Source organism: Anas platyrhynchos, chromosome 37 (assembly GCF_047663525.1).
Source record: "Anas platyrhynchos isolate ZD024472 breed Pekin duck chromosome 37, IASCAAS_PekinDuck_T2T, whole genome shotgun sequence".
Lineage (NCBI taxonomy): Eukaryota > Metazoa > Chordata > Aves > Anseriformes > Anatidae > Anas > Anas platyrhynchos.
Genome location: NC_092625.1, coordinates 3478473 through 3547440, shown reverse-complemented (window position 1 = coordinate 3547440; position 68968 = coordinate 3478473). Strand labels below are relative to the sequence as shown.

General features: G+C 59.9%; 2 protein-coding genes and 2 long non-coding RNA genes across 4 annotated transcripts in view; 3 read left to right on the top strand and 1 right to left on the bottom strand.

Moving 5' to 3' along the window:
• LOC140001075 (cohesin subunit SA-3-like) overlaps positions 1 to 2518 on the top strand; it is an 18419-nt gene extending 15901 nt beyond the window's left edge. The window contains exons 27-30 of the mRNA XM_072032214.1: positions 1 to 12; positions 439 to 572; positions 784 to 888; positions 2454 to 2518. The exon at positions 1 to 12 is cut by the window's left edge and continues 117 nt beyond it. Coding sequence (XP_071888315.1) covers positions 1 to 12; positions 439 to 572; positions 784 to 888; positions 2454 to 2518 — 316 coding nt within the window. The remainder of the gene's footprint in view (positions 13 to 438; positions 573 to 783; positions 889 to 2453) is intronic.
• A 25767-nt stretch (positions 2519 to 28285) lies between these two features.
• Positions 28286 to 31006, bottom strand: LOC140001102 (uncharacterized). The gene is made up of 5 exons (XR_011806247.1): positions 30617 to 31006; positions 30461 to 30537; positions 28837 to 30277; positions 28605 to 28755; positions 28286 to 28532 (listed from the first exon to the last, which is right to left on the bottom strand). It is a non-coding gene; the product is annotated as an uncharacterized lncRNA (long non-coding RNA).
• Positions 31007 to 34310: 3304 nt separating this feature from the next.
• On the top strand, positions 34311 to 35205 carry LOC140001085 (uncharacterized). The gene is made up of 3 exons (XR_011806230.1): positions 34311 to 34382; positions 34499 to 34589; positions 35057 to 35205. It is a non-coding gene; the product is annotated as an uncharacterized lncRNA (long non-coding RNA).
• A 4625-nt stretch (positions 35206 to 39830) lies between these two features.
• On the top strand, positions 39831 to 59870 carry LOC140001074 (cohesin subunit SA-3-like). Its single transcript, XM_072032213.1, has 32 exons — positions 39831 to 39904; positions 39987 to 40080; positions 40156 to 40254; positions 40566 to 40662; positions 40742 to 40818; positions 41534 to 41738; positions 41819 to 41970; positions 42043 to 42116; positions 43117 to 43240; positions 44341 to 44439; positions 44529 to 44608; positions 45304 to 45411; positions 45991 to 46093; positions 46298 to 46409; positions 47405 to 47520; positions 47783 to 47872; positions 47964 to 48053; positions 49724 to 49912; positions 52447 to 52517; positions 53177 to 53264; positions 53365 to 53445; positions 54001 to 54093; positions 54177 to 54345; positions 55541 to 55674; positions 55763 to 55864; positions 56647 to 56792; positions 57457 to 57597; positions 58279 to 58412; positions 58647 to 58752; positions 59001 to 59106; positions 59205 to 59243; positions 59865 to 59870. Exons 1-32 carry the CDS (start codon positions 39846 to 39848, stop codon positions 59868 to 59870), a joined length of 3384 nt encoding a protein of 1127 aa, XP_071888314.1. The 5' UTR covers positions 39831 to 39845.
• The last annotated feature ends 9098 nt before the right edge of the window (positions 59871 to 68968 follow it).

Genomic DNA, 68968 nt, shown 5'->3' with positions numbered 1-68968 from the left:
CCGAGTCCTGCTGTGAGTGGGGGGGTCCTGGGGGGGGGATTTGAGGTCCTGGGGGGGGATTTGGGGTGCGGGGGGGGCGTATTCGGGTTCCTCAGGGATATTTGGGGTCCTGGGGGGGGGTCATTTGGGGTCCCTGGGGGGGATTTGGGGTCCTTGGGGGGATTTGGGTTCCAGGAGGGGGATTTGGGGTCCCAGGGGTGGGATTTGGGGTCCTTGGGGGGGGGATTTTGGGGAGATTTGGGGTCCGGGGGGGGGTTGGGGTCCTTGGGGGGGGGATTTGGGGTCCTGGGGAGGGATTTGGGGTGCAGGGGGGGATTTGGGGTTCTTGGAGGAAAATTTGGGGGCCCTGGGGGGGGATTTGAGTTTCCTGGGGGGATTTGGGCTCCCTGGGGGGGTGGATTTGGGGTCCCCCTAATTTTTGCCCCCCCCCCCCCCCAGGCTGACCCACCTGCAGCAGAGCTGCCAGCAGCTGGGGATGACCCCCCCGGAGCGGTCCCCGTGGCCCCCCCTGGCCGCCTACCACCGCTCCCTGCAGCCCCCCGAGCCCCCCCAAAAGAGGAGGCGCACGGAAGGTGAGGGGGGGGGAGCGCCCCCCCGGGACCCCCCCCCAATGTTCCCTCCCCCCAATCTTCCTCCCTCCCTTGTCCCTGTGACCCCCCCTTGTCCCTGTCCCCCCCCTTGTCCCTGCCCCCCCCCCCCAAGGGAGGGAGGTGACAAATTGGGGGGGGTCCTTGGGGACAAACCCTGTGTGTGGGGTGGTCTCACATCGCCCCCCCCCCCCAGAGACCTGGCAGGGCCCCAGCCCCCCCCTCAGCCCGGCGCTCACCTCCACGGTGCTGCGGGCCCCCCCCGCCCCCCCTGGAAGCTCTGCGTTCCCGGCCCCAGCAGGTGAATTTGGGGGGGGGGGGGCACCCTCAAGATGGGCTGGGGGGGGGCAATGGGGGGAACTGGGAGGTACTGGGAGGGCACTGGGATGGGATAGGGGGGGCACTGGGCATACTGGGGGGCACTGGAGGGGGACTGGGGGGGACTGGGAGGCACTAGGGTGAGACTGGGGGGGCACTGGGTATACTGGGGGGCACTGGTGGGGGCACTGGGGGGTAGTGGGATTGGACTGGGGTGTGCACTGGGAATGCTGGGGGGGCACTGGTGGGTACTGGTATGGGATTGGGGGGGCACTCGGCGTACTTGGGGAGACTGGGGGGGATTATTGGGCATACTGGGAGGGACTGGGGTGGCACTGGGCATACTGGGGAGCACTGGGATGGGACTGGAGGGGCAATGGGCATACTGGGAGGACACTGGGGGATACTGGGATGGGACTGGGGGTGCACTGGGCATACTGGGGGGGCACTGGGGGGTGCACTGGGCATACTGGGAGCGACTGGGGTGGGCACTGGGCATACTGGGGAGGCACTGGGGGGTACTGGGATGGGAGTGGAGGGGCATTGGGTATACTGGGGGAGACTGGGGGGGTTATTAGGCATACTGGGAGGGACTGGGGGGGGGCACTGGGCATATTGGAGAGCACTGGGATGGGACTGGGGGGGCAATGGGCATACTGGGAGGGACTGCGGGGGGGCACTGGGCATACTGGGGGGGCACTGGGCATACTGGGGGGGCTCCCAGCGTCGTCCCCCGCATGAGTATGATGGAGGAGGAGGAGGAGGAGGAGGAGGGGGGGGGGGGGGGCAGCAGCGAGGAGCCCCCCCCGCAGCTAGACCAGGTGAGCCCCGCCCCCCACGGCCCCCCCCAGCACCAAGGGGGGGGTCCTGGGTGCTTCCCCCCCCCCCCAGGTCCAGGACCTCTTTGACTCCACCATCCTGGGAATCGAGGTGAGGGGGGGGCCCGAACTGTTGCCCCCCGAAAAAATTTCCCCCCAACGCCCCCCCCTTTTTTTTTTGTTTACCCCCCCTACTCCCCCCTCCCCAAATTTGAGCCCCCCCACCTTAAAACTGCCTCCATTTCCACCCTCCCCCCCCAAATACCCCCTCCAATTTTACCCCAATCCCCCCCCAATTTTGCCCCCCCCAAATTTGCCCCCACATTTTCACTCTCCCCCCTCCCAAAGTGCACCCCCAAAAAATTGCCCCCCCCACCCCAAAATGCACCCCCCCAATTTCCACCTCCCCCTAAATCCTGCACCCATTTTCACCCCACCCCTCCCCCAGCTCCCCCCCCTCAAATTTGAGGACCCCCCCCAAAAAAATTTGGACCCCCCCACAAAATTTGAGGACCCCCCAAAAAATCTGCCCCCGCCCCAAAAAAACAACCCCCCCCAAATCCTGCCCCTGTTTTCACCCTCCCCCCTTTTACAGCCCCCCCCCCCAAATTTGGGGACCCCCCAAAAAAACTTTGGGACCCCACTAAAAATTTGGGACCCTCCCCAAAAATTGGGGGACCCCCCCAAATTTCCCCCTCTGCCATTTTTTGGGGGGGTTTCTCTCCCCCAGGACTGAGCGTGGAGCCGCAGCCGGAAGGCGTCGTTTCTGGTTTTGCCTGTTTTTTGCTGTTCTGAGCCCAAAATGTTGGGGATGCCGCCCCCCACCCCCCACCCCCGCACCCTGTTTGGTTCAATAAAGAGCGGGATTGGCAACGCGGCCTCAAAAAAGTTTAGTTTTGGGGGGGAGGGGGACGGGGGGGTCTGGTCCCAGTGGGTCCCCCGCCGATGTCCCCACCCCATCCCCGTGTCCCCCCCTCTTTGTCCTTGTCCCCCCCCATCCTTGTCCCGGTGTCCCCCCCATCCTTGTGCCCCCCCCCTCCCCAATGTCCCTGTCCTCGATATCCCCATTGGGGTTGCCCCCATCCCGATGTCCCCCCCACAATGTCCCCACCCTGATGTCCTTGTCCCGATGTCCCCATCCCAATGTTCCCATGTCCCCATCCCAGTGTCCCCATCCTGATGTCATCCCGATGCCCTTGTCCTGATGTCCTTGTCCCCATGTCCCCACCCTGATGTCCCCACCCTGTCGTGGTTTAACCCGGCCGGCAGCTAAACACCACGCAGCCGTTCGCTCAGCCTCCCCCCTCCCTCTCTGGGACGGGGGAGAGAAATGCAAGTGAAGCCCGTGAGTTGAGATAAAGACAGTTTAATAAGACAGGAAAATAATAATAACAAAAATAACAATAACAATAAGAATAATACAATGGTGATAATAGGAAAGTAATAATCATATGTACAAACAAGTGATGCACAATGCAATTGCTCACCACCCTCTGACCGATGCCCAGCCTCACCCCGAGCAGTCCGGCCCCCTCCCCCCGGCTAGCCACCCCTATCTATTGTTTAGCATGACCCCAGATAGGATGGAATACCCCTTTGGCTAGTTTGGGTCACCTGTCCTGGCTCTGTCCCCTCCCAGCTCTTACTGCACCCCCAGCCTGCCCGTTGGCAGGACAGAGCAAAAGGCTGAGATGTCCTTGGCTTGGTGTAAGCACTGCTCTGCAACAATTAAAGCATCGGGGTGTTCTCAGCACTCTGCTCATCCCAAGCCAAAACACAGCATTCCACCAGCTCCTAGGAAGAAAATTAATTCTGTTCTAACTGAAACCAGGACACCTCTCACCCCTTATTCCATACCATTTCTGTCATGCTCAGGTTACACTCTTTTCCATACATTCTAATTAGTCACCTGTAGTAGTCATGGTAGTGATAACATACAGTATTATATAATAATTAACGTGGTGCAATTCAGTTCATGGGCTATTCTCACCCAGTAGTAAATCTCCTTGAGGTACACACCGCACCTCTCCGTTCTTTTGCATCACCCACCAAGTGTATCCAGGTCCCTGAGCGAAAACAATTCCACGAAGAGGTTTGCCTTTTCCTGAGGCAGGAGTAGCCCAGACTGTTTTACCCAGCGTATTTCTTACATGCGCTACAGGAACTTTATCCCCATCTACAGTACGTAACAGGTTGGATTGGGCAGGTCCCGCTCGGTTGGCAGATCCCCTAGTATTGACTAACCAGGTGGCCTTTGCCAAATGCGTATCCCAGTTTTTGAACGTCCCAGCGCCCATTGCTTTCAAGGTAGTCTTTAACAGGCCATTGTATCGTTCAACTTTCCCGGAGGCTGGTGCATGATAGGGGATGTGATACACCCGTTCAATACCATGCTCTTTGGCCCAAGTGTCTATAAGGTTGTTTCGGAAGTGAGTCCCTGTTGCGTTAAAGGGGTGTAGCTGATTAACCGTTACGGGCCCGGTTGGGTTCAGAGTACTGAATCAGTCGGACATTCACCAAAAACGCATTAACGGTCTGGGGGTCCGTTCGGACATTCACCAAAAACGTATTAACCACCTGGGGGTCCGCTCAGACATTCACCAAAAACGCATTAACGGTCTGGGGGTCCGCTCAGACATTCACCAAAAACGTATTAACCACCTGGGGGTCCGCTCAGACATTCACCAAAAATGCATTAACCGTCTGGGGGGCTGGTTAGATTCAGAACACTGAACTATCACGGATAACCACCCTCACCCTAGTTGCATTAATGAGAGCTATCACAATGCAATCAAGTATGGTTTATTAGAGCAACAGATAATCAGGTTCTTTTGGATTGCCGGCGATAGTGACTGTCTGCAAAAGCAAGCTAGTATGCATGAAATACACAGGTGTTATAGGTGTTACAGGTGTTCTAGGTGTTAAAGATGTTACAGATGTGTTAGATGTTATAGATGTTACAGGTGTTATAGATGTTACAAGTGTTATAGGTGTTGTAGGTGTTATAGGTGTTGTAGGTGTTTTATAGGTGTTACAGGTGTTACAGATGTTACAGGTGTTACAGATGTTATAGATGTTACAGGTGTTTACAGGTGTCACAGGTGCGCAGCCTAGAAATAAACGCGTTAAAAGGATCAAAGACTCTATAGGGATTTATAAGCAAATATTCAGATCTCACCCAAAGGCGTCCCAATGGGGGGGGAAGAGAGGCTCAGCCCGTCGACTGATCCCAGGAGTCAGGAGGTCCTAAGGATGTTGTATGTCCTCGGGATGGTATCTCCCCTGACGGTGGTATCTTCCCTAACATCCCCTCTCTCTTGGGCCAATTTATATTATTTTCTATCTTCTAGGTGGAGCTTGAGTGGCTCTAGTCAAGCATATCTTAGTTATGATTGGTGTAAAGTTTTCCCATCTCCGTTTAAAGTAATAGGCTCCGAGAAATTCAGGGCGCATGCTCGGTGGGGGGTGGTCGCACCTTGGAGGCGGGTAGCTTTTGGGATGGAGGTGTGTTTTGGTATTATAATGATATTATAATGAGCAAAAAGTACACTAGGGTACAGCATTTGTCAAAAGATGGCAGGTCTTTGGCTTAGGGTGGCAAAAAGTGCAGCTTTGTGCACAAGAACAATCGAGGCCCCACCTGATTACAGAGCCTAGCCGTGGTGTCTCCACTCCACTCCATGCTCCGTGGTGTTCCTTAGAGCTAGCACACCAAGTTTCCCCAGCGCGATAGCATCTAAGGTTGGGAGCCTAGGGAACGCTCAGGTAATGCAGTTATGCCCTACCCTGAAAGCCTCTTCAATGCTGTACCTTTTTCTTAAAAGCGTGAATGTTAATTTTATTTTCCTAGTTACTTCAGGCATTTACACCACAGAATCCACCCCGTGACTATAGTCACTCAAGCTTCACGACAGTTGGAATATGTCGGGGATATCACATACATTCTCGGAATGAGGTTTATCGAGTGTATGTACATTGTGTAGTGATGCTAAACGTTTCATCATAAACCAGAATTTAACATACAAACTAATTGTCAGTATAAAACATAATACAGTATTAGCAGAACAATAACAGGGTGAAGCATCTTGCTGAAGATTCCCTTGGCAGCTGGCGATCATCCAAACAAAGTGTCCCACCAACGGTGTCTCTCATCTCTCTTCACTCTTTCCATCACTCGATGTATTTCTTGTGCATCATGATGGACAGTAATCAGAGTCTTTTGTCCATGTTCTCGGACTTGTGTCATCAGCTGCTTCAGGTCCTCATGTACCAGCAATTTCTTCACCAAGGTGAGGTTCATTCCAATAGGAGTAGGCAGCAGTTCATGAAGCAGAATATAATTAGATGCAATAAGTTGATAAGAAGTGACAGGAGCTGAGTATTTAAAATCACATCCTAGAATTTTGGTAAAATTGCAAACACAAACATTAGAGTGATTACTGGTATCTACCACTGTATCATCTACGACTATAGAATCACAATGAGTTCTCATACAAACACAACCTTTCCCAATATATACAAGTACAGTTTCAAGGGTTTCATTAGGATGTATCTCAAAGTGGCAAATGTTTTGCTCAGTGTCAAGACAAATGTCTTGAGATTCCAGCGTGTTACTTTCACAGACGAAACCTTTTTGTTCACGCACAATGCATGCATTTACATCAATTGTTTGCCACTTTCCTCCCTTTTGATGGGCCCATACTTTATGCTCTTTAGGATAAAGTATAGTTCCATTGTGATTGAGTCCTAATGCAACGATTGGATCTACATTGTATATGGTGGCATTACTTATAGTAAGTATAAAGGCAACAAAACCATCAGAGGAACTACAACATAATTGTTTGGAGGTAATCGAGACCCAGACTAAAGTAAGACCTGATTTGAGAGATACTGAATTAGAGAAGGGGGAGATGCTATTCCTAGATGGTTCCTCCAGAGTAGTGGAGGGAAAAAGAAAATCAGGGTATGCCATAATTAATAAACACCTGGAATCTGTGGAATCAGGCCCCCTGAGTCCATCATGGTCAGCTCAGGCTTGCGAGCTGTATGCCCTACACAGGGCCCTGGAACTATTGAAGGGAAAAAGTGGAACTATATATACAAATTCTAAATATGCATGTGGAGTGGTTCACACCTTTGGAAAGATTTGGGAGGAAAGAGGTTTAATGAATACTCAAGGGAAGAATCTTATACATCAAGAATTAATAAGGAAAATTTTAAAAGCATTAAGGGAACCTAAAGAAATACCAGTAGTACATGTAAGAGGGCACCAAAAAGGATTGGAATACCACACTAGGGGAAATAATCTAGCAGATAAAGAAGCTCAGGAAGCAGCTTTAAGAATTCAGGCTGCTAAAATTAATATAGTACAGGAAGAAGAAAGACAAGAAGAAGAAAAAGAAGAAGAAGAAAAGAGGTTCACTCCTGAAGAGCGAACAAAACTGGAGAAAATAGGTGCTAAATTAGAGCGAGGAAAATGGACATTGCCAGACGGGCGAGAGATGTTACCGAAGGCTTATGCAAGACAAATATTGGAACGTTTGCATACACAAACACACTGGGGTACAAGAGCATTAAGTAATCATTTCCTTAAACAATTTGGTTGTATAGGGGTTTTTGAAATAGCAAAGCAAGTCACACAAGGTTGTTTAACTTGTCAGAAAATAAATAAGAAAATATTCCGACAGGCGGCAGCGGGAGGAAGAAAAACAGCATATCGGCCTTTTGAGAGAGTACAAGTTGATTTTACCGAATTGCCTAAAGTAGGGAGGATCAAGTATTTATTGGTAATTGTGGATCATTTAACACAATGGGTAGAAGCTTATCCTGTGGCACGAGCTACGGCACAAGTGGTGACAAAAATTTTATTGGAACACCTGATACCTAGATACGGGATAATCCAGTACATTGATTCTGACCAAGGCACACACTTTACTTCTAAAATAATAAAATTATTATGTCAATCATTAGGTATTCAGTGGGAATATCATACTCCGTGGCACCCACAAAGCTCAGGGAAAGTAGAGAGAATGAATCAAACAATAAAACAGCAATTGGCTAAATTGATGGTTGAGACACAAATGCCTTGGACTCGATGTTTACCATTGGCACTTTTAAACATAAGAACTAAATCACACAGTGAGACTGGATTATCACCATATGAAATGTTATATGGTATGCCTTATTCACAGGGAATGCCTCTGGGAGACAATGTAGTTGAGGATCGTAGTATCCAGAAATATATAATTACTATTGGGAAAAGGTTGCAAGAACTAAGAGAAATTGGAATACTGGTTCAAACACCACCTTTAGGATTTGCCATCCATAAAATACAACCAGGGGATGAGGTCTTCATAAAAACTTGGAAAGAAGAATCTTTACAGCCCCAGTGGGAGGAACCGTACCTTGTTTTACTTACCACTGAAACAGCTGTGAGAACAGCAGAAAGGGGTTGGACCCATGCATCCAGAGTAAAAGGACCAATAAATACCAAAACTTGGAGGGTTGAGTCCGCTCCTGGGGAACTGAAGTTAAAACTAAAAAGAACTAATGTTCCAGAAATAGGGCACGCTCTACATGAAATACCAGAAGAAGGGGACAAGCAAGCCTGCAATGAAGAAAGGTGAGAAGGCAAGACCGGGGCAGGACTCTCCACTGCGGTGTGTATGGTCTACCGAGGGAGGCAACCCCTACGGGTATTGACTGCCGAGTGTGAAGGCCTCTACCGGACTTCTCCCGCACTGAAATCAAGCTGTCCCAGAGAAAGAAACAAATGAGCAAACGGAAAATGTATGTATATAGTAAGAATTTTGTTTTTTTTTTTAACCTATTGTAATTAGTTTTCCAGGAGCTGAACCACCCTCAAAGGCTGAACAGTGACACGAGTTTAAATAGATTCTGGAGGTGGATCCAACCCCAAGGCATTTCTCACACCTTTACGATACTCTCTGGACGACGCGGAAGGATGTTATACTTCCTGGTACTATTCTTACAAGGGCAATTAAGCCATGGAAATAATTTTTTCATTTTGGGGGAGGAAGTGGCTAAGGCTTTTAATCTTAGCAATTGCTGGGTTTGTGGGGGACCAGGAGGAGCTGAAAGTTGGCCTTGGGTAGCTGGCCCAGTCGAACCTAAGTGGTGGGTTAGTAATTTGAGTGAAGTTCATAATGGAACACAGTTCTGGAAAGAGGAGGAGGACCCGTGGCAATTGCATTCATCAGAAAAAGGTATATATTGTTTAAACCGAACAGGAACAGTAAAAGTAGGAGAAAGCATTTGTAAATGGACTCTGTCCCCTGGATATGAATGTACTGATCCTGAATGTGGACCTATAAACTGTACAGCAAGTAAAGGGAAATGGAATACCACACATGTCCAGCTGAAAAATGGGACTTGGCTGAGATGCTCATCTAAGGAATTTTTTGGGCCTGGGTGTAAAGCCATGGCAAGAGCACAATCAAAAGGACAATTCGACGTTCAAATCTTGAGTTGTCAGCGTGATAACACCACTAGTGAACAGCATGTGGTAAAAGTCTACCACTGGAGGTGGCAAAATGAGAACGGGACACAAGTTTTTTTTAAACATTTCTGGTCAGCTCGTAATATGACAAATCGTGAAGGAGAAATTAGTTGTAATTGTGAGTGGGAATCTAGTGTGGGGGCTTGGAAGTGTATATATACAAGTATTAATGAGGCAAACATTGTAACGGGGCCACTTGGTAATGAGAACACCTTGTATTTTCAGGCCCCAAGGAATAAAAAGGGTTGGGATGGTCCTTTTCCAAATGGGGTGTGGGCTTTAAGAGGACATTATTGGATATGTGGCAAACGGGCCTACAAAAGGCTACCAAAAGATTGGTCAGGAGTATGCTACGTGGGATACATAATGTTGGGAATTGGCATAATTGTTCGATCTAAGCTTGCTTTAAGCAACCAGGGGTAGGCCTTAGAAATCTCAGGGCCTGCTGTAGCTGAGCAAACCAAGCTGCCAGAGGAACTGTGAGAAGCTCCCACGGCAATGACTCCCACATCACCCAATTAAGGAACTCAGAAAATATTGTTAGCAGCCGCTGGCCTCAAGGACTAGGCCTACGTGACCGCTAATCACAAAGGGGGTTGTTTTCCTGACTTCTAATCAAAAGGGGGGTGCTTTTCTTGCAGGTGGTGTTATTTTCTTATAACTGTTTGTCTGAGTGCTTTTGACCAATAATCTTGTGTGAAACACTGTCCGCCCCTGTAAAGTTCACTATAAAAGTTGGGCTATTCGGGCAATAAAATGGTGAAGCATGATCTGACTCTGCTGGTGTCTGTCGTGCTTTCGTCCGTGCATCGCAACACCCCACCCGTAAGAGACCCCCTGGACACCCCCAAGGACCCCAAAATGGGGATGGGGTCAACCCTATGGGGTCACCCCAAACCCTGGGGACCCCAAAATGAGCTCCCCCATGGACACTCCCCCACCTTAGGGACCCCAGACCAGCCCCGTCCCCAGCCCCTGGGGTCACCCCACAATTTAGGGACCCCAAAACTAGGTCAGGGCCATCCCACGGGGGCACCCCAAACCCTGGGGACCCCAAAACAGGGCCAGGGGCACCCCTAAGGCCCCCCATCCACCCACCACCTTAGGGACCCCCTGCAGCCCCCCAGGACCTCCAAACCTCCCCCCCCCTACCACGTGCTCCCCCCAAATCCCACAGACCCCAAAATGACCCCAAAGCCCCCCCCCGGACCCCAAAACCGGGGTCTCGGAACTCCCCCGCCAACCCCTGGGGGGTGTTCGACCCCCCTCCCACGTCCCCATTCTGTGGGACCTGGGGGGGCGCCCCCCTCCCTGTGCCCCCCCCCAACCCGTGTGCCTCTCCCCCAGCCCTGCTGTCACCATGTCCCAGTGGCGCCCGGCTCGTCCCCAGGACCCCCCCCACAGCTCACCCCCCAGCATGTGAGTTATTATTTTTTTTGGGGGGGGGGAGGGCAGAGCATTTTGAGGGGGGGGGGAGGTGACAACAGCCCTCCCCCTCACTGTCCCCATTGTCCCCACAGGGACACCAGCAGCACTGAGAAGGACAATGACTCTGGCCACCCTGCAGCAGAAGCGGGGGGCTCAGGGGGGGCCTGGCCCCCGCCCCGTACGAGTCCCCTTTGTCCCCGTCCCCGTCCCCAAAGCCGTGCCCTCCCTTGTCACCCCCGTGTCACCTCCACAGGTCCCCAAACGTCCTCCATGGGACACGTGGACTCATGGGGACACGGGGCCAAAGCCAGCTCCCGAAGGGACACGGGGACGAGTCCACCCTGAGAAGGGGACGTGGTGGGGGGCATTTGCCCTGATGTGGGGCCACCACGTGCCACCACATATCACCACGTGTCACCACATGCCACCACGTGTCACCACGTGTCACCATGGGCCACCATGAGCCACAACATGCCTCCACATGCCACCACACGTCACCATGTGCCACCACACGCTGTGTCCCACCACGTGCCACCACGTCCCACCACATGTCACCACGTGCCACCACGTCCCACCACATGTCACCACGTGTCACCACGTGTCACTGTGCCCGCAGGTGGCGGTGGACGAGTGGCTGCAGGGCTACAAGCGGGACCGGGAGCTGGCCTTCCTGGAGCTCGTCAACTTCATCGTCTGCTCCTGCGGCTGCCGAGGTGCGGCCGCCCCGCGCCCCGTCCCCCTGTCACCCCCCCGGGGGACGTCCCCGTCACCTGCCGTGTCCCCTCCCGGCGGGCATGGTGACGCTGGCCATGCTGCGGGAGCAGCAGAACACGGAGATCATCCAGCAGCTGACCGAGACCTTCAGCGAGGTACTGGGGGATGTGTGGTGGTGTGGGGATGCCGCCATCTTGTCTCCTCTGTGAGGCAGCCATCTTGTCGCCTCTGTGAGGCGGCCATCTTGTCACCAGTGTGACGCCGCCATCTTGTCCCCTTGCATCCCTGCCACTTCATCCCTTTGCGTCCCCTCCATTTTGTCCCTTTTGTGACTGCAGCATTTTGTCCCTTGTGTCCCTGATACTTTAGTTTTGTGCGCTGTTACCGTTTTCTCACCTCTGTGACGCCACCATCTTGTCCCTTTGCATCCCCACCACTTTGACCCTTTGCGTCCCCAAATTTTGTCCCTTTATGTCCCCCTCATTTTGTCCCGTTCCATTCCCAATTTCACACCTTTCTGCCACCCACTTTTTTCCTTTGTGTCCACATTTTGTCCCTTTGTGTCCCCACATTTTGTCCCCTTGCATCCCCACCACTTTGTGCCTTTGCATCCCCACATTTTGTCCCCTTATGTCCCCCCCATTTTGTCCCTTTCCATTCCCAATTTCACCCCTTTCTGCCACCCATTTTGTCGCTTTGTGTCCCCATTTTGTCCCTTTTTGTCCCCACGTTTTGTCCCTTTGCATCCCCACATTTTGTCCTTTTCCAATCCCAATTTCATCACCCCTTTCTGCCACCCATTCTTTCCCTTTGTGTCCCCATTTTGTCCCTTTTTGTCCCCACATTTTGTCTTTTTGCATCCCCATTTTGTCCCTTTATGTCCCCTCCATTTTGTCCCTTTCCATTCCCAATTTCACACCTTTCTGCCACTCATTTTTTTCCTTTGTGTCCCCATTTTGTCCCTTTGTGTCCCCGTTTTGTCCCTTTGCATCCCCATTTTGTCCCTTTCTGCTGCCGATGGAAGGAAGACACAGACGCTCAATAGGAGTGAACAGTGAACTTCAACTTTAATGGAGAGCTCAGTCGCCTTTTATCCAGTTCGAACATAATCAGCTCATGCATATTGCAGAAACTCAGCTCAGGACTGGCTGACACTTCCCGGGCTTTGCAGTCTGCTCCTCCTTCTTTTAGCTCCCTGTCCCGCCTTAGGGACTGTCCCGATCGCCCAAGGGCATCGTGTCCTTGAGCCTGATTGGCTCTCAGCCAGCTGCGTACCTGCCAGACTCCTAGGAGTTGAGTCCGGCACTTCACTAGCCCACTGCCTCTGAACTGCTCAACATCCACATGTCCTGCTTCCCTGAACCATTCCTCCACAGAGGGCCATAGGGAGACGCCTATAGGGTCCTATAGGGACCCCAGGCCATAGGGGGCCACCTATAGGGCCCCATAGGGACCCCAGGCCATAGGGACCCACCTATAGGGCCCCATAGGGACCCTGGGCCATAGAGGGCCATAGGGAGCTGCCTATAGGGTTCTATAAAGACCCTGGGCCATAGGGCCCTATAGAGCCCTACAGGGAACCTGGGCCAATAGGGGGCTATAGGGGCCCACCTATAGGGTCCTATAGGGACCGCAGACCACAGGGTGCTGCTATAGGGACTTGGTTATAGAGCGTTACAGGGAACTGGCTGTAGGGCAATATAGGGACCCCAGGCCACAGGGGACCACCTATAGGGTCCTATAGGGACCCCAGGCCATAGGGGGCCACAAGGACCCAGCTACAGGACCCCATAAGCACCCCAGGCCATAGGGCCCCATAGGGACCCGCTTCTAGGGGCCACAGGGCCTCCCCTATAGGGCCCCATAGGGACCCCAGGCCACAGGGGCCCTCCTCTGGGCCCCGCAGGCCCCGCCCACCCCCAGGGCCGGGCGCACGTGTGGGTGCAGGAAAGCGGCGGTGGCGCGAAACGAGGCGGGGGGCGGGGGGGAGAGCCCCCCTCACGTGACCCCGGGGGGGGCTTGGGACCCCCCCACGTGACCCCGGGGGGGGGGTTGGGGCCTTGGGACCCCACCTAATGTGTGACCCCAGGGAGGCCTTGAAGGGCCTTGAGGGGCCTTGAGGGGCCTTGGGACCCCTCCAAATGGCCCCGGGGGGGGCGTTGGGGACTTGAGACCCCCCCCAAATGGCCCCGGGGGGGGGGTCGGGTGTCTTGGGCCCCCCCCCACATTGCTCAGGGGGGATTTGGGACCTTGGGATCCCCCCAAAATGGCCCCGGAGGGGTTTTGGGCCCACTCCACGTGACCCCCGGGGGGCTTTGGGGCCTTGGAGGCCCCCCCCAAATGGCCCCGGGGGGGCGTTGCGCGGCCTTGGGACCCCCGCAAATTGTTCAAAGGGGGCTTTGGGGCCTTGGAACCCCCCCCAAATGGCCCCGGGGGGGCTTTAGGCCCCCTCCACGTGACCCTGGGGGGGCCTTGGGGCCCCCTCCAAATGGCCCCGGGGGGGGATCGGGGGTCTTGGGACCCCTCCAAATTGTTCGGGGGGGCCTTTGGGTCCTTGGAACCCCCCCCAATGTGACCCCGGGGGGGTTTTGGGGCCTTTATCACTCCCCCCAGTGTGACCCCAGGGGGGCCTTGAGGGGCCTTGGGATTGCCCCTAAATGGCCCCGGGGGGGCTTTAGGACCCCCCCATGTGACTCTGGGGGGGTTTGTAGGGCTTTAGGACCCCCCCACATGTCTTTGGGGGGCTTGGGGTGTTGGGACCCCCCCAGTGTGACCCCAGGGGGTGGTTGAGAGCCATGGGACCCCCCCCCTGAAATGGCCCCGGGGGGGGATTGCGGCCTTGTGACCCCCCGCAAGTGACCTTGAGGGGCTTTGGGCCTCCCCCCCAATGTGACTTTGGGGGGTTTTGGGACCCCCCCGTGTACCCCTAGGCGGCTCCTCACCAGTTCCCAACGCCCCCGCAACTGCGACCCCCGGCTGCCGAGGGCCCCCTGGGCTCGGGAGGCCGCCCCCAGCACCTCCGGCCCCGTCTGCGCCAGCGCCTGCTCCAGGGGTTGCGGGGTATGGGGTGGGGGTCACGGCCACCCCAAAGGGCCAGGGAACATGGGGACCCTACGGGGAATGGGGACCCCAAAGGCCAAGGGGATATGGTGACTCTATAAGGATTGGGGACACGGTGATCCCAAAGGGTGAGGGGACATGGTGACCCTATAAGGATTGGGGACACGGGGACCCTATAAGGATTGGGGACATGGTGATCCCAAAGGGTGAGGGGACACGGGGACCCTGTAAGGACTGGGGACAGGGGGGGGACAAAGGGGACATGTATGGGGCGGGGGCCGGGCCCCCCCTGAGCCTGGTCACTGCCGGAGTCTTCTTCATTCTGTCTGCTGCTGGTGGCTCTGCGGGGACAGTGGGGACAGCAAGGGGGGGCTGTTGTCACCTCCCCCCCCCCCAAAAAAAAATCCTCTCCCCCCCCAAAAAAAAAAAAAAAAAAAACACAGCTCACGTGCTGGGGGGGGAGCTGGGGGGCGGGTCCTGGGGACCAGCTGGGCGCTTTGAGGACATGGTGACAGCAGCGCTGTTGGGGGGGACACACGTTGGGGGGTGTTGGGGGCCCCCCCTTTTGGAGAGGGCCTCCCCCAGGTCCTGCAGAATGGGGACGTGGGGGGGGCAAATACCCCCCCATGAGTCGTTTGGGGGGGTCCCGAGACCCCAAACACCCCCTGAGGTTACATGCGGGGGGTGCCGAGATCCCCCAGAGTAATACTGGGGGGGACAAACCCCCCCTAGGGTTACACGGGGGGGGCCCAAAGCCCCCCAGAGTCACACTGGGGTGGGACCCAGAGCCCCTCAAGGTCACTTGGGGGGGGTCCCAAGGCCGCAATCCCCCCCCCCGGGGCCATTTCGGGGGGGGGGTCCCATGGCACTCAACCGCCGGCTGGGGTCACACTGGGGGGGTCCCAACACCACAACCCACCTCAAAGACGCGTGGGGAGGGTCCCAAAGCCCTATTAAATCCCTGAGGGTCATATGGGGGGGTGCCAAGGCCCCAAAACCCCCCTGAGCTATGTGGGGGGGGGGGCCAAGACACCTAATCCCCCCCCCGGGGCCATTTGGGGGGGGCCTTAAGGCCCCAAAGCCCCCCCGGGGTCACGTGGAGGGGGCCTAAAGCCCCTCCAGGGCCATTTTGCGGGGATCCCAAGGCCCCAAATCCCCCCCCGAACAATTTGGGGGGGTCCCAGGAACCTCGACCCCCTCCTGGGACCATTTGGGGGGGGTCCCAGGTCCCCAGAGCCCCCCCTGGGGCCATTTGGGGGGGTCCCAAGGCCCCTCAAGGCCCTTCAAGGCCTCCCTGGGGTCACACTGGGGGTGGTCCCAAGCCCCCCCCGGGGTCACGTGAGGGGGGCTCTCTCCACCCCAGCCCCCCCCCCCCCGTGTGCCACCACGTGCCACCACGTGCCACCATGTGTCACCACATGTCACCACGTGTCACCACGTGTCACCACGTGTCACTGTGCCCGCAGGTGGCGGTGGACGAGTGGCTGCAGGGCTACAAGCGGGACCGGGAGCCGGCCTTCCTGGAGCTCGTCAACTTCATCGTCCGCTCCTGCGGCTGCTGAGGTGCGGCCGCCCCACTCCCCGTCCCCCTGTCACCTCCCCGGGGGACGTCCCCGACACCCGCCGTGTCCCCTCCCGGCAGGCACGGTGACGCTGGCCATGCTGCGGGAGCAGCAGAACACCGAGATCATCCAGCGGCTGACCGAGACCTTCAGCGAGGTACTGGGGGATGTGTGGTGGTGTGGGGATGCCGCCATCTTGTCTCCTCTGTGAGGCGGCCATCTTGTCACCAGTGTGACGCCGCCATCTTGTCCCCTTGCGTCCCTGCCACTTCATCCCTTTGCGTCCCCTCCATTTTGTCCCTTTTGTGACTGCAGCATTTTGTCCCTTGTGTCCCTGATACTTTAGTTTTGTGCACTGTTGCCGTTTTATCACCTCTGTGAGGCAGCCATCTTGTCACCACTGTGACGTCATAGAATCATAGAATCATAGAATCATAGAATATCCTGAGTTGGAAGGGACCCTTAAGGATCATCCAGTCCAACTCTTGACACCGCACAGGTCTACCCAAAAGTTCCGACCATGTGACTAAGTGCACAGTCCAATCTCTTCTTAAATTCAGACAGGCTTGGTGCAGTGACCACTTCCCTGGGGAGCCTGTTCCAGTGTGCAACCACCCTCTCTGTGAAGAACCCCCTCCTGATGTCAAGCCTAAATTTCCCCTGCCTCAGCTTACCCGCGTTCCCGCGGGTCCTGTCACTGCTGTTAATGGAGAAAAGGTCTCCTGCCTCTCGACACCCCCTTACGAGGAAGTTGTAGACTGCGATGAGGTCTCCCCTCAGCCTCCTCTTCTCCAGGCTGAACAGGCCCAGTGCCCTCAGCCGTTCCTCGTACGTCTTCCCCTCCAGGCCTTTCACCATCTTCGTAGCCCTCCTCTGGACACTCTCCAACAGTTTCATGTCCTTTTTATACTGTGGTGCCCAGAACTGCACACAGTACTCGAGGTGAGGCCGCACCAGCGCAGAGTAGAGCGGGACAATCACCTCCCTCGACCTACTAGCAATGCTTGATGCACCCCAGGACACAGTTGGCCCTCCTGGCTGCCAGGGCACACTGCTGCCTCATATTCAACTTGCTGTCTACCACGACCCCCAGATCCCTCTCTGCGGGGCTGCTCTCCAGCGTCTCATCGCCCAGTCTGTACGTGCAGCCGGGGTTTCCCCGTCCCAGGTGCAGGACCCGGCAGTTGCTCTTCTTGAACTTCATGCGGTTGGTGATCGCCCAGCTCTCCAACCTATCCAGATCCCTCTGCGAGGCCTTTCCACCCTCAACAGAGTCCACAACTCCTCCAAGTTTGGTGTCATCGGCAAACTTGCTCAAAATACCTTCTATTCCTACATCCAGATCGTTTATAAAAATATTGAAAAGTACCGGCCCTAAAATGGAGCCTTGAGGGACCCCACTGGTGACCGCCCGCCAGCCTGACGCAGCGCCATTCACCATAACCCTTTGGGCCCTGCCCGTTAGCCAATTGCTCACCCATCGTATGATGTTTTTATTTAGCTGTATGGTGGACATTTTGTCCAGTAGGATCCTATGGGAAACCGTGTCAAAAGCCTTGCTGAAGTCCAAAAAAATCGCATCAGCTGGTTTCCCTTGGTCCACCATACGGGTGATCTTATCATAAAAGGCAATCAGGTTAGTTAGGCAGGACCTACCTTTCACAAACCCATGCTGGCTGGCACCAATGACTGCTCTGTCCCCCAGGTGCGCCTCAATAAGTTCGAGAACCATCTTCTCCATGATTTTACCAGGCACTGACGTGAGACTGACAGGCCTGTAATTGCTAGGGTCTTCTTTCTGACCCTTCTTGAAAATCGGCACAACATTTGCCAGCTTCCAGTCTACCGGGACCTCTCCAGATTCCCAGGATCGTTGAAAAATAATTGAGAGAGGTTCCGCGATGACGGCCGCCAGCTCTTTCAGCACCCGGGGATGAATCCCATCCGGACCCATGGACTTGTAGGGATCCAGGTGGAGTAGCAAATCCCGCACACGTTCAGGGTCGGTTGGGAGTTTGTCATTGTCACTTAGGGGGGTTAGTGTCCCCAAGGGGGGGTTATTGTTACCTGGGGGGGGGGGGTCAGTGTCACCTTGGGGTGCTCATTGTCACTCTGGGGGGGGGGGTTATTGTCACTTGGGGGGCTCATTGTCCCCAAGGGGGTGTCTCAGTGTCCCCTTTGGGGGGTCGCTGTCACCTGGGGGGGGTCAGTGCCACATGATGGGGTATCAGTGACCCCGGGGGGATGTCATTGTCCCCCGGGGGGGTGTCATTGTCCCAGGCGGGGTCATTGTCGGCATTGTCACCTGTGTCCCCCCCAGGCGCCCCCCAAGGGGAGGCGCCGGTGACGGAGCAGCGCTCGCGGCTCAGCCTCTGCCTGGCCCCCATCCTGCCCCGGCTGCTGGCCAAGGTGAGGGGACCCCGGGGGGGCCTCGGGGACATTTTTTTTGGGGGGGGACACCCGGGTGACCCCCCCGTCACCCCTTGTGACCCCCCCAAAAAGTTTTTGGCGGACGAGGAGAAGGTGACGCCGCTGCTGGAGGTGCTGAGCTGCTTCGAGCTCAGCGTCTACTGCACCGCGCGGCTGGAGAGGGTGAGCGCAGGCCCTATAGGGTCAGCCGGCCCTATAGGGTCACCTGACCCCAATCCTATAGGGTCAGCTGGTCCTTTAGGGTCCCCTGGTCCTTTTAGGGCCACCTGGCCCCAATCCTATAGGGTCAGCTGGTCCCAACCCTATAGGGTCACTCAGTGCTATAGGATCACCTGGTCCCTACAGGGTCACCTGGTCCTATAGGGTCACCCTGTCCTTATAGGGTCACCTGGTCCTTAGAGGGTCACCGGGCCCCAATCCTTGGGGGGGGATTTTGGGGAGATTTGGGGTCCCCGGGGGGGGGATTTGGGGTTCCTGGGGGGGATTTGGGGGGGATTTGGGGTTCCTGGGGGGATTTGGGGTCCTTGTATGGGGATATGGGGTTCCTGGGGAGGGGGTTGGGTCCTGGGGGGGATTTGGGGTGCAGGGGGGGATTTGGGGTTCTTGGAGGAAAATTTGGGGGCCCTGGGGGGGTGGATTTGGGGTCCCCCTAATTTTTGCCCCCCCCCCAGGCTGACCCACCTGCAGCAGAGCTGCCAGCATCTGGGGATGACCCCCCCAGAGCGGTCCCCGTGGCCCCCCCTGGCCGCCTACCACCGCTCCCTGCAACCCCCTGAGTCCCCCCAAGGTGACGGGGGGGGCAGCACCCCCCCAGAACCCCCCCATTGTGCCCCCTCACAATTTCCCCCTCCCTTGTCCCCGTGTCCCCCCCCTTGTCCCTGCACTCCCCCCCCAAGGGAGGGAGGTGACAAATTGGGGGGGTCCTTGGGGACAAACCCTGTGTGTGGGGGGGTCTCACATCGTCCCCCCCCACTTTTGTGCCACCCCCCCCCCCCAGAGACCTGGCAGGGCCCCAGCCCCCCCCTCAGCCCGGCGCTCACCTCCACGGTGCTGCGGGCCCCCCCAGCCCCCCCTGCGACCTCCGCGTTCCCGGCCCCAGCAGGTGAGTTTGGGGGGGGGGGGCACCCTCAAAATGGGCTGGGGGGGGCAATGGGGGGAACTGGGAGGTACTGGGAGGGCACTGGGATGGGATAGGGGGGGCACTGGGCATACTGGGGGGCACTGGGGGGGGTTATTGGGCATACTGGGAGGGACTGGGGGGGGGCACTGGGCATACTGGGAGGCACTGGGCATACTGGGGGGGCTCCCAGATTCGTCCCCACATTAAGTGTGGTGGAGGAGGAAAAGGAGGAGGAGGAGGAAGAGGAGGAGGAGGGGGGGGGGGGGGCAGCAGCGAGGAGCCCCCCCCGCAGCTAGACCAGGTGAGCCCCCCCCCCACGGCCCCCCCAGCACCAAGGGGGGGGTCCTGGGTGCTTCCCCCCCCCCCAGGTCCGGGACCTCTTTGACTCCACCATCCTGGGAATCGAGGTGAGGGGGGGGGGCGAAATGTTGCCTCCCCCCCCCAAATTTCCCCCCAACGCCCCCCCCTTTTTTTTTGTTTACCCCCCCTACTTCCCCCCTCCCCAAATTTGGGCCCCCCCACCCCAAAATTGCCTCCATTTCCACCCTCCCCCCCCAAATACCCCCTCTAATTTTACCCCTATCCCCCCCCAATTTTGCTCCCCCCAAAATTTGCCCCCCCCCAAATGCACCCCCCCTATTTCCACCTCCCCCCAAATCCTGCCCCCATTTTCACCCTCCCCCGTTTCCTAGCTCCCCCCCCCAAATTTGAGGACCCCCCCTCAAAAAAAAAAATATGGACACCCCCACAAAATTTGAGGACCCCCCAAAAAATCTGCCCCGCCCCCAAACTTCCCCCCCTCCCCCCAAATCCTGCCCCCATTTTCACCCTCCCCCCTCTTACAGCCCCCCCCAAATTTGGGGACCCCCCCAAAAAACTTTGGGACTGTCCCCAAAGTATGGGGACCCCCCTAAAAATTGGGGGCCCCCCCCCAAATTGCCCCCCCCATTTTTGGGGGGGTTTCTCTCCCCCAGGACTGAATGCGGAGCCACAGCCGGAAGGCGTCGTTTCTGGTTTTGCCTGTTTTTTGCCGTTCTGAGCCCAAAATGTTGGGGGTCCCGCCCCCCATCCCCACCCCCACACCCCGTTTGGTTCAATAAAGAGCGGGATTGGCAACGCGGCCTCAAAAAAGTTTAGTTTTTGGGAGGGGGGGGGAGGACAGGGGGGGTCTGGTCACAGTGGGTCCCCCGCCGATGTCCCCACCCCATCCCCGTGTCCCCCCCTCTTTGTCCTTGTCCCCCCCATCCTTGTGCCCCCCCCCAATGTCCCTGTCCTCGATGTCCCCATTGGGGTTGTCCCCATCCCACTGTCCCCACCCCAATGTCCTCGTCCTGATGTCCCCTCCCCAATGTCCCCATCCCACTGTCCCCATCCCGATGTGATCCCAGTGTCCTTGTCCCAGTGTCCCCATCCCAACGTCACCCTGCTGTCCCCATCCCGATGTCCTTGTCCCCGTGTTCCCGTCCCACTGTCCCTGTCCCAATGTCCCCACCCCGATGTCCTTGTTCTGATGCCCCCGTGTCCCCATCCCGCTGTCCCCACCCTGATGTCCTTGTCCCCGTGTCCTCATCCCAGTGTCCCCATTACCAATGTCCTTGTCCCCCTGTCCCCGTGTCCCCGTCCTGATGTCCTTGTCCTGATGGGGATCATGGGGATGGGGTCACCCTAACTGGGGACATCTTGGGGACATTGTGGGGATGGGGTCACCCCAATGGGGGACATTTGGGGACACTTTGGGGACATTTGGGGGACATTTGGGGCCACCCCCCTGCTGTCACCTCCCCAGCTGCTCCCACTCCACGCTGGGGACACTTTGGGGACATTTTGGGGATGGGGTCACCCCAATGGGGGACATTTTGGGGACACAGGGATGGTGTAACCCCACACAGGGACATTTGGGGCCATTTGGGGCCATTTGGGGCCACCCCCCCGCATCACCTCCCCAGCTGCTCCCACTCCAGGCTGGGGGCACTTTGGGGACATTTTGAGGATGGGGTCACCCCACTTGGGGACATTTGGAGACACTTTGGGGATGGGGTCACCCCAATTAGGGACATTTTGGGGACACAGGGACAGGACCACCCTAACTGGGAACATTCTGGGGATGGGGTCACCCCACTTGGGGACATTTGGAGACACTTTGGGGATGGGGTCACCCCAATTAGGGACATTTTGGGGACACAGGGACAGGACCACCCTAACTGGGAACATTCTGGGGATGGGGTCACCCCATTGGGGACACTTTGGGGACATTTGGGGCCACCCCCCCGCGTCACCTCCCCAGCTGCTCCCACTCCATGCTGGGGACACTTTGGGGACATTTTGGGGACAGGGTCACCCCAATTAGGGACACTTCGGGGACATTTTGGGGACGGGGTCACCCTAATTGGGGACATTTTGGGGACATTTGGGGACATGGGGAAAGAGTGACCCCAACTGGGGACATTTTTGGGACATTCTGGGGATGGGGTCACCCCAATTAGGGACATTTTGGGGACATGGGGAGGGGGTCACCCCAACTGGGGACATTCTGGGGATGGGGCTCACCCCAATTAGGGACATTTTGGGGACATTTGGGGATGGGGTCACCCTAATTAGGGACACTTTGGGGACATTTGGGGACATTGTGGGGGACACTTTGGGGATGGGGTCACCCCAATGGGGGACACTTGGGGGACATTTGGGGACATGTCCCTCGCCGTGTCACCTCCCCAGCTGCTCCCACTCCACACTTGGGACGTTTTGGGGACATGGGGATGAGGTCACCCCAACTGGGGACATTTTGGGGATGGGGTCAACCCAATGGGGGACACTTTGGGGATGGGGTCACCCCACTCAATTAGGGATGGGGACATTTTGGGGATAGGGTCACCCTAACTGTTGACATTTTGGGGACATGGGAATGGGGTGACCCTAATTCAGGACATCTTGGGGACATTGTGGGGAGGGTGTCACCCCACTTGGGGACATTTTGGGGACACAGGGATGGTGTCACCCCATTTGGGGACATTTGGGGGACACTTTGGGGACATTTTGGGGATGGAGTCACCCCAATGGGGGACATTTTGGGGACACAGGGACAGAGTCACCCCAACTGTGTACATTTTGGGGACATTTTGGGGACATGGGGAAAGGGTGACCCCAACTGGGGACATTTTTGGGACATTCTGGGGATGGGGTCACCCCAATTGGGAACATTTTGGGGACACAGGGACAAGATCACCCTAACTGGGGACATTTTGGGGATGGGGTCACCCCAATGGGGGACACTTTGGGGACATTTTGGGGATGGGGGCACCCCAGGTGGGGGCTTGGGGACATCGTGGGGGTGGGGGCACCCCAACTGGGGACACTTTTGGGACATTTGGGGACATTGTGGGGAGCGGGAGGGGTCACCCCAATTAGGGACATTTTAGGGACATGGGGATGGCATGACCCTAATTGGGGACATCTTGGGGACATTCTGGGGATGGGGTCACCCCAATTAGGGCCACTTTGGGGACACAGGGACAGGATCACCCTAACTGGGAACATTCTGGGGATGGGGTCACCCCACTCGGGGCCATTTGGGGTCACTTGGGGCCATTTGGGGTCACCCCCCATGTCACCTCCCCAGCAGCTCCCACTCTACGCTGGGGACATTTTGGGGACACAGGGATTGAGTCACCCCAATGCGGGACATTTTGGGGATGGGGTCACCCCAGTTGGGGACATTTTGGGGACATGGGAATGGGGTGACCCTAATTTGGGACATCTTGGGGACATTGTGGGGATGGGGTCACCCCAATTAGGGACATTTTGGGGACATGGGGATGGGGTCACCCCAATGGGGGACACTTTGGGGACATTTGGAGATGGGGTCACCCCAATTAGGGACACTTTGGGGACACAGGGATTGAGTCACCCCATTTGGGGATATTTGGGGGACACTTTGGGGACATTTTGGGGATGGAGTCACCCCAATTAGGGCCACTTTGGGGACACAGGGACAGGACCACCCTAACTGGGAACATTCTGGGGATGGGGTCACCCCACTCGGGGACATTTGGGGACATTTGGGGCCACCCCCCGCATCACCTCCCCCGCTGCTCCCACTCCACACTGGGGACATTTTGGGGACATGGGGAGGGCATCACCCCAACTGGGGACATTCTGGGGACAGGGTCACCCCAATGTGGGACACTCTGGGGACAGGGTCACCCCAATTAGGGATAGGGACATTTTGGGGATGGGGTCCAGGAACTGGGGGGGGACTGGGAAGGGACTGGGGGAGACTGGGAAGGGACTGGGAAGGGACTGGGGAGATGAGGGGGGGCGCTGGGAGGGGCTGGGAGGGCGCTGGGGGGAGATAGGGGGGAGCCGGGGGGGTGCGGGGGGACACTGGGAGAGACTGGGGGGGCACTGGGAGAGATTGGGGAGCGCTGGGAGAGACTGGGAAGTGCTGGGAGAGCACTGGGAAGCACTGGGAGAGCACTGGAAGGTGCTGGGGGTCTCTGGGAGAGACTGGGGGGAACTGGGAGAGACTGGGGGGGACACAGGGAAAGGCCAGGAGAGACTGGAGGGTACTGGGAGTATTGAGAAAGCTTTGGAGGGGCACTGGGAGGCACTGGGGGAGACTGGGGGGGCACTGGGAGCACTGGGAAGGCTTTGGAGGGGCACTGGGAGGCGCTGGAGGGCACTGGGAGCACTGCCCCTGGGCTACATGGGGCTATAGGTACCCCAGGCCATAGGGGCCACAGGGACCCAGCTATAGGGCCCTATAGGGACCCCCACCCCATATGGCCCTATAGAGCCCTATACGGACCTATAGGGTCCTACAGGGAGCCTGGGACATAGAGGGCCATAGGGGGCCACCTATAGGGTCCTATAGGGACCCCGGGCCATAGGGACCCAGCTATAGGGCCCCGTAAGGACCCCAGGCCATAGGGGCCCACCTATAGCGTCCTATAGGGACCCCAAGCCATAGGGACCCAGCTACAGGACCCCATAAGCACCCCAGGCCATACGGCCCCATAGGGACCCGCTTCTAGGGGCCACAGGGCCTCCCCTATAGGGCCCCATAGGGACCCCAGGCCACAGGGGCCCTCCTCTGGGCCCCGCAGGCCCCGCCCCCCGTCCCCAGGCCCCGCCCCCTGTTTGTGAGCGTGCGCGCTGCGGGCCGGGCGCAGGTGCGGGCAGGGGAGAGGTGAGGCGGCGCGAGGCGAGGCAGGCGGGGGGGGGGAGAGCCCCCTTCACGTGACCCCAGGGGGGGCTTGGGACCCCCCCACATTACCCTGAGGGGTTTTGGGGCCTTGGGACCCCCCCCAGTGTGACCCCGGGGGGCCTTGAGGGGCCTTGAGGGGCCTTGAGGGGCCTTGGGACCGTCCCACACTGCTCAGGGGGGGGATTTGGGGCCTTGGGACCCCCCCCAAATGGCCCCGGGGGGGCTTTGGGACCCCCCCGTTTAACCCTAGGGGGTCTTTAGGGTCTCGGGACCCCCCCACCCCAAGTGACCCTGGGGGGCTTTGCCCCCCCCCAGTATTACTCCGGGGGGTCTCGGGACCCCCCCGTGTAACCTCAGGGGGTGTTTGGGGTCTCGGGACCCCCCCAAACGACTCATGGGGGGTGTTTGCCCCCCCCACGTCCCCATTCTGAAGGACCTGGGGGGGGCCCTCTCCAAAAGGGGGGGCCCCCAACACCCCCCAACCTGTGTCCCCCCCCACCAGCGCTGCTGTCACCATGTCCTCAATGCGCCCAGCTGGTCCCCAGGACCCGGCCCCCAGCTCCCCCCCCAGCACGTGAGTTGTGTTTTTTTTTTTGGGGGGGGGAGGTGACAACAGCCCCCCCCCTCGCTGTCCCCATTGTCCCCACAGGGACACCAGTGACAATGACAACTCCGGCAGCGACATCGAGGCCACCCTGCAGGAGAAGCCGGGGGCTCAGGGGGGGCCCGTCCCCTGCCCCGTACGTGTCCCCTTTGTCCCCCCCCCCCCGTCCCCAGTCCTTACAGGGTCCCCGTGTCCCCTCACCCTTTGGGATCACCATGTCCCCAATCCTTATAGGGTCCCCGTGTCTTCTGGCCCTTTGGGATCCCCATTCCCCATAGGGTCACCATGTCCCCAATCCTTATAGCGTCACCCATTCCCCATCGGGTCCCCGTGTCCTCAATCCTTATAGGGTCCCCGTGTCCCCTTGCCCTTTGGGATCCCCATTCCCCATAGGGTCCCTGTGTCCCCAACCCTTATAGTGTCCCCGTGTCCCCTGGCTCTTTGGGATCCCCATTCCCCATAGGGTCCCCGTGTCCACAGTCCTTATAGGGTCCCCGTGTCCCCAATCCTTATAGGGTCACCATGTCCCCTCACCCTTTGGGACCACCGTGTCCCCAATCCTTATAGGGTCACCATGTCCCCTCACCCTTTGGGATCATCGTGTCCCCAGTCCTTATAGGGTCACCATATCCCCTTGGCCTTTGGGGTCCCCATTCCCCGTAGGGTCCCCGTGTCCCCTGGCCCTTTGGGGTGGCCGTGACCCCCACCCCATACCCCGCAACCCCTGGAGCAGGCGCTGGCGCACACGGGGCCGGAGGTGCTGGGGGCGGCCTCCCGAGCCCAGGGGGCCCTCGGCAGCCGGGGGTCGCAGCTGTGGGGGCGTTGGGAACTGGTGAGGAGCCACCTACGGGTACACGGGGGGGTCCCAAAACCCCTCAAAGTCACATTCGGGGGGAGGCCCAAAGCCCCTCAAGGTCACTTGGGGGGGGTCCTAAGGCCGCAATCCCCCCCCGGGGCCATTTCGTGGGGGGGGTCCCATGGCTCTCAACCACCCCCTGGCATCACACGGGGGGGTCCCAACACCCCAAGCCCCCCAAAGACATGTGGGAGGGGTCCCAAAGCCCTACAAACCCCCCCAGAGTCACATGGGGGGGTCCTAAAGCCCCCCCGGGGCCATTCAGGGGCAATCCCAAGGCCCCTCAAGGCCCCCCTGGGGTCACACTGGGGGGAGTGACAAGGCCCCAAAACCCCCCGGGGGCCACATTGGGGGGGGTTCCAAGGCCCCAAAGGCCCCCCCAAACAATTTGGAGGGGTCCCAAAACCCCCGATCCCCCCCCGGGGCCATTTGGAGGGGGCCCCAAGGCCCCCCCGGGGTCACGTGGAGGGGGCCCAAAGCCCCCCCGGGGCCATTTGGGGGGGGTTCCAAGGCCCCAAAGCCCCCTCTGAAAAATTTGGGGGGGTCCCAAGGCCGCGCAACCCCCCCCGGGGCCATTTGGGGGGGGCCTCCAAGGCCCCAAAGCCCCCCCGGGGTCACGTGGAGTGGGCCCAAAACCCCTCCGGGGCCATTTTGGGGGGATCCCAAGGTCCCAAATCCCCCCTGAGCAATGTGGGGGGGGGGCCCAAGACACCCGGTTCCCCCCCCGGGGCCATTTGGGGGGGGTCTCAAGTCCCCAACGCCCCCCCCGGGGCCATTTGGGGGGGTCCCAAGGCCCCTCAAGGCCCCTCAAGGCCCTTCAAGGCCTCCCTGGGGTCACACATTAGGTGGGGTCCCAAGGCCCCAACCCCCCCCCCCGGGGTCACATGGGGGGGTCCCAAACCCCCCCCGGGGTCACGTGAGGGGGGCTCTCCCCCCCCCCCCCCCACCTCGTTTCGCGCCGCCGCCGTTTTCCTGCGCCCGCACGTGCGCCCGGCCCTGGGGGAGGGCGGGGCCTGAGCGGAGGTGGGCGGGGCCTGCGGGGCCCAGAGGAGGGCCCCTGTGGCCTGGGGTCCCTATGGGGCCCTATAGGGGAGGCCCTGTGGCCCCTAGAAGCAGGTCCCTATGGGGCCCTATGGCCTGGGGTGCTTATGGGGTCCTGTAGCTGGGTCCTTGTGGCCCCCTATGGCTTGGGGTCCCTATAGGACCCTATAGGTGGTCCCCTGTGGCCTGGGGTCCCTATATTGCCCTATAGTCAGTTCCCTGTAACGCTCTGTAACCAAGTCCCTATAGCAGCACCCTGTGGTCTGCGGTCCCTATAGGAACCTATAGGTGGGCCCCTATAGCCTAGGGTCCCTATGGGGCCCTATAGCCGGGTCCCTATAGCGCCCTATAACCAGGTCACTATGGTACCCCATGGCCTGGGGTCCCTATATTGCCCTATAGCCAGTTCCCTGTAACGCTCTGTAACCAAGTTCCTATAGCACCCTGTGGTCTGTGGTCCCTATAGGACCCTATAGGTGGGCCCCTATAGCCCCCTATTGGCCCAGGTTCCCTGTAGGGCTCTATAGGGCCCTATGGCCCAGGGTCTTTATAGAACCCTATACGCAGCTCCCTATGGCCCTCTATGGCCCAGGGTCCCTATGGGGCCCTATAGGTGGCCCCCTATGGCCTGGGGTCCCTATAGGACCCTATAGGCGTCTCCCTATGGCCCTCTGTGGAGGAATGGTTCAGGGAAGCAGGACATGTGCATGTTGAGCAGTTCAGAGGCAATGGGCTAGTGAAGTGCCGGACTCAACTCCTAGGAGTCTGGCACGTACGCATGCTGGCTGAGAGCCAATCAGGCTCAAGGACACGTACGCAGCTGGCTGAGAGCCAATCAGGCTCAAGGACACGATGCCCTTGGGCGATCGGGACAGTCCCTAAGGCGGGACAGGGAGCTAAAAGAAGGAGGAGCAGACTGCAAAGCCCGGGAAGTGTCAGCCAGTCCTGAGCTGAGTTTCTGCAATATGCATGAGCTGATTATGTTCGAACTGGAGAAAAGGCGACTGAGCTCTCCATTAAAGTTGAAGTTCACTGTTCACTCCTATGGAGCGTCTGTGTCTTCCTTCTGTCGACAACACCCCAGTGCCCCCCAGCATCACCCCAAAGCCTCCCAGCACCACCCCAGTGCCCCCAGCGCTACCCCAGTGCCACCCAGTGCCTCCCAGCACCACCCCAGTGCCCCCCAGCGCCCCCCCACCTGTATCGGTGCACGAAGACCCCCTTGAAGATGGCGTTCATCACGGCCTCGATCTCCTCCTGCTGCTCCTGGAGCTGGACGGCACCCACGGGCATCACCGGGGCGCCCGTGCCCGTGTCCCCACCGCGTCCCCAAACGTCACCCACCTCCCGCAGCGTCTCCTGCAGCGCCTCCAGCTTGCCGGGGGCTCTCCGGGGGGGCTTTTCCCCCTTTCGGCCTCGTAGAGCCTCCGGGTGTTGTCGCGGCGCTGGCTCAGCCCCAGCGCCACCTCCACCAGCGCCGTCATCAGCTTCATGGCTGGGGACAGCGGGACGGTGGCGGGGGGGGCGTCGGGGACACCCGGCGGGTGACAAGTTGGGGGTGGGGGGTGTCACCTACCTGCCAAGGTGGCCGTGTGGCGGAAGGCGCGCACTTGGGAGTCGGCGAGGCTGGTGAGCAGCGCGGTGAGGCCGCCGAGGAGGAAGCCATCGTAGAGGACGGCGTGGCGGCTCCGCAGGGCCACCGCTGTCACCACGGCCCCAAAAGAGGCCCGAAAATGGCGCCACGGCCCCGTGGAGAGGGACAGGGGGTAGTCGGAGGAGTCCTGGGGGGGGACACGGGGGCAGAACGGGGACACGAAGGGATGAGGCGGCGGGGATGGACAGGGGGGAAATGGGGGCGGAAAGGGAGAAAATGGGGGCGGAAAGGGAGAAAATGGGGACACAAGGGGACAAAGCGGGGACACAAGGGGGCAACACAGGGGGATGTAAAGAGACAAAATAGGGAGAACATAAAGGGACAAAATAGGGACGCAAAGGGACAACATGCGGACACAAGGGGACAAAACAGGGACACAAGGGGACAAAATGGGGGGATTGGTAGGGACGGACAAAATGGTGGGACACAAAGGGACAACATGGGGATGCAAAGGGACAAAATGGGGATGCAAAGGGACAAAATAGGGATACAAAGGGACAAAATAGGGACACGAAGGGACAAAATGGGGGATTGGAAGGGACAGAACAGGGACACAAAGGGACAACGTGGTGGGAACGTAAAGGGACAAAATAAGGGGGGCATAAAGGGACAAGATGGGGATTGGAAGGGACAAAATAGGGGGGACATAAAGGGACAAAATGGGGCGGTGGAAAGGGGTGAAATTGGGAATGAAAAGGGACAAGGTGGTGGGGATGTAAAGGGACAAAATACCCATTTTGTCCCATGCAAAGGGGACAACGAAAAGGGGGACCATGGAAAGGGACAAAATAGGGGGGACATAAAGGGACAAAATGGGGCGGTGGAAAGGGGTGAAATTGGGAATGAAAAGGGACAAGGTGGTGGGGATGTAAAGGGACAAAATACCCATTTTGTCCCATGCAAAGGGGACAACGAAAAGGGGGACCATGGAAAGGGACAAAATGGGGGGGGACATAAAGGGACAAAATGGGGACACAAAGGGAGAAAATGAGGAAAGGCAAAGGGATAAAATGGGGGCACACAAAGGGACAAAATGGGGGGACGCAAAGGGACAGAACTGTGGGGACGACAAAATGGGGACGCAAGGGGACAAAATGGCGGCCTCACGCAGGTGACAAGATGGCTGCCTCACAGAGATGACAAACTGGAGGCAACGCAGAAAAATAACGTGTTGGGGACACAGGGACAAAGCGTTGGGTCACACAGGTGACAAAGTGGCAGGGATGCAGAGGGACAAAATAGCAAGGAAGTGAGGTGACAAGATGGCGGCGTCACACAGGTAACAAGATGGCCGCCTCACAGAAATAACAAAACAGCAGCAATACGAAAAATATAAAGCATCCAGGACACAAGGGACAAAATGCTGGGGTCACACAGGTGACAAAATGGAGGGGACGCAAAGAGAGGAAGTGGTGGGGATGCAAGGAGACAAGATGGCGGCGTCACAGCGGTGACAAGATGGCCGCCTCACAGAGGAGACAAGATGGCCGCCTCACAGAGGAGACAAGATGGCGGCATCCCCACACCACCACACATCCCCCAGTACCTCGCTGAAGGTCTCGGTCAGCCGCTGGATGATCTCGGTGTTCTGCTGCTCCCGCAGCATGGCCAGCGTCACCGTGCCTGCCGGGAGGGGACACGGCGGCTGACGGGGACGTCCCCCGGGGGGGTGACAGGGGGACGGGGAGCGGGGCGGCCGCACCTCGGCAGCCGCAGGAGCGGACGATGAAGTTGACGAGCTCCAGGAAGGCCGGCTCCCGGTCCCGCTTGTAGCCCTGCAGCCACTCGTCCACTGCCACCTGCGGGCACAGTGACACGTGGTGACACATGGTGACACGTGGTGACACGTGGTGACACGTGGTGACATGTGGTGACATGTGGTGACACGTGGTGACACGTGGTGACATGTGGTGACACGTGGTAACACGTGGTGGCCCCACATTTGAGCAAATGCCCCCCCCCCCATGTCCCCTTCCCAAGGTGGACACGTCCCCGTGTCCCTTTGGGAGCTGGTTTTGCTCGCGTGTCCCTTTATCCCTGTGTGTCCCTGTGCCCCCCAACATGTCCCCATGTCCCCCCCTGTCCCCATGTCCCCCCCTGTCCCCGTGTCACCTCGATGGCCACCCTGCCGTCCATGACAGCCTGGTAGAGGACATTCTCCTCCGAGCTGCTGCCGTCCTCGCTGGGCTCCCTCCGGGGATGTTTGGGGACCTGCGGAGGTGACACGGGGGTGACAAGGGAGGGCATGGCTTTGGGGACGGGGGGGGACACAAAGGGGACACGTACAGGGCGGAGGCGGGTGCTGGGCCCCCCTGAGCCCCCGCTTCTCCTGCAGGGTGGCCTCGAAGTCGCTGCCGGAGTCGTTGTCACTGCTGCTGGTGTCCCTGTGGGGACAGTGGGGACAGCAAGGGGGGGCTGTTGTCACCTCCCCCCCCCAAAAACAAAACAAACCAAAACAAAAACTCAAGGACAATCCCTCCCAGTATGCCCAATAACCCCCCCCAGTGCCCCCCAGTATGCCCAGTGCCCCCCCCATCCCATCCCAGTGCCCTCCCACTACCTCCCAGTTCCCCCCATTGACCCCCCCAGCCCATTGTCCCAGCCCTGTCCCCCTGTCCCCATCCCAGTGTCCCCATTACCAATGTCTTTGTCCCCAATATCCCCATCCTGCTATCCCCATCCCATTGTCCCCCTGTCCCCGTGTCCCCATCCCAATGTCCTTCTCCTGATGTCCTTGTCCCGTGTCCCCACCCCAGTGTCCCCATCCCAGTGTCCCCATCCCGATGTCCTTGTCCTGATGTCCCTGTCCCCATGTCCCCATCCTGCTGTCCCCATCCCAGTGTCCTTGTCCCTGTGTCCCCATCCCGATGCCACCATCCTGCTGTCCCAATTCTGATGTCCTTGTCCCCGTGTCCCCACCCCAATGTCCCCATCCCACTGTCCTTGTCCTGATCTCCTTGTCCCCAATATTCCCATCCCGCTGTCCCCGTCCCATTGTCCCCCTGTCCCCATGTCCCCGTATCCCCACCCCAATGTCCTTGTCCTGATGTCCTTGTCCCAATGTCCCCATCCCAGTGTCCCCATTACCAATGTCCTTGTCCCACTGTCCCCATCCCAATGTGCCCACCCCAATGTCCTTGTCCCCGTGTCCCCACCCCAATGTCCTTGTCCCCGAGTCCCCATCGCAGTGTCCTTGTCCTGATGTCCTTGTCCCCATGTCCCCATCCCAGTGTCCCCATCCTGTCATCCCGATGTCCTTGTCCCAATGTCCCCATCCCGATGTCCCCATCCTGATGTCTCCATCCCAATACCACCACCCCGATGTCATCCCAATGTCCCCATCCCACTCTCCCCACCCTGATGTCCCCATCCCTGTGTCCTTGTCCCAGTGTCCCCATCCCAACGTCCTCATCCCAATGTCCTTGTCCCGATGTCCCCACCCCTATGTCCCCGTGCCAATGTCCTTGTGCCAGTGTCCCCATCCTAATCTCATATCGATGTCCTTGTCCCCATGTCCCCATCCCATTGTCCCCGTGTCCCCATGCCCCCATCCTGCTGTCCCCATTGTCCCCCTGTCCCCGTCCCCCCCCTCAGAGCCGCAGGACGCAGGAGTCGCTGTGTGTCAGGTGCCGCAGCCAGCACTGGGGGGGTCCGGGGGGGGCGCGGGGGGGGCACTGGGAGAGGCTGGGGAGGCACTGGGAGAGACTGGGGGGGACTGGGACAGTCGGGGGGGGGCACTGGGAGGGGCGGGAGGGGCAGTGGGAGAGACTGGGGGGCGCTGGGGGGAGCTGGGAGGGCGTGGGGGGTCACTGGGAGAGGCTGGGGGGGCACTGGGAGATATAGGGGGACACTGGGAGGTGCTGGAGGGACACTGGGAAGTGCTGGGAGAGACCGGGAAGCACTGGGAGAGCACTGGAAGGTGCTGCAGGACTCTGGGAGAGACTGGGGGAACTGGGAGAGACTGGGAGGGAACTGGGAGAGACTGGGAGGGAACTGGGAGAGACTGGGGGGAACTGGGAGTATTGGGAAAGCTTTGGAGGGGCACTGGGAGGCACTGGGGGAGACTGAAGGGGCACTGGGAGCACTGGGAAGGCTTTGGAGGGGCACTGGGAGCACCGCCCCTGGGCCATAGGGGGCTATAGGGACCCCAGGCCATAGGGGCCATAGGGACCCAGCTATAGGGCCCTATAGGGACCCACGCCATAGGGCCCTATAGAGCCCTATAGGGACCTATAGAGCCATAGAGGGCCATAGGGACCTATAGGGCTTTAGGGACCTATAGGGACCTATAGGGTCCTATAGGGACCCTGGGACATAGAGGGCCATAGGAAGACGCCTATAGGGTCCTATAGGAACCCCAGGCCATAGGGCCCTATAGAGCCCTACAGGGAACCTGGGCCAATAGGGGGCTATAGGGGCCCACCTATAGGATCCTATAGGGACCGCAGACCACAGGGTGCTGCTATAGGGACTTGGTTATAGAGTGTTATAGGGAACTGGCTATAGGGCTCCATAGGGACCCCAGGCCATGGGGTACCATAGTGACCTGGTTATAGGGCGCTATAGGGACCCGGCTATAGGGCCCCATAGGGACCCCGGGCCATAGGGGCCCACCTATAGGGCCCTAAAGAGACCCCAAGCCATAGGGGGCCATAGGGGACCACCTATAGGGTCCTATAGGGACCCCAAGCCATAGGGACCCACCTACAGGACCCCATAAGCACCCCAGGCCATAGGGCCCCATAGGGACCCGCTTCTAGGGGCCACAGGGCCTCCCCTATAGGGCCCCATAGGGACCCCAGGCAAAGGGGCCCTCCTCTGGGCCCCGCAGGCCCCGCCCCCCGTCCCCAGGCCCCGCCCCCTGTTTGTGAGCGTGCGCGCTGCGGGCCGGGCGCAGGTGCGGGCAGGGGAGAGGTGAGGCGGCGCGAGGCGAGGCAGGCGGGGGGGGGGAGAGCCCCCTTCACGTGACCCCAGGGGGGGCTTGGGACCCCCCCACATTACCCTGAGGGGTTTTGGGGCCTTGGGACCCCCCCAGTGTGACCCCGGGGGGCCTTAAGGGGCCTCGAGGGGCCTTGAGGGGCCTTGGGACCGTCCCACACTGCTCGGGGGGGGGATTTGGGGCCTTGGGACCCCCCCCAAATGGCCCCGGGGGGGTTGGGGGCTTTGGGTCCCCCCCCGAGTGACCTTGAGGGGCTTTGGGACACCCCCCAATGGGACTCTGGGGGGCTTTGGGTCCCCCCCGTGTAACCTCAGGGGGTGTTTGGGGTTTCGGGACCCCCCCAAACGACTCATGGGGGGTGTTTGCCCCCCCCACGTCCCCATTCTGCAGGACCTGGGGGGGGCCCTCTCCAAATGGGGGGGCTTCCAACACCCCCCAACCTGTGTCCCCCCCCCACCGCAGATTTCACCATGTCCTCAAAGCGCCCAGCTGGTCCCCAGGACCCGCCCCCCAGCTCCCCCCCCAGCACGTGAGTTGTGTTTTTTTTTTTTTTTTTTTTTTTTGGGGGGGGAGGGGGAGAGGATTTTTTTTGGGGGGGGAGGTGACAACAGCCCCCCCCCCTTGCTGTCCCCACTGTCCCCACAGGGACACCAGCAGCAGTGACGACTCCGGCAGCGACATCGAGGCCACCTTGCAGGAGAAGCCGGGGGCTCAGGGGGGGCCCGGCCCCTGCCCCGTACGTGTCCCCTTTGTCCCCGTCCCCAGTCCTTACAGGGTCCCCGTGTCCCCTCACCCTTTGGGATCACCATGTCACCAATCCTTATAGTGTCCCCGTGTCCCCTGTCTCTTTGGGATCCCCATTCCCCATAGGGTCCCCGTGTCCCCAATCCTTATAGGGTCCCCGTGTCTTCTGGCCGTTTGGGATCCCCATTCCCCATAGGGTCACCATGTCCCCAATCCTTATAGGGTCACCCATTCTCCATAGGGTCCCCGTGTCCACAGTCCTTATAGGGTCCCCGTGTCCCCAATCCTTATAGGGTCACCATGTCCCCTCACCCTTTGGGATCACCGTGTCCCCAGTCCTTATAGGGTCACCATATCCCCTTGGCCTTTGGGGTCCCCATTCCCCATCGGGTCCCCGTGTCCCCTGGCTCTTTGGGGTGGCCGTGACCCCCACCCCATACCCCGCAACCCCTGGAGCAGGCGCTGGCGCAGACGGGGCCGGAGGTGCTGGGGGCGGCCTCCCGAGCCCAGGGGGCCCTCGGCAGCCGGGGGTCGCAGGTGCGGGGGCGGTGGGAGCTGGTGAGGAGCCGCCTGAGGGACCTGCTGGGGGAGCGCTGCCACCGCCTGCTGCGGGTACGGGGGGGTCGGGGGATTTGGGGGGGGTTTGGGGGGGGTTCAGAGGGATTTGGGGGGGTTAGAGGGGATATGGGGGGGTTAGAGGGGATTGGGGGGGATTTGGGGAGGATTCGGGGAGATTATGGGGGATTATAGGGGGTTTCAGGGGGATTTGGGGGGGTTATAGGGGATTTGGGGGGGGATAGAGGGGATTTGGGGGGGCTATAGGGGATTTGGGGGGGATTCAGGGGGGTTATAGGGGGATTTCGGGGAGTTATAAGGGATTTGGGGGGAGTTAGGGGGAGTTTGGGGAGGATTTGGGGTGGGAATGGGGGCATGGGGGACCTGCTGCAGGAGCGCTGCCACCGCCTGCTGCGGGTATGGGGGGGTTCAGGGGATTTGGGGGGGATTTGGGGGGGGTTGGGGAGATTTGGGGGGGTTAGAGGGGATTTGGAGGGAGTTAGGCGGGATTATAGGGGGTCCTGGGGGGGATTTGGGGTCTTTGAGGGGGGATTTAGGGGGATTAGGAGTGCAGGGGGAGAGGATTTGGGGTCCCTGTGGGGGATTGGTGTTCCTGGGGGGGGTTGGGGTCCTTGAGAGGGGGGGCTTGGGGTCCTCGGGGAAAGTTAGGGGGGGATTTGGGGTGCAGGGGGGGGCATTCGGGGTCCTCAGGGAGATTTGGGGTCCTGGGGGAGGATTTGGGGTTCCTGGGGAGGATTTGGGGTCCTTGAGGGGGGGGCTTGGGGTCTTTGGGGGAAGTTGGGGGAGGATTTGGGGTCCTGGGGGGGGGATTTGGGGGGGATTTGGGGTTCCTGGGGAGGGGGATTTGGGGTCCCAGGGGTGGGACAAACCCTGTGTGTGGGGGGGTCTCACATCGCCCCCCCCCCTTTTTGTGCCCCCCCCCCCCCCCCCCAGAGACCTGGCAGGGCCCCAGCCCCCCCCTCAGCCCAGCGCTCACCTTCCCCCCGTCCCCGTGGGAGCTCCGCATTCCCAGCCCAAGGGGGTGAGTTTGGGGGGGGGGCACCCCCAAAATGGGCTGGGGGGGGCAATGGGGGGAACTGGGAGGTACTGGGAGGGCACTGGGATGGGATGGGGGGGCACTGGGCATACTGGGGGGCACTGGAGGGGGACTGGGGGGGACTGGGAGGCACTAGGGTGAGACTGGGGGGCACTGGGCATACTGGGGGGGCACTGGGGGGGGTTATTGGGCATACTGGGAGGGACTGGGGTGGCACTGGGCATATCGGGGAGCACTGGGATGGGACTGGAGGGGCAATGGGCATACTGGGGGGACACTGGGGGATACTGGGATGGGACTGGGAGGGCACTGAGCATAGTGGGAGGGACTGTGGGGGGGGCACTGGGCATACTGGGGGACACTGGGGGTACTGGGATGGGACTGGGGGTGCACTGGGCATACTGGGAAGGACTGGGGGGAGGCACTGGGCATATTGGAGAGCACTGGGATGGGACTGGGGGGCAATGAGCATACTGGGAGGGACTGCGGGGAGGCACTGGGCATACTGGGGGGGCACTGGGCATACTGGGAGGCACTGGGCATACTGGGGGGGCTCCCAGATTCGTCCCCAGGTTAAGTGTGGTGGAGGAGAAAGAGGAGGAGGAGGAGGAGGAGGAGGAGGGGGGGGGGCAGCAGCGAGGAGCCCCCACCACAGCTGGACCAGGTGAGCCCCCCCCCACGGCCCCCCAGCACCAAGGGGGGGGTCCTGGGTGCTTCCCCCCCCCCCAGGTCCGGGACCTCTTTGACTCCACCATCCTGGGAATCGAGGTGAGGGGGGGGGGGCGAAATGTTGCCTCCCCCCCCCAAATTTCCCCCCAACGCCCCCCCCTTTTTTTTTGTTTACCCCCCCTACTTCCCCCCTCCCCAAATTTGGCCCCCCCCACCCCAAAATTGCCTCCATTTCCACCCTCTCCCCCCAAATACCCCCTCCAATTTTACCCCAATCCCCCCCCAATTTCCCCCCCCCCAAATTGCCCCCCAAATTTTCACCCTCCCCACTCCCAAAGTGCCCCCTCACCCCAAAATGCACCCCCCCATTTCCACCTCCCCCAAATCCTGCCATTTTCACCCTCCCCCTCTCCCAGCTCCCCCCCCCCCAAATTTGAGGACCCCCCCCCAAAAAAAACCTTCAGAAACCCCCCCAAAATTTGAGGACCCCCCAAAAAATCTGCCCCCCCCCCAAAAAAAAACTACACCCCCCTAAATCCCGCTCCCGTTTTCACCCTTCCCCCTCTTACAGCCCCCCCCCCAAATTTGCGGACCCCCCCCAAAAAACTTTGGGACCCCCCCCCACAATCTGGGGACCCCCCCAAAAATTGGGACCCCCCCCAAATTGCCCCCCCCCCCATTTTTTGGGGGGGTTTCTTTCCCCCAGGACTGAGAGTGGAGCCGCAGCTGGAAGGCGTCGTTTCTGGTTTTTGCTGTTTTTTGCTGTTCTGAGCCCAAAATGTTGGGGGTCCCGCCCCCCACCCCCCACCCCCACACCCCGTTTGGTTCAATAAAGAGCGGGATTGGCAACGCGGCCTCAAAAAAGTTTAGTTTTGGGGGGAGGGGGACGGGGGGGGCTGGTCCCAGTGGGTCCCCCGCCGATGTCCCCACCCCACCCCCGTGTCCCCCCCTCTTTGTCCTTGTCCCCCCCATCCTTGTCCCGGTGTCCCCCCCATCCTTGTGCCCCCCCCCCAATGTCCCTGTCCTCGATGTCCCCATTGGGGTTGTCCCCATCCCACTGTCCCCCTGTCCCTGTGTCCCCATCCCAATGTCCTTCTCCTGATGTCCTTGTCCCGTGTCCCCACCCCAATGTCCCCATCCCAGTGTCCCCATCCCGATGTCCTTGTCCTGATGTCCCTGTCCCCAAGTCCCCATCCTGCTGTCCCCATCCCAGTGTCCTTGTCCCTGTGTCCCCATCCCGATGTCCCCATCCTGATGTCTCCATCCCAATGCCACCACCCCGATGTCATCCCAATGTCCCCATCCCACTCTCCCCACCCTGATGTCCCCATCCCTGTGTCCTTGTCCCAGTGTCCCCATCCCAACATCCTCATCCCAATGTCCTTGTCCCGATGTCCCCACCCCTATGTCCCCGTGCCAATGTCCTTGTGCCAGTGTCCCCATCCTGATCTCATATCGATGTCCTTGTCCTGATGTCCTTGTCCCCATGTCCCCATCCCATTGTCCCCGTGTCCCCATGCCCCCATCCTGCTGTCTCCATTGTCCCCCTGTCCCCGTCCCCCCCCTCAGAGCCGCAGGACGTAGGAGTCGCTGTGTGTCAGGTGCCGCACCCAGCGCTGGGGGGGTCCGGGGGGGGCGCGGGGGAGGCACTGGGAGAGACTGGGGGGGACTGGGAGAGACTGGGGGGGACTGGGAGTATTGGGAAAGCTTTGGAGGGGCACTGGGAGGCACTGGGGGAGACTGGAGGGGCACTGGGAGCACTGGGAAGGCTTTGGAGGGGCACTGGGAGAACCGCCCCTGGGCCATAGGGACCCAGCTATAGGGCCCTATAGGGACCCACGCCATAGGGCCCTATAGAGCCCTATAGGGACCTATAGAGCCATAGAGGGCCATAGGGACCTATAGGGCTTTAGGGACCTATAGGGACCTATAGGGTCCTATAGGGACCCTGGGACATAGAGGGCCATAGGAAGACGCCTATAGGGTCCTATAGGAACCCCAGGCCATAGGGCCCTATAGAGCCCTACAGGGAACCTGGGCCAATAGGGGGTTATAGGGGCCCACCTATAGGATCCTATAGGGACCGCAGACCACAGGGTGCTGCTATAGGGACTTGGTTATAGAGTGTTATAGGGAACTGGCTATAGGGCAATATAGGGACCCCAGGCCATAGGGTGCCATAGCGACCTGGTTATAGGGCGCTATAGGGACCCGGCTATAGGGCCCCATAGGGACCCCAGGCTATAGGGGCCCACCTATAGGGTCCTATAGGGACCCCAAGCCATAGGGGGCCAGAAGGACCCAGCTACAGGACCCCATAAGCACCCCAGGCCATAGGGCCCCATAGGGACCCGCTTCTAGGGGCCACAGGGCCTCCCCTATAGGGCCCCATAGGGACCCCAGGCCACAGGGGCCCTCCTCTGGGCCCCGCAGGCCCCGTCCCCAGGCCCCGCCCCCTGTTTGTGAGCGTGCGCGCTGCGGGCCGGGCGCAGGTGCGGGCAGGGGAGAGGTGAGGCGGCGCGAGGCGAGGCAGGCGGGGGGGGGGAGAGCCCCCTTCACGTGACCCCAGGGGGGGCTTGGGACCCCCCCACATTACCCTGAGGGGTTTTGGGGCCTTGGGACCCCCCCCCAGTGTGACCCCGGGGGGCCTTGAGGGGCCTTGAGGGGCCTTGAGGGGCCTTGGGACCGTCCCACACTGCTCGGGGGGGGGGTTGGGGGCCTTGGGACCCCCCCCGAGTGACCTTGAGGGGCTTTGGGACACCCCCCAATGTGACTCTGGGGGGCTTTGGGTCCCCCCCGTGTAACCTCAGGGGGTGTTTGGGGTCTCGGGACCCCCCCAAACGACTCATGGGGGGTGTTTGCCCCCCCCACGTCCCCATTCTGCAGGACCTGGGGGGGGCCCTCTCCAAATGGGGGGGCCCCCAACACCCCCCAACCTGTGTCCCCCCCCCCACCGCAGATTTCACCATGTCCTCAAAGCGCCCAGCTGGTCCCCAGGACCCGCCCCCCAGCTCCCCCCCCAGCACGTGAGTTGTGTTTTTTTTTTGTTGTTTTTGGGGGGGGAGGTGACAACAGCCCCCCGCCTCGCTGTCCCCACTGTCCCCACAGGGACACCAGCAGCAGTGACAACGACTCCAGCAGCGACTTCGAGGCCACCCTGCAGGAGAAGCGGGGGGCTCAAGGGGGGCCCGGCCCCCGCCCTGTACGTGTCCCCTTTGTCCCCCCCCCTGTCCCCAAAGCCGTGCCCTCCCTTGTCACCCCCGTGTCACCTCCGCAGGTCCCCAAACGTCCCCGGAGGGAGCCCAGCAAGGACGGCAGCAGCTCGGAGGAGAACGTCCTCTACCAGGCTGTCATGGACGGCAGGGTGGCCATCGAGGTGACACGGGGACAGGGGGGGACATGGGGACAGGGGGGGACATGGGGACAGGGGGGGACACGGGGGGGACATGGGGACATGTTGGGGGGCACGGGGACACACAGGGATAAAGGGACACGCGAGCAAAACCAGCTCCCAAAGGGACACGGGGACGTGTCCACCTTGGGAAGGGGACATGGGGGGGGGGCATTTGCTCAAATGTGGTGCCACCACGTGTCACCACGTGCCACCACATGTCACCACATGCCACCACGTGCCACCACGTGTGACCACGTGTCACCACGTGTCACCACGTGTCACTGTACCCGCAGGTGGCGGTGGACGAGTGGCTGCAGGGCTACAAGCGGGACCGGGAGCCGGCCTTCCTGGAGCTCGTCAACTTCATCGTCCGCTCCTGCGGCTGTCGAGGTGCGGCCGCCCCGCTCCCCGTTCCCCTGTCACCCCCCCGGGGGACGTCCCCGTCACCCGCCGTGTCCCCTCCCGGCAGGCACGGTGACGCTGGCCATGCTGCGGGAGCAGCAGAACACCGAGATCATCCAGCGGCTGACCGAGACCTTCAGCGAGGTACTGGGGGATGTGTGGTGGTGTGGGGATGCCGCCATCTTGTCTCCTCTGTGAGGCGGCCATCTTGTCTCCTCTGTGAGGCGGCCATCTTGTCGCCTCTGTGAGGCGGCCATCTTGTCACCAGTGTGACGCCGCCATCTTGTCCCCTTGCGTCCCTGCCACTTCATCCCTTTGCGTCCCCTCCATTTTGTCCCTTTTGTGACTGCAGCATTTTGTCCCTTGTGTCCCTGATACTTTAGTTTTATGCGCTGTTACCGTTTTCTCACCTCTGTGAGGCAGCCATCTTGTCACTGCTTTGACGCCGCCATCTTGTCCCTTTGCACCCCCACCACTTTGTCCCTTTGCGTCCCCACATTTTGTCCCTTTGCGTCCCCAAATTCATCACCCCTTTCTGCCACCCATTCTTTCCCTTTGTGTCCCCATTTTGTCCCTTTTTGTCCCCACATTTTGTCCTTTTACGTCCCCATTTTGTCCCTTTATGTCCCCCCCCATTTTGTCCCTTTCCATTCCCAATTTCACCCCTTTCTGCCACCCATTTTTTCCCTTTCTGTCCCCATTTTCCCCCTTTGCATCCCCACCACTTTGTCCCTTTACGTCCCCCTCATTTTGTCTCTTTCCACCCCCATTTTCTCCCTTTCCGCCCCCATTTCCCCCCTGTCCATCCCCGCCGCCTCATCCCTTTGTGTCCCCGTTCTGCCCCCGTGTCCCCCCCCAGGACTCCTCCGACTACCCCCTGTCCCTCTCCACGGGGCCGTGGCGCCGTTTTCGGGCCTCTTTTGGGGCCGTGGTGACAGCGGTGGCCCTGCGGAGCCGCCACGCCATCCTCTACGATGGCTTCCTCCTCGGCGGCCTCACCGCGCTGCTCACCAGCCTCGCCGACACCCAAGTGCGCGCCTTCCGCCACACGGCCACCTTGGCAGGTAGGTGACACCCCCCACCCCCAACTTGTCACCCGCCGGGTGTCCCCGACGCCCCCCCGCCACCGTCCCGCTGTCCCCAGCCATGAAGCTGATGACGGCGCTGGTGGAGGTGGCGCTGGGGCTGAGCCAGCGCCGCGACAACACCCGGAGGCTCTACGAGGCCGAAAGGGGGAAAAGCCCCCCCCGGAGAGCCCCCGGCAAGCTGGAGGCGCTGCAGGAGACGCTGCAGGAGGTGGGTGACGTTTGGGGACGTGGTGGGGACACGGGCACGGGCGCCCCGGTGACGCCCATGGGTGCCGTCCAGCTCCAGGAGCAGCAGGAGGAGATCGAGGCCGTGATGAACGCCATCTTCAAGGGGGTCTTCGTGCACCGATACAGGTGGGGGGGCGCTGGAGTGGTGCTGGGCGGAACTGGGTACCACTGGGTGGCACTGGGTGGCATTGGGGTGGTGCTGGGGGGCACTGGGTGGCATTGGGATGCTGCTAGGGGGCACTGGGGTGGTGCTGGAGGGCACTGGGGTGATGCTGGAGGATACTGGGTGGCACTGGGGTGGCTCTGGGTGGCACTGCATGGTGCTGGGCAGCACTGGGGTGGTGCTGGGGGCACTGGGTGGCAGTGGGTGGCACTGGGAACAGCGTGGTTAGGGACTGGAGCCAGTGGGGAGAGCCCAGTTGGGGACTGGGACCAGTTTGGAACTGGGACGCAACCAAGTTGGGTTCTCCTTGGAGAAGGTTGTCACCAGGAGGGGTTGTCACTGTGGTGGCACTGGGGACAGCCCAGTTGGGAACTGGGACCAGTTTGCATCTGGGAATGAAACTAAGTTGAGTTTTCCTTGGAGAACGTCACCAGTTGTGGTTGGGAACTGGGACCAGTCTGGAACTGGGATGGAACCAAGTTGGGTTCTCCCTGGAGAACGTCACCAGGAGGGGTTGGGGACTGGGACCAGTTGGGACCTGGGACCAGTTTGGAACTGGGACGAAACCAAGTTGGGTTCTCCTCAGAGAACGTCACCAGTAAGGGTTTGGAACTGGGACCAGTTTGGAACTGGGACGGAACCAAGTTGGGTTCTCCTCGGAGAACATCACCAGTTGTGGTTGGGAACTGGGACCAGTTTGGAACTGGGATGGAACCAAGTTGGGTTCTCCTCGGAGAACATCACCAGGAGAGGTTGGGGACTGGGACCAGGACGTTGTCACCAGGACACGGGGGTCTCTGGGGTGGCCCTGGGGACTCCGAGCGTGTCGGGGCCGTGGTGTCCCCGTGGCGGTGTCCCCAAGGCGCTGTTCCCGTGGCGGTGTCCCCGTCGGGGTGTCCCCGTGGCGCTGTCCCCGTGGCGGTGTCCCCGTGGCAGTGTCCCCAAGGCGCTGTCCCCCCCCAGGGACGTGGTGCCCGACGTGCGCGCGCTGTGCATGGAGGAGCTGGGGACGTGGATGTGCAGCTTCCCGGCCTCCTTCCTCACCGACGGCCACCTCAAGTACCTCGGCTGGACCCTGCACGACAAGGTGGGGACATCCTGGGGACACCTCGGGGACACGGGGACAGCTGGGGGGCGTGGGGACACCGTGGGGACATGGGGATGCCTTGGGGACACAGGGACAGCTATGGGAGCGTGGGGGTATCTTGGGGACACAGGGACAGCTGGGGGGCATGGGGACACTGTGGGGACACCTCGGGGACACCTTGGGGACACACTGGGGACGTGGGGACGCCGTGGGGATGCCTCAGGGATGTGGGGATGCCCCGGGGACATGGGGGCACCTTGGGGACACCTCAGGGACATGGGGACACCTCGGTGAAACATCAGGGACATAGGGACACCTGGGGGACATGGGGACACCGTGGGGACACACTGGGGACACGGGGACACTGTGGGGATGCCTCAGGGATGTGGGGGCACCTTGGGGACACAGGGACGCCTTGGGGGACACCTTGGGGACATGGGGTTCCCTGGGAGGGACACTTGGGGACCTTTGGGACTGGGAGAGGGGACACTTGGGGACCTTTGGGGCCAGGATGGGACACTTGGGAGCAGGAGGGGACACTTGGCATCAGGAGAGGAGATACTTGGGGACCTTTGGGGCTGGGAGGGGACCCTTGGGGACACTTGGGGACACTTGGGGCCAGGAGAAGAGACACTTGGGGTCCTTTGGGGCCAGGAGGGGCTGGCTGGGGACCACAGGGTCCAGGATGGGGGACACTTGGGGACCACTGGGGCTGGGAGAGGGGACACTTGGGGACACCTGAGGCCGTGAGGGAACCCTTGGGGATCCATGGGGACACTTGGAGCCAGGAGAGGAGACACTTGGGGACCTTGGGGCCAGGAGGGGACGGCTGGGGACCTTTGGGAGCAGGATGGGGGACACTTGGGGCTGGGAGGGGACACTTGGGGACCTTTGGGGCCGGGAGGGGACACCTGTGGACACTTGGGGCCAGGAGAGGAGACACTTGGGGACCTTGGGGCCAGGAGGGGACAGCTGGAGAACTTTGGGAGCAGGATGGGGGACACTTGGGGCTGGGAGGGGACACTTGGGGTTAGGAGAGGAGACCCTTGGGGACCTTTGTGGCCGGGAGGGGACACTTGGGGACACTTGGGGACCCGCAGCAGGGGGAGGTGCGTCTGCGCTGCGTGCGGGCGCTGCAGGGGCTGTACGCCCGCCGGGACACGGCCGCGCACATGGAGCTCTTCACCGGGCGCTTCAAGGTGAGCGTGTCCCCCCCCGTGTCCCCAACGCTGTCACCTCCCTGCCGAGGTCCCCAGGGGGTGACAACGGGTGTGTCCCCCCCCCCCAGGCCCGCTTGGTGTCCATGGTGCAGGACAAGGACCCCGTGGTGGCCGTGGAGGTGGTGAAGCTGCTGACGGTGATGCTGGAGTGAGTTTGGGGACGTTGGGGACACGGGGGGGGATGTTGGGGACACTGGGGACATGGGGAGGGGCCTGGGGGATGTTGGGGACACTGGGGACATGGGGGGACCTTGGGGAAATCGGGGACATGGGGAGCATTGGGGATTGGGGGCAGGGGGATGTTGGGGACATGGGGGGGGACATTGGGGACAAGGGGGGGACACTGGGGACATGGGGGACATTGGGGGACATGGGGACGTTGGGGACATGGGACACTGGGAACATGGGGACATAGGGGCGTTGGGGACATGGGGGGGACACTGGGGACATGGGGGACATTGGGGACATGGGGATATTGGGGATTTGGGGGGACAAGGGGGACATTGGGGATGTTGGGGTCATTGGGGACATTTGGGACAGGGGAACATTGGGGATGGGGAGATAAGGGGTACATTGGGGACGGGGGGCAGGCATGGGGGACAAGAGGGACATGGGGGGGACATTGGGGACAAGAGGGACATGGGGGGGACATTGGGGACAAGGGGGACGTTGGGGACACGGGGGATGGGGACACTGGGGACACCGGTTAGGGTCTGAGAGCACCAAGGGGGACACAAAACGGGCGAGACGAAGCCAGGCAGGACACGGGGTTGGGGGGTTGGGACACGGCTCGGGGACAGGGGACACAGCCGGGGGACAGCGGTGTCCCCGTTGTCACCCCAGCACGGTGGCCGAGGCGCTGACGGAGGCCGATTGTCACCGCGTCTACCCGGCCGTCTTCTGCAGCCGCCGTCCCCTCGCCACCGCCGCCGGCCTCTTCCTCTACCGCAGGTGAGGCCGGGCCACCCCCTTGTCCCCTCCTGTGTCACCTCCCCTGTCCCCTCTCGGTGTCACCCCCCGGGTATCGTCCCCAGTCGGTGCTGCCACCGGGTGTGAGGCTTGGTGGCACCTGGGGATGTCCCCGTGGGGATGGTGGCACCCGGTCCTGCCTTGTCCCCTCTGGACCCTTTGTGTCCCCAACTCTGTCCCCACACCCATGGGACCCCCTTGTCCCCATCCTGTGTTCCTTTATGTCCCCAACCCTGTCCCCATCCCCATGGGACCCCCCTGTCCCCATCCCATGTCCCTTTGTGTCCCCAACCCTGTCCCTGTCCCCACAGAATCCCCCTGTCCCCATTTCTTGTGTCCTTTTGTGTCCCCAACCCCTGTGTGTCCCCATCCCATGTCGCTCTGTGTCCCCAACCCTGTCCCCATCCCCACAGGACCCCCCTGTCCCCATCCCATGTCCCTTTGTGTCCCCAACCCTGTCCCTGTCCCTGCAGAATCCCCCTGTCCCCATTTCTTGTGTCCCTTTGTGTTCCCCCCCCCCGCTGTCCCCTCCACAATGTCACCCCCTGTCCTTGTCCCCAGCCTGCTGTCCCCGCGGCACGAGGGTGACACCGAGCCGTCCCCTGGCAGCGGGGACAACCGCACCTTCTTCCGCCTGCTGCTGACCTTCTTCATCGAGAGCGAGGTGACACCCTGGGGACACCCTGGGGACAGTCTGGGGGCACCCAGGGACACCCAGGGACACCCTGGGGACACCTAAGGGACTCTGGGTGACACCCAGAAGACACCCAAGGGATCTCTGGTGACACCCAAGAGACCCCGGGTGACCCCAGGTGACCCCAGGGGACACCCAAGGGACCCCGGGTGCCAGCGCTGTCCCTGTCCCCAGCTCCACCAGCACGCCGCGTACCTCGTGGACAGCCTCTGGGACTGCGCCGGGACCCAGCTGCGGGACTGGGACACGGCCGGGGGGCTGCTGCTGGAGGAGGCCCCCGAGGAGGGTGGGCAACTGGGAGCCACTGGGAGGGGACTGGGAGGCACTGGGAGGGCGCTAGGGGGCACTGGGAAGGACTGGGAGGCACTAAGGTGGCACCAGGGGGCACTGGGAGGGACTGGGATGGGACTGGGGTGCACTGAGATGATGCCAGGGGGCACTGGGAGGGCACTGGGAAGAACTGGGAGGCACTGGGGGGTACTGGGGAGTACTAGGATGGGACTGGGAGGAACTGGGGATAACTGGGAGGGCACCAGAGGGCACTGGGGGGGACTGGGATGGGACTGGGGGGGCACTGGGAAGGCACTGGGATGGACGTGGCTGGGGCGGGGACTGCTGCTGGAGGAGGCCCCTGGGGAATATGGGCAACTGGGGGCACTGGGAGCCACTGGGAGGGGGCTGGTGGGAACAAGAGGGCACTGGGACGGGACTGGGGAGGGCACTGGGATGACACTGTGGGGAACTGGGGTGGCACTGGGGGGCACTGGGAGGGAACTGGGAGGCACTGGGATGGCACTGGGAGACAATGAGGGGAACAGGGATGGGACTGAGGGGCACTGGGGATAACTGGAAGGGACTGGAATGGGACTGGGAGGGTGCCAGGGGGTACTGGGAAAGACTGGGAGGCACGGGGAGGATGCTAGGAGGGAACTGGGAGGCACTGGGGGGTACTGGGGAGTACTGGGATGGGACTGGGAGGAACTGGGGATAACTGGGTGGGCACCAGGGGTCACTGGGAGGCACTGGGATGGCGCCAGGGGGAGCTGGGGGGCACTGGGAACCTCCTCAACCCCCTCCCAGTCCCCCCCAGTCTCCCCCCCCCAGCCCCCTCCCCGTCCCCCCCAGTCCTTCCCAGTCCATCCCATTCTCCCCCCAGCCCCCTCCCAGTCCCTCCCAGTCCATCCCAGTTGTCCCAGCCCCCGTCCCAGTCTATCCCAGTCCCCCCCCAGTCCCCCCCACCCCCCTCCCAGTCCCGTCCCAGTCCCTCCCGGTCCATCCCAGTTCCCCCCCCAGCGCTCAGCGACCAGCAGGAGAAGGCCCTGGTGGAGATCCTGGCGGCCAGCGCCAAGCGGGCGGCGGGGGAGGGGCCCCCAGTGGGACGGGGACCCCCCCGCAAGGTAGGGGGGGGGCGGTGTCACCTGGGGGTGACTGTCACCTGGGTGTCACTGTCACCAGGGGGGGGTCATTATCCCCAAGGGGGGGTCTCAGTGTCCCCTTTGGGGGGTCGCTGTCACCTGGGGGGGGTCAGTGCCACCTGATGGGGTGTCAGTGACCCCCGGGGGGTATCATTGACCCCCAGGGGGTGTCATTGTCCCCGGGGCGGTGTCATTGTCCCGGGGGGGGGTCATTGTCGTCATTGTCACCTGTGCCCCCCCCCAGGCGCCCCCCAAGGGGAGGCGGGCGGTGACGGAGCAGCGCTCGCGGCTCAGCCTCTGCCTGGCCCCCATCCTGCCCCGGCTGCTGGCCAAGGTGAGGGGACCCCGGGGGGGCTTCGGGGACATTTTTGGGGTGGGGGGACACCCGGGTGACCCCCCCTCACTCCCTGTGACCCCCCCAAAAGTTTTCGGCGGACGAGGAGAAGGTGACGCCGCTGCTGGAGGTGCTGAGCTGCTTCGAGCTCAGCGTCTACTGCACCGCGCGGCTGGAGAGGGTGAGCACAGGCCCTATAGGGTCAGCCGGCCATATAGGGTCACCTGACCCCAATCCTATAGGGTCGGCTGGTCCTTTAGGGTCACCTGGTCCTTATAGGGTCACCTGACCCCAATCCTATAGGGTCAGCTGGTCCTTTAGGGTCACCTGGTCCTTATAGGGTCACCTGGCCCCAATCCTGTAGGGTCAGCTGGTCCTTTAGGGTCACCCAGTACTTATAGGGTCACCTGACCCCAATCCTGTAGGGTCACCTAGTCCTTTAGCGTCCCCTGGTCCTTTTAGGCTCACCTGGTCCCAATCCTATAGGTCAGCCGGTCCCAACCCTATAGGGTCACTCAGTGCTATAGGATCACCTGGTTCTTATAGGGTCACCTAGCACCAGTTCCATAGGGCCACCTGGTCCCTACAGGGTCACCTGGTCCCATAGGGTCACCCTGTCCTTATAGGGTCATCTTGTCCTTAGAGGGTCACCTGGCCCCAATCCTATAGGGTCACCTGGTCCTTTAGGGTCACCCGGTCCTTATAGGGTCACCTGGTCCCAGTGCTATAGGGTCAGCTGGTCCCAACCCTATAGTGTCACCTGGCTCCAGTCCTATAGGTTCATCTGGTCCCTATAGGGTCACCCGGTCCCAACCGTATAGGGTCAGCTGGTCCTATAGGGTCACCCAGTCCTTATAGGGTAACCTGGCCCCGATCCTGTAGGGTCACCCAGTCCTATAGGGTCATCTGGTCCCAACCCTATAGGGTCACCCAGTTCTATAGGGTCACCATGTCCCCTCACCCTTTGGGGTCCCCTGGCCCTTTGGGGTCACCATGTCCCCAATCATTTTAGGGTCACCCATTCCCCATAGGGTCCCCGTGTCCCCTCACCCTTTGGGATCACCGTGTCCCCAATCCTTATAGGGTCGCCATGTCCCCTGGCCCTTTGGGTTCCCCGTGTCCCCAATCCTTATAGGGTCCCCGTGTCCCCTTGCCCTTTGGGATCCCCGTTCCCCATAGGGTCCCCGTGTCCCCTCACCCTTTGGGATCACCATGTCCCCCAGTCCTTATAGGGTCACCCATTTCCCATAGGGTCCCCATGTCCCTTCACCCTTTGGGGTCCCTGTGTCCCCTCTCCGTTTGGGGTCCCCGTTTCCCCAATCCTTATAGGGTCACCGTGTCCCCTTGCCCTTTGGGATCCCCATGTCCCCAATCCTTATAGGGTCACTGTGTCCCCTTGCCCTTTGGGTTCCCTATTCCCCATAGGGTCCCCGTGTCCCCTCACTCTTTGGGGTCCCTATGTCCCCAATCCTTAAAGGGTCACCCCTTCCCCATAGGGTCCCCGTATCCCCAGTCCTTATAGGGTCCCCGTGTCCCCAATCGTTAAAGGGTTCCTGTGTCCCCAATCCTTAGAGGGTCCCCGTGTCCCCTCACCCTTTGGGGTCACCATGTCCGCAATCTTTATAGGGTCACCATTTCCCCAATCCTTATAGGGTCACTGTGTCCCCTTGCCCTTTGGGGTCCCCGTTCCCCATAGGGTCCCCGTGTCCCCTCACCCTTTGGGATCACCATGTCCGCAATCCTTATACGGTCACCCATTCCCCATAGGGTCCCCGTGTCCCCAGTCCTTATAGGGTCCCCGTGTCCCCTGGCCCTTTGGGGTGGCCGTGACCCCCACCCCATACCCCGCAGCCCCTGGAGCAGGCGCTGGCGCAGCTGCAGGAGCTGGTGCAGAAGCACACGGGGCCGGAGGTGCTGGGGGCGGCCTCCCGAGCCCTGGGGGCCCTCTGCGACCCCCGGCTGCCGCTGCGGGGGCGCGGGGAGCTGGTGAGGAGCCGCCTGGGGGACCTGCTGGGGGAGCGCTGCCACCGCCTGCTGCGGGTATAGAGGGGATTGGGGGGGATTTGGGGGGGATTTGGGGGGATTTGGGGAGATTTTGGGGGGTTAGAGGGGATTGGGGGGGGTGAGAGGGGATTTGAGGGGGTTAGAGGGGATTTGGGGGGGATTTGGGAGGATTACAGGGGGTTTTGGGGGGATTTGGGGGGGGTAGAGGGGATTTGGGGGGGTGAGAGGGGATTGGGGGGGTGAGAGGGGATTGGGAGGGTTAGAGGGGATTTGGGGGGGATTCAGGGGGATTATAAGGGGTTTGGGGGGAGTTTAGGGCGGATTATAGAGCATTTTGGAGGGATTTAGGGGGGTTAGAGGGGATTTGGGGGGGTTAGAGGGGATTTGGAGGGGATTTAGGGGGGGTTAGAGGGGATTTGGGGGGATTTGGGGTGGGTTTGGAGGGATTTGGGGGGATTTGGAGGGGTTATAGGGGATTTGGGGGGGATTAGGGAGTGTTTGGGGGGATTCAGGGTGGGTTTGGGGGTTATAGGGGGAGTTTGGGGGCATTTATGGAGGTTATAGGGGATTTGGGGGGGATTTGGGGGGGTTCAGGGGGATTTGGGGTGGGTTTGGAGGGATTTGGGGGGGTTAGAGGGGGATTTGGGGGGGATTTGGGGGGATTCAGGGGGATTATAAGGGGTTTGGGGGGGATTTGGGGTGGGTTTGGGGGGTTATAAGGGGAGTTTGGGGGCATTTATGGAGGTTATAGAGGGTTTGGGGGGATTTGGGGGGGATTTGGAGGGATTCGGAGGGGTTATAGGGGATTTGGGGGGGATTTGGGGGGATTTGGAGGGGGTTATAGGGGGGTTTGGGGGGCTATAGGGGATTTGTGGGGGATTCAGGGGGATTTGGGTGGTTATAGGGGATTATAGGGGGATTTAGGGGGGGTTAGAGGGGATTTGGGGAGATTTGGGGTGGGTTTGGAGGGATTTGGGGGGGTTAGAGGGGATTTGGGGGGGATTCAGGGGGATTATAAGGGGTTTGGGGGGAGTTTAGGGGGGATTATAGAGCATTTTTGAGGGATTTGGGGGGTTATAGGGGATTTGGGGGGATTCAGAGGGGTTTTAGGGGATTTGGGGGGGATTATAAGGGTTTTTGGGGGGATTTGGGGTGGGATGGGGGGTTATGGGGGAGTTTGGGGGCATTTATGGAGGTTATAGAGGGTTTGGGGGGATTTGGGGGGGATTTGGAGGGATTCGGAGGGGTTATAGGGGATTTGGGGGGGATTTGGGGGGATTTGGAGGGGGTTATAGGGGGGTTTGGGGGGCTATAGGGGATTTGAGGGGGATTCAGGGGGATTTGGGTGGTTATAGGGGATTATAGGGGGATTTAGGGGGGGTTAGAGGGGATTTGGGAGATTTGGGGTGGGTTTGGAGGGATTTGGGGGGGTTAGAGGGGATTTGGGGGATTCGGGGAGATTATAGGGGGTTTTGGGGGGGATTTGGGGGGGGTTTGGGGGAGTTAGAGGGGATTTGGGGGGGATTCAGGGGGATTATAGGGGGTTTTGGGGGGGCTATAGGGGATTTGGAGGGGACTCAGGGGGATTATAAGGGGTTTGGGGGGAGTTTAGGGGGGATTATAGAGCATTTTGGAGGGATTTGGGGGGGGTTATAGGGGATTTGGGGAGGATTCAGGGGGGTTATAGGGGGATTTGGGGGGGTTATAGGGGATTTGGGAGGGTTTAGGAGGAGTTTGGGGAAGATTTGGGGTGGTAATGGGGTGGGGATGGGGGCATGGGGGACCTGCTGGGGGAGCGCTGCCACCGCCTGCTGCGGGTACGGGGGAGTTCAGGGGATTTGGGGGGGTTAGAGGGGATTTGGGGGGATTTGAGGAGATTATAGGGGGTTTGGGGGGGATTTGGTGGGGTTAGAGGGGATTATAGGGGGATTTAGGGGGGGTTAGAGGGGATTTTGGGGTATTTGGGGAGATTATAGGGGATTTGGGGGGATTCAGGGGGGTTAGAGGGGATTCGGGGGGGATTCAGAGGGGCTATGGGGGATTTGGGGGGGATTTGGGGTGGGTTTGGAGGGATTTGGAGGGTTTATAGGGGTTTGGGGGAGTTTAGGGGGGATTATAGAGCATTTTGGAGGGATTTAGGGGGGTTATAGGGGATTTGGGGGGATTCAGAGGGGTTATAGGGGATTTGGGGTGGGTTTGGAGGGATTTGGAGGGGATTATGGGGGGATTTGGGGGGGATTCAGGGGGATTATGGGGGGATTAGGGGGGTTAGAGGGGATTGGGGGGGGTTTAGGGGATTTGGGGGGGATTTGGGGTGGTTTTGGAGGGATTTGGAGGGATTATAGGGGATTTGAGGGAGTTTAGGGGGGATTATAGAGCATTTTGGAGGGATTTAGGGCGTGATTCGGGGGGATTATAGGGGGTTTTGGGGGGATTTGGGGGGGTTGTATGGGATTTGGGATGGATTTGGGGTGGGTTGGGGGGCTTAGAGCTGGGCTGGGGGTGTTGGGGTGTCCCCAGCTCCCCGGGGTGTCCCCAGTTGTCCCCAACCCCCTGTCCACCCCCCGCAGTTGCCGTCCCTGGACGAGGAGGAGCTGTACAGCGCCACCGCCACCCTAAAGCGCCTCTCCGTCCTCTTCAAGTGTGCCCCCCGTCCCCAACGTGTCCCCAAAGTGTCCCCAACATGTCCCCAACGTGTCCCCAACGTGTCCCCAGAGTGTCCCCAATGTGTCCCCAATGTGTCCCCAAAGTGTCCCCAACGTGTCCCCAACGTGTCCCCAGAGTGTCCTCAATGTGTCACCAATGTGTCCCCCCCCGTCCCCAAAGTGTCCCCAGTGTGTCCCCAAGCGTGCCCCCCCATCCCCTGGGGCACTGGCCCCATGTCCCTGTCCCCTTTCCCCCTATTCCCATGTCCCTAGTATTCCCTGATGTCCCCTTCCCAATGTCCCTGTCCCCTTCCCAGTATCCCCGTCCCCTTCCCAGTGTCCCTGTCCCCATTTCCATGTCCCTGTCCCCTTCCCAGTATCCCCGTCCCCTTCCCAGTGTCCCTGTCCCCATTTCCATGTCCCTGTCCCCTTCCCAGTGTCCCCATCCCCTTCCCAGTGTCCCTGTCCCCATCTCCCTTTCCCCATGTCCCCACCTCCATGTCCCCATATCCCCATATCCCGTGTCCCCATGTCCCCATGTTCCCATGTCCCCTGTCCCCATATTCCCATGTCCCCCTGTCCCCATGTCCCCTGTCCCCATGTTCCCATGTCCCCATGTCCCCTGTCCCCATGTCCCCTGTCCCTGTCCCCGCAGCGCCCACGACCTGACGCCCTGGCAGCTCTTCGAGCCCTGCACCCTCCTCCTGCGGCGCGCGGCCGACACGGGCGAGGTGCCCCCGCAGGTACCTGGGGACACTGGGGACACTGGGGGACACTGGGGACACTGGGGACATTGGGGACAACTCCAGGGAGGGGACACGAGGCCACTGTGTGTCCCCACAGCTCCTTGTCCCCGCCATCACCTGCGCCCACTTCCACATCCTCTGGGAGCTGTCGCGGCTGGCCAACACCGACGTCCCCCAGGTGAGCTTGGGGACATGGGGACAACTGGGGACACTGGGGACAGTTGGGGACATTGGGGACACTGGGGAAGGGGACAGGGACATGGGGGCACTGGGGGAGGGGACGGGGACATGGGGACACTGGGGGTAAGGGGAGAAAAGGGACGCTGTGGGGACAGGGACTTGGGGGTTTGGGGACGTTGGGAAGGGGGCAGGGGTGTGGGGACGGGGATGTGGGGACACTGGGCGGGGCTGGGGACATGGGGACAGAGGGACATGGGGCAGGGGACAGGGACAGGATATGGGGACAGGGATAGGACACGGGGACAGGACAGGGGGACGGGACATGGGGACAGGGATAGGACACAGGGACAGGGACATGGGGACAGAAATAGGACACAGGGACATGGGGACAGGGACCGCAGCGCCACCACCCTGGGGTGGGGACAGACAACAAGGGGACAACGGGGAGGGGACAACAGGGGGACAACCCCCTCTTTGCGAGGACGTGGCCCCGGCTTGGGGACATCCCCAGGTGCCACCCGGCTGTCCCCAAATGCCACCCGACTGTCCCCAGGAGCAGCTGCTGAGCCTGAAGGACAAAACCACCTCCTTCTGCGCCCTGTGCCAGAGCTGCCTCTCCAACGGCGACGCCGGCGTCCGGGAGCAGGTGACAGCGAGGGGACAGAGGGCGAGGTGGCACCTCGGTGGCCCCGTGCCGACCTTGTCCCCGTTGTCCCCGTTGTCCCCAAGGCCTTCGTGGTTCTGAGTGACCTCCTGCTGGTGCTGGGCCCCTCGGGGACACGCGGGGCCGGGGCGGCGCTGGCCCCACTGCGGCTGGTGCCCGACGTGGAGCTGCGCTCCCAGCTGGCCGCCGTGCTCCTCGACCACGTCTTCAGCCCTGGGGACAGGGACGGTGACGGTGAGGTCCCCAACGCGTCCCCAACCCGTCCCCAAGGTGGCCCCGGTGAGCACCAGGTGGCCCCTGTGCTCGTGAGGTGGCCCCAAAGCGGTCCAGGTGGCCCCAATGGCCCTAGGGTGGCCCCAGGACATCTCCGAGCAGGCCCTGGTGGCCTCAAGATGTCTTTGGCGTGGCTCTGGTGGCTCGGAGATGTCCCTTCGTGTCCCCAAGGTGTCCCCTCATGTCCCCAGGGTGTCCTCTTGTGTCCCCAAGGTGGTCCCCAGGTGGCCCTGGTGGTCCCCAGGTGGCCCAAGTGGCCCCAAAGTGGCCCCAGGACATCTCCGAGAAGTCCCTTGTGGCCTCAAGGTTTTTCTGACATGTCCTTGGTGACCCCAAGATGTCCCCTCATGTCCCTAAGGTGGTCCACAGGTGGCCCTGGTAGCCCCCAGGTGGCCCTCATGGCCACAGGTGTCCCCTCAGTGTCCCCTTGCCCTCCCAAGCCCCCTCAAGGACCATCCCCAGCTGCTCCTGGCATCCCTTTGGTGCCCCAAATCCCCTCAACGTCCCCTTAGTGCCTCCAAACCCTACGGAGGAGCTACACTGGCTGCTCCTGGTGTCCCTTTAGTGTCCTTTCAGTGTCCCCAAGATGTCCCCTGTGTCCCTCTGATGTCCCCAAGATGTCCCCAATCTCCCTGGAGGACTTCTCCCATCTGGTTCTGGCTTCCCTTCAGTGCCCCAAATCCCCTCAACATCCCCTTAATGCCTCCAAACCCCACAGAGGACCTCCCCCAGCTGCTCCTGGCATCCTTTCTGTGTCCCCAAGATGTCTCCTGTGTCCCTTTGATGTCCCCAAGATGTCCCCAAACCCTCTGGAAGTCTTCTAGCTGCTCCTGGCATCCCTTTGGTGCCCCAAATCCCCTCAGCATCCCCTTAGTGTCCCCAAACCCCATGGAGGATCTCCCCCAGCTGCTCCTGGTGTCCCTTTAATGTCCCATCAGTGTCCCCAAGATGTTCCCTGTGTCCCCAAGATGTCCCCAGTCCCCCTGAAGGACTTCGCCCAGCTGCTCCTGGCATCCCTTCGGTGCCCCAAATCCCCTCAACATCCCCTTAGTGCCCCCAAACCCCACGGAGGACCTCCCCCAGCTGCTCCTGGTGTCCTTTCCGTGTCCCCAAACTGTCCCCAAGCTGTCCCCAAGCTGTCCCCTTGTCCCCGCAGAGCCCGATGCCGCCGAGGCACACATGGAGGACCTGCACCGCCGCCGCATGCTGCTGGCCGGCTTCTGCAAGCTCATCATCTACAATGTCCTGGAGCCCAGCGCCGCCTCCGACGTCTTGAAGTACTATGACAAGGTGGGGACAGGGCTGGGGACACTGTCCCCCCCCCCTGCTGTCCCCTCGGCTCTTTGGGGACCCCCCGTGCCGCCCCGTTTCCCCCCAGTTTCACGCCGAGTACGGGGACATCATCAAGGAGACGCTGGCGTGCATCCGCCGCATGGACGGCCAGGAGTGGGCGCGCGTCGTGCTGCTCAGCCTGCAGCAGGTCCGGGGGGGGTCCTGGGGGGGCTTCAGGGGGATTTGGGGTTGTGGGGGGGCTCCAGAGGGGGATTTGGGGTTGTGGGGGGGCTCCAGAGGGGGCTTTAGGGTTCCTTGGGGGGCTTCAGGATGTCCTGGGTGGGCTTCAGGGGAATTTGGGGTTCCTTGGGTGCTCCAGAGGGGGATTTGGGATTCTTAGGGGGCTCCAGGAGGTCATGGGGGGCTCCAGAGGGGGCTTTTGGGGTCCCTGGGGTGCTCTGGGGGGGGGCTTCAGATGGATTTGGGGTCATCAGGGTGCTCCGGGGGGACTTCTGGGTTCCCCTGGGGGGTTCTCAGAGGTTTGTGGGGGGGGATCAGATGGATTTGGGGTCATTGGGGTGCTCCAGGGGGGGCTTTTGGGGTCCCTGGGGGGCTCCAGGTGGATCTGGGATTATTGGGGGGGCTCTGGGGGGGTTTTGGGGTCTCTGGGGTGCTCTGGGGTGGGCTTCAGATGGATTTGAGGTCATCAGGGTACTCTGGGGGGGCTTTTGGGGTCCCTGGGGGGCTTGAGGACATCCGGGGGGGGATCAGATGGATTTGGGGTCATTGGGGGGGGGCTCCGGGGGGGCTTTTGGGGTCCCCTGGGGGGTTCTCAGAGGTTTGGGGGGGGGGGATCAGATGGATTTGGGGTCATTGAGGTGCTCCAGGGGGGGCTTTTGGGGTCCCTGGGGGGCTCCAGGTGGATTTAGGGTTATCGGGGGGACTCCGGGGGGGGGGATTTTGGGGTCTTTCTGACCGTGCCCCCCCCAGGTGATGACGGAGCTGCTGATGGAGCACGGCCCCGGGGTGCGGGGGGTCCCCGCTTTTGGGGGGCTGCGGGATTTGGGGCGCCGCCTCTCCCTCTTCTTCGGCCCCCGCCCCCAACCCAACCGCCAAGTGCTGCTGCGCCTGCACCGGTAACGGGGGGGGCCACCGGGGGGGCATGGATATTTGGGTGGGGGGTCCTGGGGGTGTGGGGAGGGGGTTTTGGGGGGATAAGAAGGGGTTTGGGGAGGATAGGAGGGGATTTGGGGTGCTGGGAGGGGGCTGTGGGGTTTGGGGGGGCCCAGGGGCATTTGTGGGGGGGCTCCGGGGTATTTGGGGGGGCGTTGGTTTTTTTTTTTGGGGGGGTCTGGGGGTGTGGGGAGGGGGTTTTGGGGTATAGGAGGGGGTTTTGGGGTGATGGGGGGGCTTTCGGGGGGGCTCTGGGGTGTTGGGGCAATTTGGGGGGGGTCAGTGGTATTTGGGGGGGGCTCTGGGGGATTTTTGGAGGGGTCCTGGGGGTCTTGGGAGGGGGTTTAGGGGTGGTGGGAGGGGGGTTGCGGGCATTTTGGGGGGGTTGGGTCCATTTGGGGGAGGCTCAGGCTTTTTTTGGGGGGGGGGGTCGGGGTAATTGGGGGGGGGCTTGGTTTTTTTTTTGGGGGGGTCTGGGGGTGTGGGAACGGGGTTGGGGGGGTTTGGGGGCCCTGAGGAATTTGGGGGGATCTGAAGGGATTTGGGGGAGTCTGGGGGGGTTTGGGGGGCCCTGGGGGGATTTGGGGGTCCCGGGCCTGACCCCACCTGCTCTGTGACCCCCCCCAGGGACGGCATCGCCTTTGCCCTACAAGAGGGTCCGGAGGGGGGTTCGGGGGGGGATCCGGGGGGGGCCCCCCTGTACCTGCCCTTCCTGGAGGTGCTCAGCGAGTTCTCCCCCCGCCTGCTGCCCCCCTACCGAGCCCTGCTGTGAGTGGGGGGTGTCCTGGGGGGGGCATTTGGGGTCCTGGGGGGGATTTGGGGTATTGAGGGGGGATTTGGGGTCTTTGAGGGGGGATTTGGGGTGTGTGTGTGGGGTATTCGGGGTCCTCAGGGATATTTGGGGTCCTGGGGGGGATTTGGGGTCCTGCGGGGGGTTGGGGTCCTTGAGGGGGGGGCTTGGGGTCCTCGTGGAAAGTTAGGGGGGGATTTGGGGTCCTTGGGGGGGGCATTTGGGGTTCGTGGGAGGGGGATTTGGGGTTCCTGGGGGAGAATTTTGGGGGAATTGGGGTCCTGAAGAGGGATTTGGGGACCTGGGGGGGGATTTGGGGTTCCTGGGGAGGATTTGGGGTCCTTGAGGGGGGGGCTTGGGGTCCTTGGGGGAAGTTGGGGGAGGATTTGGGGTCCTGGGGGGGGGGATTTAGGGTCCCAGGGGTGGGATTTGGGGTCCTTGGGGGGGGATTTTGGGGAGATTTGGGGTCCGGAGGGGGGGATTTGGGGTTCCTGGAGGGGGATTTGGGGTCCTTGTATGGGAATATGGGGTTCCTGGGGGGGGGTTGGGTCCTGGGGGGGTTTGGGGTGCAGGGGGGGGTTTGGGGTTCTTGGAGGAAAATTTGGGGGCCCTGGGGGGGTAGATTTGGGGTCCCCCCCTAATTTTTGCCCCCCCCCCAGGCTGAACCACCTGCAGCAGAGCTGCCAGCAGCTGGGGATGACCCCCCCGGAGCGGTCCCCGTGGCCCCCCCTGGCCGCCTACCACCGCTCCCTGCAGCCCCCCGAGCCCCCCCAAAAGAGGAGGCGCACGGAAGGTGAGGCGGGGGGCAGCGCCCCCCCGGGACCCCCCCCCAATGTGCCCCCCCCCCCAATCTCCCTCCCGTCCCTTGTCCCTGTGACCCCCCCCTTGTCCTGTCCCCCCCCCTTGTCCCTGCCCCCCCCCCCAAGGGAGGGAGGTGACAAATTGGGGGGGGTCCTTGGGGACAAATCCTGTGTGTGTGGGGGTCTCACATCGCCCCCCCCCCCTTTTTCTACCCCCCCACCCCCAGAGACCTGGCAGGGCCCCAGCCCCCCTCTCAGCCCGGCGCTCACGTCCACGGTGCTGCGGGTCCCCCCCGGCCCCCCCTGGGAGCTCCGCGTTCCCGGCCCCAGCAGGTGAGTTTGGGGGGGGGCGGGGCACCCTCAAAATGGGCTGGGGGGGGCAATGGGGGAACTGGGAGGTACTGGGAGGGCACTGGGATGGGATAGGGGGGGCACTGGGCATACTGGGGGGCACTGGAGGGGGACTGGGGGGGACTGGGAGGCACTAGGGTGAGACTGGGGGGGCACTGAGTATACTGCGGGGGACTGGTGGGGGCACTGGGTGTACTGGGGGGGCACTGGGCATATTTGGGGGCTCCCAGCGTCTTCCCCAGCCTGAGCGTGATGGAGGAGGAAGAGGAGGAAGAGGAGGAGGAGGAGGAGAGGGGAGGGGGCAGCAGCGAGGAGGCCCCCCCGCAGCTGGACCAGGTGAGCCCCCCCCCCACGGCCCCCCCAACACCAAGGGGAGGGTTCTGGGTGCTCCCCGGCCCCCCCAAAAACCCCCTAATTTGTGCGCCCCCCCCTAGGTCCGGGACCTCTTTGACTCCACCGTCCTGGGAATCGAGGTGAGGGGGGGGGCCCGAAATGTTGCCCCCCCCCAAAAATTTCCCCCCAACGTCCCCCCCTATTTTTTTGTTTACCCCTCCTACTTCCCCCCTCCCCAAATTTGAGCCCCCCCACCTTAAAATTGCCTCCATTTCCACCCTCCTCCTCCAATTTTACCCCAATCCCCCCCCCAATTTTGCCCCCGCCAAATTTGCCCCCCCATTTTCACTCTCCCCCCTCCCAAAGTGCCCCCCCAAAATATTGCTCCCCCCACCCCAAAATGCACCCCCCAATTTCCACCTCCCCCTAAATCCTGCCCCCATTTTCACCCTCCCTCCTCCCCCAGCTGCCCCCCCTCAAATTTGAAGACCCCCCAAAAAATTTGGACCCCCTCACAAAATTTAATGACCCCCCAAAAAATCTGCCCCCCCCAAAAAAAACAACCCCCCCCCAAATCCTGCCCCTGTTTTCACCCTCCCCCCTTTTACAGCCCCCCCCAAATTTGGGGACCCCCCAAAAAACTTTGGGACCCCCCCCAAAGTCTGGGGACCCGCCTAAAAATTGGGGGACCCTCCCCAAAAATTGGGGGACCCCCCCAAATTGCCCCCCCTGCCATTTTTGGGGGGGTTTCTCTCCCCCAGGACTGAGCGTGGAGCCGCAGCCGGAAGGTGTCGTTTCTGGTTTTGCCTGTTTTTCGCCGTTCTGAGCCCAAAATGTTGGGGGTGCCAACCGCCACCCCCCACCCCCGCACCCCGTTTGGTTCAATAAAGAGCGGGATTGGCAACGCGGCCTCAAAAAAGTTTAGTTTTGGGGGGGAGGGGGACAGGGGGGGTCTGGTCACAGTGGGTCCCCCGCCGATGTCCCCACCCCATCCCCGTGTCCCCCCCTCTTTGTCCTTGTCCCCCCCCATCCTTGTACCCCTCCCCCCCAATGTCCCTGTCCTCGATGTCCCCATTGGGGTTGTCCCCATCCCGATGTCCCCCCCACAATGTCCCCACCCTGATGTCCTTGTCCCGATGTCCCCATCCCAGTGTCCCCATCCCCATGTGATCCCAGTGTCCTTGTCCCAATGTCCCCACCCTGATGTCCCCATCCCAATGTCCTTGTCCCTATGTCCTTGTCCCAGTGTCCCCAACCCAATGTCATCCCGATGTCCCCATCCCAGTGTTCCCATGTCCCCATCCCAGTGTCCCCATCCTGATGTCATCCCGATGCCCTTGTCCTGATGTCCTTGTCCCCGTGTCCCCACCCTGATGTCCCCACCCTGTCGTGGTTTAACCCGGCCGGCAGCTAAACACCACGCAGCCGTTCGCTCAGCCTCCCCCCTCCCTCTCTGGGACGGGGGAGAGAAATGCAAAGTGAAGCCCGTGAGTTGAGATAAAGACAGTTTAATAAGACAGGAAAATAATAATAACAAAAATAACAATAACAATAAGAATAATACAATGGTGATAATAGGAAAGTAATAATCATATGTACAAACAAGTGATGCACAATGCAATTGCTCACCACTCGCTGACCGATGCCCAGCCTCACCCCGAGCAGTCCGGCCCCCTCCCCCCGGCTAGCCACCCCTATCTATTGTTTAGCATGACCCCAGATGGGATGGAATACCCCTTTGGCTAGTTTGGGTCCCCTGTCCTGGCTCTGTCCCCTCCCAGCTCTTACTGCACCCCCAGCCTGCCCGTTGGCAGGACAGAGCAAAAGGCTGAGATGTCCTTGGCTTGGTGTAAGCACTGCTCTGCAACAATTAAAGCATCGGGGTGTTCTCAGCACTCTGCTCATCCCAAGCCAAATCACAGCATTCCACCAGCTCCTAGGAAGAAAATTAATTCTGTTCTAACTGAAACCAGGACACCTCTCACCCCTTATTCCATACCATTTCTGTCATGCTCAGGTTACACTCTTTTCCATACATTCTAATTAGTCACCTGTAGTAGTCATGGTAGTGATAACATACAGTATTATATAATAATTAACGTGGTGCAATTCAGTTCATGGGCTATTCTCACCCAGTAGTAAATCTCCTTGAGGTACACACCGCACCTCTCCGTTCTTTTGCATCACCCACCAAGTGTATCCAGGTCCCTGAGCGAAAACAATTCCACGAAGAGGTTTGCCTTTTCCTGAGGCAGGAGTAGCCCAGACTGTTTTACCCAGCGTATTTCTTACATGCGCTACAGGAACTTTATCCCCATCTACAGTACGTAACAGGTTGGATTGGGCAGGTCCCGCTCGGTTGGCAGATCCCCTAGTATTGACTAACCAGGTGGCCTTTGCCAAATGCGTATCCCAGTTTTTGAACGTCCCAGCGCCCATTGCTTTCAAGGTAGTCTTTAACAGGCCATTGTATCGTTCAACTTTCCCGGAGGCTGGTGCATGATAGGGGATGTGATACACCCATTCAATACCATGCTCTTTGGCCCAAGTGTCTATAAGGTTGTTTCGGAAGTGAGTCCCTGTTGCGTTAAAGGGGTGTAGCTGATTAACCGTTACGGGTCCGGTTGGGTTCAGAGTACTGAATCAGTCGGACATTCACCAAAAACGCATTAACAGTCTGGGGGTCCGTTCGGACATTCACCAAAAACGTCATAACCGTCTGGGGGTCCGCTCAGACATTCACCAAAAACGTACTAACCACCTGGGGGTCCGCTCAGACATTCACCAAAAATGCATTAACCGTCTGGGGGTCTGGTTAGATTCAGAACACTGAACTATCACGGATAACCACCCTCACCCCAGTTGCATTAATGAGAGCTATCACAATGCAATCAAGTATGGTTTATTAGAGCAACAGATAATCAGGTTCTTTTGGATTGCCGGCGATAGTGACTATCTGCAAAAGCAAGCTAGTATGCATGAAATACACAGGTGTTATAGGTGTTACAGGTGTTCTAGGTGTTAAAAATGTTACAGGTGTGTTAGATGTTATAGATGTTACAGGTGTTCTAGGTGTTGTAGGTGTTTTATAGGTGTTCTAGGTGTTACAGATGTTACAGGTGTTATAGATGTTACAGATGTTATAGATGTTACAGGTGTTTACAGGTGTCACAGGTGCGCAGCCTAGAAATAAACACGTTAAAAGGATTAAAGACTCTATAGAGATTTATAAGCAAATATTCAGATCTCAGCCAAAGGCGTCCCAATGGGGGGGGAAGAGAGGCTCAGCCCGTCGACTGATCCCAGGAGTCAGGAGGTCCTAAGGATGTTGTATGTCCTCGGGATGGTATCTCCCCTGACGATGGTATCTTCCCTAACATCCCCTCTCTCTTGGGCCAATTTATATTATTTTCTATCTGTTAGGTGGAGCTTGAGTGGCTCTAGTCAAGCATATCTTAGTTATGATTGGTGTAAAGTTTTCCTGTCTCCGTTTAAAGTAATAGGCTCCGAGAAATTCAGGGCGCATGCTCGGTGGGGGGTGGTCGCACCTTGGAGGCGGGTAGCTTTTGGGATGGAGGTGTGTTTTGGTATTATAATGATATTATAATGAGCAAAAAGTACACTAGGGTACAGCATTTGTCAAAAGATGACAGGTCTTTGGCTTAGGGTGGCAAAAAGTGCAGCTTTGTGCACAAGAACAATCGAGGCCCCACCTGATTACAGAGCCTAGCCGTGGTGTCTCCACTCCACTCCACGCTCCGTGGTGTTCCTTAGAGCTAGCACACCAAGTTTCCCCAGCGCGATAACATCTAAGGTTGGGAGCCTAGGGAATGCTCAGGTAATGCAGTTATGCCCTACCCTGAAAGCCTCTTCAATGCTGTACCTTTTCCTTAAAAATGTGAATGTTAGTTTTATTTTCCTAGTTACTTCAGGCAATTACACCACAGACAGTGACACAGCAGGGGGCAAGTTCTGTGCATCAGCTGCCAAAGCTCCTACCCAGGCTCGTGACGGCGTTGCCTCTAGGTATTAGAGCCAGCCTGCACAAGGAGCCCAGCAACCCGTCTACTTTGAGTCAGACAGACTCAAGGCAGAACGCCCACCTCTGCCTTGTCCCTCTACAGAATTCTCTTGAAGTCCAGCTAATGAACACCACGAGAGCAAAACTACGACGAGGGGAGAGAATTAACTCCGTGGCACTGAGTGAATTAACTTACTGAATTAACTACGTGGCACCAGCCCAGGCTTCTCCTGCGTGCACTTTGCTCCGTTTCCGTCTGTTCCTCAGGGGAGCTTCAAGGCGGAGGAGGCTCCTGGGGCTCCAACTCTGACACTTGGTGCTGCGGTCGCGCCGGTTCGCGCCCAGCAAGGTCCTGCAGAGAAAGCTCCGCTTGGAGATGCACAGGGTGTTTCAGGAAGGCGCCGTGGTTGCCCTCCGAAGCTCTGGGGAAGGAGAAGAGATTCCCCAAACTCAACATATTTCCAGCTCCAGAGAGCCTCAAGCACTATTGCATGCCCACTTTAAACTCCACCAGCAGCCAACACACAGCCAGTCACTGCCTAATGGCAGCCCAACCAAGCCACCCGTCAGCATGTGCTCATGGAACGTGAAGATGCTCGGAAAGACCAAGATTCTAATTAAAGGTGTGTTAATGTGAAGAAAACGAAGAGAAATGGAGCAGATGCTGCATATTCCTCGTGGGTAGTTATGTTTCTGTGTGACGGTAGTGGAGCTGAGTATCTGCGAGCAGAATCAGTGCGTAATTTAGGTTGGAAAGGATTTTGGAATTCCCCAAACGGTGGCTTTTTCACGCATTTTCGCGTGAAATATGCATTCGGCGTGGTACATGCTCATGGAGCGATTTGGAAAGAATGTGGATTGCTGACCGCTCAGGGAAAACAGATAAAACATGCTGAAGAAATTTTAAAATTGTTACAGGCAGTAAAACAACCAGAAAAGATAGCTGTCATGCATTGTGGAGGACACCAAAATTGCCGATTTTGAAATTGGAAATGGATTGGCAGATCAGGAGGCTAAGCGGGCAGCTGAAATAACGGAGGTGAAGGCATTGTCTTTGATGCCAGACTGTAAAATCCAAACTATATCCAAATTATACCAAAGAAGACTTAAAATTAATTGAAGATTTGAAAGGTAAAATGAAACCAGATGGATGGGTATATGTAAAAGATAACCGCGTAATAATACCCTCTAATTTGACATGGCCCAGAGTTCTTACAGAACACAATAAAACACATTGGGGAGCTGACACATTGCATAAGAGCCGGAGTCAGACATTACTGGGACAAAATTTATATACAACAATAAAAGAAGTAACTCAGCACTGTAACATTTGTTTACACAATAACCCCAATACCAAGAAGAGAATAAAATTTGGAATAATCGGTAAAGGAAATTATCCGGGGCAACAGTGGCAAATTGATTTTTCAGAACTCCCTAGAAAAGGGGGGTATCGTTATTTACTGGTTCTGACTGACACATTTTCAGGAAGGCCCGAAGCCTTTCCCTGTCGAACAAACAAAGCAAGAGAAGTGGTTAAAGTCTTGTTAAATGAAATAATGCCGTGCTTTGGGATTCTAGTAGCAATGTCTTCTGATAGTTTCACAGTTTTGTGCGCAAGATAAGTAAGATTCTAAAGATAGATTGGCAACTGCATACTCCTTATAGACCGCAGGCAAGTGGACAGGTAGAAAAAACGAACCATTTAATTAAACAACAAACAGCTAAAATTGGACAAGAAGCTAATTTCTCCTGGCCTCAATCCCTGCCTTTAGCATTACTTAGAATCAGAGTTAAACCTAGAATAAAAGGGAATATGAGCCCCTTTGAAATCTTATATGGAAGGCCGTATCAATTTCTATTTAGTGGAGAGGACTTAACGCAGTTGGGATCAGAATATTTATATGCTTATATAACTGAACTTCAGAAACAATTATATAAAGTACATACGTTTGTTTTAGGGACCAGGGCTAGAGGGTTGGATCACCCCATCCACGCCTTTTAGCTCGGGGATTTTAAATATATATATATATATTTATATATATATATATATATATATATATATATACACATATATATATACACATATATATATAAAGACTTTATATATATAAAGACTTTTTCAGGACAACCCCTAGAGGAAAACCGGAAGGAAAGTGGACGGGACCATACCAGGTATTGCTGACAACACACACCGCCATTAAGATTAAGGAGCAAGCAGCTTGGATCCACCATTCAAGGGTGAAGAAGGCCCCGGCGAGGATATGGACCACCACTCCAATTGGACCAACAAAATTACAGTTTTCCAGATCCTAATGATTCTCGGTCACTCTCGTCCCGTGTTGTGGGGTCCCACCTGTAATACGCAATAAATGTTTGTTCATTGTCTTTTGTATCATAAAAACAAGGAGTTCTGTTTGAGGAGCGGGAGTTGCAAAAGCTTCCTGCTGAAGTAAGGAGCTGTCTAATACTTGGCTAGACACTATGAAAATTCCTTTGCTTAATGTAACAAAAAAAGAGAACCCCCTCCCCTTCTCTCCTTCAGCATCTCAGTTGCCTCTTTTGTTCAAAGACACTGCTGCAAAGCTCATGTAACCATCTCCTGATAAGTTGCTAAAGTAGCATATCAACATCCTGCCTTCCTGTCTCATGCTGGGCCAACATGACCAAAAAAAAAACAAAAAAGAAGTTGAACCACAACGCCGAGGAAGACTACGGCCTTCATCTTCACGACCACCAGAGGGACAGAGACGACCCCCTAGCAACAGTGCGCGCAGTCGCAGAACATACCAGGATGTGCTGCGTAATCCCGGAATTACCAAGATAGAAAAAGGGACCCTGGTGGGGGTGAGGTGTGCGCCGTTGGCGGAGCCGAGACTCCCCGGCCGCCCAGCGCTGTTTTGCTTGCTGTTGCTTTCTCGGTAAATTCCTTTCTGTTATTAATGCAATGCTCTCTGAAAATTAATTAAGGGGGCAACTTACAACGCCACCCACGGGATGCAGTCCTTGATGAAGTGATCCGGCGTGGGCTTCCCACAGGCAGCAGCTCTTCCAGAACTGTACCACGGGGTCCATCCCTCAGGAGCAGACTGCTCCAACCTGGCTCCCCCACGGGCAGCAGCTCCTGCCAGACCCCCTGCTCCTGCGTGGGCTCCTCTCCACGGGCTACAGGTCCGGCCCGGAATCTGCTCGGGCAGGGGTCTGCCACAGGCCGCAGCCTCCGTCGCTGCAGGGCCACCTGCTCCCCCGTGCTACTCCATGGGCCGCAGGGGGACAGCCTGCTTCACCACGGGCCTCACCACAGGCCGCAGGGGACTTCTGCTCCATGCCTGGAGCACCTCTCCCCCTCCCTCTTCACTGCCCTTGGCGCCTGCAAGGCTCTTCCTCGCTCCTCTCACTCTCGCAGCTGCTGTGTGGCGCAGCGGTTTTTTCCCTGTCTTAAACCTGCTCTCACAAAGGCGCAGAACAACATCGCTTAGTGGCTCAGCTCCGCGAAACAGCGGGGCCCTTCCCAACCACGGGGCAGCTCCCAGCCCCTGCTCACAGCAACCACCCCTCTGGCCCCCTGCTACCAACCCCTTGCCACGTGAACCCACGCCCCCCTCCCACCGGATTGGTCCGATCCTGCATGAGCCCCGCCCCTCCTCGGGGGCCACGCCCCCTGCCGCGGGGCTCTGGCTCCGCGCTCCAAGCACAAGCCCCGCCCCTTCTCCCCTCTCCCCACCAATCGCAGCGCTTCCAGGCAGGGGAGGGGCCGCGCTTGGTGGCAATAAAGGGGCTTTTCCCAAGGGGGGGCGGCCATGTTGGTGACGGAGCCTGGGAGAGCGGTGAGGTTTGGGGACCCTTGGGGGGAGGCTGAAGGGGCCCCAGGGGTGTTGGGGGGAGGACCTGAGGGGGTGGGGGAGGGCTGGGGGGGTCTGGAGGCGTTTGTGGGGCAGTCTAGGGTCCCTTGGGGGGTTTGGAGGGGCTTTGGGAGGGGTGCTGAAGATGTCTGGGGGTCCCTGAGAGGTTGCCGGGGGGGGCTGGGTGATTTGGGGGGACCTGGGAGGGCCCTGGGGGTTCTGGGGAATCCTGGGGGGGGTGGGGGGGGGTTAGGGGGGAGGGGGTTGTAGTGGTCCTGGAGGCGTTTGGGGGGCAGTCCAGGGGCCTTTGGGGGGGTTGGAGGAGCCACGGGGGGATTCGAGAGGGTCCTGGGGATGGTTTGGGGACACCGAGAGGTTGGGGGGGGGGGCTGGGTTTTTTGGGGGGGGGCTGAAGGGGCCCTAGAAGGAGTTGGGGAGGTCCTGGGGGTGTTTAGGGGCGCACTGGAAGTGTTTGGATGGGTGTCCAGGGGGTGTTTGGGGGGAGCCCTGAGGCGTTTTGGGGGGGAGTCCCTGGGGGTGTTTGGGGGGTACCTTTTTGGGGTTCCCAGGCTCCGGAGGCGCCTCAGGCTTCCCGCCCTCGCTGAGGGGGCAGCTCTCAGCCAATCAAGGTGCGGCTGCTGCCCGCCCCGCTTCCTGAGTGGCTGCCACTGCCCGCCTCCAGCCATCACCAGCCAATCAGGGGCGAGGGTTTTCCCGCCCACTGCCCCCTCCGCCGCTTTCCCTCCTCTCCCCAATGGCGGCGCTCACGGGCCGCGGCTGAGGCGTTGGAGACCCGCCGCCGCCTCGGGCACGCGTCGCAGCCCTGCTGCAGCCTCCCCGTCCCGCCCACTACCCCGTTTTCACCGCTTTTTCGCGTTTTTCTCTCGGTTTTCTTCTTCTCTTCGGTTGTGGGGCCCGGGGGGCAGCGCTGTGAGCAGAGGCGTCCCCTCACGGGGGCTTTCCCCACACGCGCGGCCGCCATGTTGAGGCCAGAGAGGTGCCGCTGGTTTGCATTTGTATTCTCCTTTACAGTTACCCTCCCCCAGAAATAACCGCGGGGGTGGTCTCTGGCTGAGGGGGGGGGCGCTAGAACGCGTGCAGAAGCCACCGTTTGGGGAATTGCAAACCTCTGAAAACCCGAATCTGCTGGGTTTGGTCCTGAGCCGCAGGCTGTGGTGCCTGGCTAAACCGCATTTGTCGTTTTGGGGAGTGAAAAGCTGAGAAAGGCAGAGAGGGAGCGGGTGAGAAAGGAGGTCACCTTGTGCTTAGGGTGGTTTTCTTCGCTTTTGCTTGTCCTGGGTTATTTGTGGCTGCGTTTGCCGGCTGCCACAGCTGCTCGTCCGTGTGCTCCTGCAGGGCAGCCCCAGCCTTGGGGAGCCAAAAGTTGTGATTCTGGGGGCGGAAAACAGAAAGCAAAAGCTGGCTGTGCCATTTCCAGCCCTCTGTGTCCATACCCGGCACCAGCTCTTCTGTAGCTTTTCCCAGTCAGCAATGAGTGGAGAAGCCCTTTCTTGACCCGTTTTGCCTCCACTGAACAGGGCTTTGCTTGGCAGTAGGAATACGTAGAGAAATGTTCAGGATGTGCAACCATTTTCCCTAGAAGGGATAGGGGGGTGGGGGAGATTTCCACGTGCTGCTGGTGGCGTCGGTGTCTGTGCGCCTGGGTTGGCAGTGACGCTGGGGTTAAAAAGCGATGTTGAAGAAGTGCAGCAGGTGAGAGGTGTGTGCTGTGTTGTGTGACTTTGAGGGAAAAACTTCCCGAAAGCCCAGCACGTGGCTGGGTCTGCCCTCAGTGCTGCTGATGGGCTCCCTGGGGGCAGTGGGGACCTTCTCTGGGTGCTGGGGGTCCCTGGGGACAGCAGGACCCCTGGGTGGTGGTGGCAGGACATGGTGTCTGCCCCCAGTGCTGGGCCCGTTCCTGCCCCAGACCATCGGTGAGAGTCCTGAGGTCCCTGTCCCCGGTGTCCCAGGCCACCTGGGTCCCTGGAGGGCTGCACTGCCCTCG

Excerpts from the sequence above, each read along its gene's own strand:
- LOC140001074 (XM_072032213.1), top strand. The coding sequence starts at position 39,846 with ATGTCCTCAAAGCGCCCAGCTGGTCCCCAGGACCCGCCCCCCAGCTCC. Across the intron at positions 52,518-53,176 it reads CGCCTCTCCGTCCTCTTCAA|CGCCCACGACCTGACGCCCT; the intron begins GTGTGCCCCCCG and ends CTGTCCCCGCAG. Across the intron at positions 53,446-54,000 it reads CCAACACCGACGTCCCCCAG|GAGCAGCTGCTGAGCCTGAA; the intron begins GTGAGCTTGGGG and ends GACTGTCCCCAG.